At 45.4% G+C, this 72,089-nt stretch overlaps 1 protein-coding gene across 1 annotated transcript; it reads right to left on the bottom strand.

Moving 5' to 3' along the window:
• Positions 1-15,062: 15,062 nt before the first annotated feature.
• PTBP2 (polypyrimidine tract binding protein 2) lies at positions 15,063-65,729 on the bottom strand. The gene is made up of 14 exons (XM_040407204.1): positions 65,616-65,729; positions 44,067-44,097; positions 42,419-42,494; positions 35,174-35,346; positions 33,677-33,820; positions 30,947-31,111; positions 30,745-30,855; positions 26,580-26,775; positions 24,479-24,618; positions 22,908-22,941; positions 22,351-22,443; positions 19,070-19,286; positions 18,829-18,906; positions 15,063-16,438 (listed from the first exon to the last, which is right to left on the bottom strand). Exons 1-14 carry the CDS (start codon positions 65,621-65,623, stop codon positions 16,309-16,311), a joined length of 1,596 nt encoding a protein of 531 aa, XP_040263138.1. The 5' UTR covers positions 65,624-65,729; the 3' UTR covers positions 15,063-16,308.
• Positions 65,730-72,089: the final 6,360 nt, after the last annotated feature.

Below are 72,089 nucleotides of genomic sequence, written 5' to 3'. Positions count from 1 at the left end.
GCCTGTTGAAGGCGCAGGCGAGGATGCCTCCCGCCCTGCACCTGGACCTTCACAAGCACCATCAGCGACCACATCCACTTCCCTGTCCAAATGTCATTTCCCCTAGGCATTTGAACGCAAGCGCAAATACCCAGCCAGCCACCCACCCACAGGCCATAGCACTAAATGTGCACCTTTCAAAATTACTGGCCCTGGAAATGTTGCTATTTAGGCCTGTGGACACTGAGGCTTTCCGTGGCCTGATGTCGACGGCCGTCCCGCGGTACTCTGTCCCCAGCTGCCACTGTTTTTGAAGGTGTGTCGTGCCTGCCTTACACGGGAAACATGTGTCCCGAAGCGTCACACGTGCCCTGACCAACGCAGTTACTGGGAAGGTCCACTTAACCACAGACACATGGACAAGTGTATTTGGCCAGGGACGCTAAATTTCCCTGACGGCACACTGGGTGAACATTGTGGAGGTCGGGAGCGAGTCGTACCCTGGGATGGCACAGGTGCTACTGACGCCAAAGATTGCGGGCCCTAATTATATCAGGGTTTCCGCCAGCACCTACGTTAGTGGCTCCAACGCCCATTTCTCCTCCTCCTCCACTTTCACCTCTGAATTATCTGCGTGCAGCACCAGTCAGCCATCAGCCGGTAGCTGGAAGCAGTGTAGCACTGCAGTGGGGAAGCGTCAACAGGCCGTGCTGAAGCTGATATGCTTAGGGGACAAACAGCACACCGCCGCAGAGCTGTTGCAGGGCATAAGAGACCAGACTGAGCTGTGGCTCTCGCCACTCAACCTAGAAGCAGGCATGGTTGTGTGTGATAATGGCCGTAACTTAGTGGCGGCTTTGGAGCTCGGCAAGCTCACACACATCTCATGCCTAGCCCACGTCATAAACTTAGATGTTCAACGGTCTCTCAAAACCTACCCCAATTTGCCTGAGCCGCCAGTGTGCACATTTCCGCAAGTCATCGACAGCTTCAGCCGGTCTGTCAACGCTGCAGCAGCGCTTTAACTTGCCAACTCACCGGCTGTTGTGCGACGTAAGCACGTGCTGGAACTCGACGTTCCACATGTTGGCTAGGCTTTGTGAGCAGCAGAGGGCAGTAGTGGAATGCCAGCTGCAACATGGTCGTTGCCTTTCCAGTCAGCTTCCGCTAATCAGAAGCGAGGAGTGGGCATGGATGTCTGACCTCTGTGACGTTTTAAGAAACTTTGAGGAATCAACATAGATGGTAAGCGACAATAACGCTATTATCAGCGTAAACATACCACTTCTGTGTCTACTCAAACGCTCGCTGCTTACAATTAAGGACGACGCTTTGCATGTGGAAGAGGTGGAAATGGGGGAAGAAGACATTACACAGGGTGATAGCCAGACCACCCTCCATTTGTTTTCTCATTGCGAATTAGATGATGAAGAGGAGGAGGAGACGGTTGCCTCTGCTACAGAGGGTAGTACCCATGGAAGTTTAATTCCATCTGTTCAGCGTGGGTGGGCAGAAGAGGAGGAAGCAGATGAGGAGACGGACAGTCATTCTCCTGATGACGACAGTGAAGTCTTGCTTGTTGTTACCCTAGCACACATGGCTGACTTCATGTTAGGCTGCCTTTCCCACGACCTGCACGTTATACGCATTTTAGACAACACGGATTACTGGGTGTTCACCTTTCTCGACCCCCGCTACAAAGAGAACTCCTCTAATTCCTCTGGTGGAGAGGACAAGCAAAACGGTGCTATACCAGAAGGTCCTTGTTGAAAAATTGCTCCAAAGTTGATAGGGCAGACATCCAAATGGATTGTTGCCGTCATGGGGACGTGCGATCGCAGCAGCCCTCACCTAAAAGTCCGGTCTCAGTAGCCAAGAGTCTGGTCAACACAATCCTCACCATGATGGCACACTGGGTGAACATTGTGGAGGCCGGGAGCAAGTTGGCTGCTGGCACCAGACTTGCCCTCTAATAGATCCTCGTTAACGGAAAGTGTACTCATTTCAATAGCAGGGCCTCTTAAGAGTGCTGTATTGCTATTTATCGTCAGTACCTCCCTGAGTCGGGAGTGGGTAATTGCCGTGCACCTGCTACCTTCTTTGGATGCTTGTGCTTTAATAACTTTACCCACCCTCTCTGGGTGGTTCACAATTAGGGGAAAAAAAAGGGGCAATGTAACAACAGCCAATCAGATTTCAACCATTGACCTCCCTTGGATGTGGTAGCCGTTTCTCAGGCTCCCTCTCCGGCATCAAACTTGATTCCCCGTGATCACCATGGTAGAACATCGAAAGTTGATAGGGTAGACATCTGAATGTATAGTCACCGACACGGGGACATGCAATCGCCCAGAGGTTATCTAGAGTCACCAATGCGGCAGCAGGCCCTCGCCCCTTATGTTTTAGATGGTCAGATCAGCAGGCCCTTATTTCAATGGTTTTTGAGGGTTACCAGCAGGCCATCAATCATTATTTTTCAAGGGTGTGTATGATGCCCTTCTTTATGTGTAACAAAGGGTGTATTGGAGTGCTGGTTCCTTGTAATTTTTGGCAGCCCTTTCACTTAGTGCATAGGCTTTATGAGTGTAGGGCATCATGCACACAACCGTTTTTCGAGTTTGCGGCTCGGGTGCGGAACCATTCACTTCAATGAGGCCGCAAAAGATGCGGACAGCACTCCGTGTGCTGTCCGCATCCGTTGCTCCATTCCGAGGCCCCGCAAAAAAAAATATAGCATATCCTATTCTTGTCCGTTGGTGGGCCATTTATATGGATACACCTTAATAAAATGGGAATGGTTGGTGATCTTAACTTCCTGTTTGTGGCACATTAGTATATGTGAGGGGGGAAACTTTTCAAGATGGGTGGTGACCATGGCGGCCATTTTGAATCCAACTTTTGTTTTTTCAATAGGAAGAGGGTCATGTGACACATCAAACTTATTGGGAATTTCACACGAAAAACAATGGTGTGCTTGGTTTTAACGTAACTTTATTCTTTCATGAGTTATTTACAAGTTTCTTTTTGTTTACAGCCATTGACATGTCGCCGAGGTTAACACGTGAGGAGCGGATAGAAATTGTGTTGATGTCTGGTGAACGCAGTAAACGGGTCATTGCAGCAGATTTCAATGCAAGACACCCTACGAGACGACCCATGTCCCATGCTACAGTTAGCAAACTGCTTGCTAAGTTTCGTGAAACTGGTTCAGTGTTGGATTTGCCAAAATGCGGACACATGAAATCTGTCTCTAATGAAGAAACATCAGTGGCTGTCCTAGCTTCATTCAGCAAGAGCCCACAGCGTAGCACTCGCCGCATGTCACTGGAGAGTGGCATTAGTCGAACATCCCTTCGGCGGATATTAGCTACTCACAAATGGCACCCTTACAAACTCCAGCTACTGCAGCATCTCAACGAGGATGACCCAGATCGGCGCACTGAATTTGCAGAATGGGCAAAACAAAAATTGGAACAGGACCCTCAGTTTACACAGAAGATTTTGTTCAGTGATGAGGCAAACTTTTATGTGAATGGTGAAGTTAACAAACAAAACCACCGCTATTGGTCTGACACTAACCCACATTGGATAGATCCCTCCAAGACTGTTGGAACAAAAAAATTGATGGTATGGTGTAGTATATGGGGTACAAAGATAGTGGGGCCATTCTTCATCAATGGAAACCTCAAGGCCACTGGATATGCGAAATTGCTACATGATGATGTGTTTCCCTCTTTATGCACTGAAGCTGGCACGTTCCCTGAGTTTTTCCAGCAAGATGGTGCACCACCACATTATGGGTGTCAGGTCCGAGCATTCCTAGATGAACAGTTTCCTGGAAAGTGGATTGGTCGTCGTGGGCCAGTTGAATGGCCCCCAAGGTCTCCTGATCTGACCCCCTTAGACTTTTATCTTTGGGGTCATCTGAAGGCAATTGTCTATGCTGTGAAGATACGAGATGTGCAGCACCTGAAACTACGGATACTGGAAGCCTGTGCTAGCATTTCTCCTGCGGTGTTGCTATCAGTGTGTGAAGAGTGGGAGAAGAGGGTTGCATTGACAATCCAACACAATGGGCAGCACATTGAACACATTTTACAAGTGGTCAGAAACTTGTAAATAACTCACGAAAGAATAAAGTTACGTTAAAACCAAGCACACCATTGTTTTTCGTGTGAAATTCCCAATAAGTTTGATGTGTCACATGACCCTATTCCTATTGAAAAAACTAAAGTTGGATTCAAAATGGCCACCATGGTCACCACCCATCTTGAAAAGTTTCCCCCCTCACATACACTAATGTGCCACAAACAGGAAGTTAATATCATCAACCATTCCCATTTTATTAAGGTGTATCCATATAAATGGCCCACCCTGTATATTCATCAATTAGTCTAGCTTCCAATCTTTTTTTTTTTTTTTTTTTAGTTTTTTCCGCGCGGGTACAATGCGTTTTGATGCGTTTTTCACACGCGTGATAAAAAATGGAAGGTTTACAAACAACATCTCTTCGCAACCATCAGTAAAAAAAATGCATCGCACCCGCACTTGCTTGCGGATGCAATGCGTTTTTCATGCAGCCCCATTCACTTCTATAGGGCCAGGGCTGCGTGAAAAACGCAGAATATAGAACATGCTGCGATTTTCACCCAACGCAGAACTGATGCGTGAAAAACAACGCTCATGTACACAGTCCCATTGAAATGAATGGGTCAGGATTCAGTGCGGGTGCTATGCGTTCACGGCACGCATTGCACCCGCACGGAAAACTTGCTCGTGTGAAAGCAGCCTTAGGCTGGTACCCTATCTGAAGACCTGACGTTTACAATACATGTATGGTGCCGCAAAGGGATTTTCCGGGATTACTGTGCTCATGTAGTTGCTTACCTCATGCACATCTTCCCAATGCTTTTTTCAATCTGGACTCTCGTACCCAGTTTTCACCATGTAAACAAATTTCTCTGGTTTGTTTCCATCATGTATGTAACACTTCCTGTTGCTGTATCTGACAAACCCATAATGCACTGCTCCAGCACCGCCCCCCCAACAATGCCCAGCTAGTTAGTTAGTTACATAGACACTGCTCTATTACTGTTTTGACACGCCCATGAGGCCCCTTGCAGACGAGCGTGTCCGGATTAGGTCAAGATGCGTCCCGGGTGCATTGCGGCAAACCGGCGCGATTAGGTACGCAATTTCAGTCAGTTTTGACTGCGATTGTGTTCCGTTGTTCAGTTTTTATCGCGCGGGTGCAATCCGTTTTGCACGCGTGTGATAAAAAACTGAATGTGGTACCCAGACCCAAACTTCACTGAAGTTCAGGTTTTTTTTAACCCTCAATTGACCTTCTACTAAGCATTCTGTATTAAAGAATGCTATTATTTTCCCTTATAACCATGTTATAAGGGAAAATAATACAGTGAATAGACTTTCATCTTAGCAACCATGCATGAAAATCGCACCGCATCCGCACTTGCTTGCGGATGCTTGCGATTTTCACGCAGCCCCATTCACATAGAGCATGCTGCGATTTTCACGCAACGCACAAGTGATGCGTGAAAATCACCGCTCATGTGCACAGTCCCATAGAAATGAATGGGTCCGGATTCAGTGCAGGTGCAATGCGTTCACATCACGCATTGGACCCGCGCGGAAAACTCGACCACAGCCCAGAACGCAAGATAAGAGCAATAAAAGTAAAATAAATTTGTCACAAAATTACCGCTACCTTTATAAATGATTTTAAAGGATGTTGATGCAAACAGGACAACGCCTTTAAGGGATCAATGCCATGTATAAATGACAGCATTCTGGGTACATGCATTGAATATTTTGTTTATAATTTTGTTTTGTAGAGGTGACAATGGGGTGGGGGGACGACACACAGAAGTTCCACCAAATTTACATTTTATTTTGTACTATTGTTGCACAAAAAACACAGCTTTTGTTTTTCTGTTGCTGTGAAATTGCTGAGCACTATTTTCTAGCGGTTCCATACAGAATGGTGTAGTGGCAAAGTGCAACGCTCGACCTGCTGCTCCAGTAGATGGGGGGGGGGCGGGACCCCAGTTCGAGATTGGTGGGTGTCTCAGTGGTTCAACTCCTGCTGATCAGCGGGAATAGGAGATAACTTGTAAACGTAGTACAAATCTTTTAATAAGGTGTTATTTTTTTGATATGTCTCATCAGCTAGAGTTCTTCACTAGTGAGGTGAAGTGCCCACCTGCCTCTTAATTGACAGAGCCAGACAATCTCTCTCCATGCTCTGCTTCCGCTACTGAAGTAGCAATTGCACATGACCTGCTTCACTTTCAGTTGCTGCTCCAGTGATATCCAGCCCTGTCAATCAAGAGGAGGGTGGGTGCTTCTTCACGTGGGGGGGGGACAGCTCCTCACTGGTGTAGAACTAGCCCCTTTATGCTGCCCGATATTCGGGCCAGATTATAGCTAACGAATGTTGGTATGAATGCTTGGTAATGATACTGGGCCTGTTTAAAGGTGCTGCGGATTACCCGAATAATGAGCGAAATGCTCGTTCATCGGGTAAGAGATCGTTGATGCAGTCACCAGTTGCTTGTGCATCTTATTACACATTATTTACCATATTTTTCGCTTTATATAGGGTTTAGAGAAGGAAAAAATAAAAAAATATTTGGAACCAAAATGTGTGCTAAAATAGGTTTAGTACATGGGTGTATTCCCATGGATGAAGGGGGTTATGGACAAGTTTAATATAAACACTTAGGCCAATTACAGTAGAATCCCTGGACAGTGTTTATAATAAATGTGACTATAACCTCCCTCATCCATAGGAATGCACCCATATACTGCAGTACATGGGTGTATTCCTATGAATGAGAGGCTTAATAGTCTTATTTCATGCATATTGAGGCTGCTGAGCTCCCCTTCATATCCTGGCTGTCACCTCAGGTGTAGACAGTCCAGGAGTCCCAAGGGATAGCACTGCTGCTGGGGGATTGGAGGGTCAGTAACGCTCCCTCTTATCCTATGGCAGTGGCGAGTGGCCGGCCGGGAGACTAAGCCGATTGGTTGAAGCAGCCGAGCAGCAGTTCACCGGCGCTTAACATCAGCTCAACATGCAGGGTGGCACTGAAGAGGAGAGGGAGAATCACTCCTCCTCTGCCTTGGAGCGTGACCCCAGCTCCAGAGGACAAGACATGCAGGCTGGCGGCATTCAGCTTCAATGGCTGCCACCTGCCCCTCACTTCTAGAGGGCGCCGTTTCAGTTGCTGGTGGCGCGCTCCTAGTTATGAGCCAGCAATGTGCCACCACCGTGCCTGCCATCTTTTTCAACAGGCCCCGCCTCTTAATATGTGCAGTGCGGTGCCTACGCCACACGCACGCTGAATCCTCACTCAGCCCGCCTGTACTTGCAGCCATGCTTCTGGGCAGGTTCGCTTTATAAGACACACCTTTAGGGGGAGGAAAACTGCGTCTTATAAACAGAAAAAACAAGATTTTTGTAAAACTTACCAGTAAAATCTTTCTCGCTCTTCATTGGGGGACACAGAGACCGTGGGTATAGCTATGTCCTCTAGGAGGAGTTGACAGTCCACAGGGAGGGAAAACCACAGACCCATGGAGTAAACACCCCTGCAGGCAACTAATAACTGCTGCCGGCAAGACCATGCGGCCCAAGGCAGCGCCCGCCGATGCATAAGTATGCACCTGGCAAAATTTTGTGAATGTGCGCAAGGAGGACAGTAGCCACCTTGCGCAACTACGCGGCCGAACCTTGAATCCTCCGAGCCCAAGAGCTGTGACACCGTAGGGCGGAACCCTGCCCCGCGTGCAGTATGCTTCAGCAATTGCAGACGTGCAATTGCCACCCTGGAGGCCGCCAATGCCTTGCGAGGACCCTCTGGGATGAAAAAAAAAAAAAAGGAGGGGTCCGTACACCGGAAGGAACTGGAGGCTGGCAAATAAATCGTCAGAGCCCTGACAACGTCCAAATGGCGTAACTCCCTTTCCCTGGGGTGTGAAGGGGAGGTACACTGTGATAGGACAATTTCATCATTGAAATGGAAATCAGAGACCACCGTGGGCAAAGGAATGGTCGGAGAACCGCTTATCCCTGTGAAGAACCAGGAAGGTTCTCTGCAAGAGAGCGCCCCAACCCGGACACCGTCTGATGGATGTGATAGCCCCAAGAAAAATCTACATTCCAGAACCGGAGTTGGAGTGACATCTCCCGCAAGGGTACAAAGGGTGAACTCCGGAGCGCTGAAAGGACCAAGTTCAGATCCCAAGGCGGTAAAGTAGGACGGTATCGAGGAACCGCATGTGCCATTCCCTGAAGAAGGAAGGTTATTATGGGCCCCGGGTGAGTCAGAGGACGCTGGAAAAGGATAGAAAGCGCCGAACCTGACCCATCAAGAAACCAAGGGCTAAACCAAAAACCCAGGACCGCAGGATCCACCCATGCTAAAGGGAAGCGCTGCCTGAATGAGGCATGTCCAACCACAAGCCAAGAAATCAATACATAGGATAGGCAGAAGTAGAGACGATATGAGAAACACCGGCAATGGAGTTCCGTCAGCGCCCGTGTATTGACTGTGTAGCAACGCTGCTCGACGGAAATTTCGTCCCGACCAAGATGAAAGAAAAAACTCCTGCCTCGAGGAGGAAGAATAGAAGGGGTGTTCCGTTCCAGGAACGAAACTCCATCAACAGTCGTGGCAGCACCCCCGCTCAGTGTGGCGAGTCTCATAGTCTAGCCACGGAATGTGCAGTGAAAAGGCATGACTACCATCGGACTGACATGGCAGTCAGTCAAGACTTGAGAGGTAGCTGCAGATGCGGCTAGTACACCAAGGACCAATGGGTAGGATTCACCTGTAGGAGAATATGGAAAACGTCACAGCCCAACAGTCGGTCCGGAACGAGACTGGAAGAAAAAACCACAGAACCAATACCCTGCATCAGCGTAGATGAGGGGAAGTAGTAACTTAGGAGCTACCAAGGTTTGCAAAGTGACCGTGAACCCTGAGCAGGAAACAAACGGAAGGAAAAAAGGGGCAGAGCGAAGCCCATTCCCCATCTGAGACTGGCACTACACAGAAGTAGCCACCGGATGATACTCCGCCCAAGGAGGAGGCCATGCAACGTACACCACCGAATTTGGCGTTCGAAGAATCAGTCACCTGACGAAGGAGCAGTGCAGGAGGAGCTAGAGTATGTAATGGCTACTCCAGGACCCCTGTACTGTAGGAGCCGCAGCGTGCCCGCCAGCACAAACTGAGGGGCAGACTAGAGGAATCCAGTAGAAGCCATGGTATCATACTGTCTCAGGAAAGGAGAGCTAACCTTAAACACTCCACCTGGGAAGGGCGTCGAACAGGAACAACCACCAAGCCAGCGTCAGGGTAGAACCCCTACCTGAGGGAATGCCACACTGCAGCGACTGCGAATGCTAGTACCAGCGTAAAATCCGCACCAGCGGAGGTGAACACGCTGCAAAGCAAAAGCAGAGTGCCAGCACAACCACTTCCCACATCAGGAATGGTGGATAGAGAATATAGAGTCAGTTAGACACTAGACTCGCTGGGACGTAATCACAATATTACGTGCCATGGTGTACGCACAACATAAGTACTGTCCCCAGTGGGAATGCAGTTCCGCCACCTACTAAAAGGGGGAACGCCTACTGCCGGCACTGAAAAGTTCTAGTGCGGTTAGACCCCAATGGAGGGAGGTAATATCCAAGGGAGTACTGCAGACGACAAGAACTGCTGGCTACTGTGGACGCCGTTCTGGAAGATCGCGGACTTGAGTTAGAGCCCGAATCACAGACCCCCTTCCTCGGACCGAACCTCTCAAGGGATGGAAGGGTGCGTCTGAGCGGGACCCTTGGGGGTGCGCAGGTGACCGAGGAGAATGCTCTGCTCTGACCCGCTTGCGTGCAGGTCTACCTCTCAGAAACTGCCTATGGCAGTTGTAGGCCACGCCGGTGGGGATATATCAACCAACGACCCAGAGGGTGGAGTGGGAATCCACCGTATTGCGTAGGTGGAGCTTATCAACCAAACGACCCCGGAGGATGGAGTGGGAACTTCCAAAGGTTCTCTATTGGATCGTGCAGGTGGAGGATTATCAACCAGACCACCCCGGAAAATGGAATGGGAACTTCCAGAGGTTCTACGCTGGATGTCGCAGGTGAATCTTATCAACCAGACGACCCCGGAGGGTGGAATGGGAATTTTCAGAGGTTCTGCACCGGATCACGCTGGTGGCGAATTATCAACCAAACGGCCCCGGAGGACGGATTGGCAATCCAGAGGTCCTAGAGAATTATCAACCAAAAGGCCCCGGAGGACGGATTGGGAATCCAGAGGTCCTGTACTGGAGTGCGCTGGAGAATTATCAACCAAACGGCCCCGGAGGACGGATTGGGAATCCAGGAGGTCCTCTACTGGAGTGCGCTGGAGAACTGTCAACCACACGACCCAGAGGGTGGATACTTCCAATAGACCCAGAGGGTGGATTGGGAACTATGAGATGTCCTCCTTTGTCCGCTATAGGACACGGGCCCAGCCTGGTACCACACAGACAGAGTGGTCCTGCGGTGAAGAGGGGGGCCGTATGAACGCACCATTTAATTTATTATATATATTATTTTTTTTTTAACTAGGATGCCCAGCGTCAAGTGGGCAGAGAGGCAGGCAGGGGTTAACTGTTTGAACGTTAAGGAGCTGTCCTCCCTTCACATTGCCCAGATAAGATGCACAGATATCTGGTGTCGGTTACAGAAGTGGCTGGGCCAGAAGGGGTTAAGCTGTTTTGAGGACCGGGGGTGGAGCCTAGCGGACTTGTGGGAGAGGGAAAGTGAGGCAGGAAGAATTCGCGCTACAGCGCACCCCCTATCCAGAGATGTGATTAACCCCCTAAGTGCCCTGACACGAGCGGATCGCATATGGGGGAGTGAGGGACCTCCTCCGCTCCCTTCCTTGCCTGACGACCGGTGCATGGTCCCGGTCCGCAGCAGATGAAGCTGCGGCCGGGCCTAAGTTCTCGTGCACGGCCGACCGGGAGTTGTCGGTCAGCCGGGGTGCAGGGGGACCAAGATCATGGCAACAGGGGGGCCCGGCGGCCATTTACAGAGAGCGGAAGCGGCCGCTTGCGCCCACCGGCCGGGGGATGTCACCCCGGACTGGGAAGTTCGCAGACCCAGGAGGGTGGCGGCGGCTGGCATCATACAGGAGTTAACCTTGTGGACGCCGTCTCTTCCGGAGCGGCGCTTGCTGGTGCCGGCTCCCGAGAGGGTGGATGGTGGTAGCTGCGGGACCGGCGGGTTCACCACAGAGTATGTGGCCGGCCGAGTAAGCAGCGCCTGCGAGGATGGTATTAGCCCCCTAAGTGGCCGTATAGCCGGTGGCCTAGAGGGGACATAAGAGAGGGTCCTGGTGCTACAACAACCTAGGGATTGTCCCTCCACCTGGAAGGGTCGTGTATAGAACCAATTCACACTGGACCAGCAGTATATATTACTATACAGCTATGTGCACCACAGACATTGTGACAGGACACAGACTGTTAGCCACAAGGCAGAGTCTCTGCAACCTAACATGTGAGGGCCCTCAGATCCTGTCTGCTATTCATACTTAGGCAGAACCTAGTGAGGCCCCATTAACAGCAGCCGCCCCATATCCTGCGGCAGAAAGCCTCCTGTCTGGTTCCTGGTGCCCAACCCTAGGAAACTATGGAGGGGGAAGAGGGATAAAACATACTTACCTAATCCCATGTACTCCCCTCATCTTCATCCTCTTCTCTTCACCCTCCCTAAGTGGGCCCATAAGGTCACCTTCTCCAGCAGGGTCACCTCCTCAGCAGCTGTCATCGGAGTGGCAGGAGTCTGGTATGGCGGGAGGGTCTTCTCTTTGGCGGACCTAGGTGACCCCTTGGCTGGCGGGATGCAGGGGAGCGAGGCTGCCCTGGTCCACCTTGTCTTCTGTGGGGGAGGCAGCAGCAGTGCGGATGACCGACACTGGGGCAGCTCGACCCCGGGAGAACAGGGAGGCGAGGCGACCACCGTTTTCCCATCTGAAAAAGGAAAAAAATTAAACTAAAATAAAAAAATCTTCAGGAGATTCCCTGCAGAGCAGGGAGGTCTTTCCTCCTATTGACACTAGAAAAAACTGAAGCTCTCTCTCCAGGCTGGAGGGGGTATAGCTGCCGGGGGAGGAGCTAACAGCTTTTACTAGTGTCAACGCCTCCTAGAGGACATAGCTATACCCACTGTCTGTGTCCACCAATGAATATGGGCGAGAAATACGGTATATAGTGCATACTATGGAGAGCCATTTCTCTCCTTTCCTTCCAATGAATACACAAGACAGTAAGGTCTGGACCGGTGGTCTGAGTAGAGATCATATAACCTTGCTGCCTGTAATGACAGATATATGGATGCAACAGAGCTTGGATAAAAAATTAAAATAAAAAAATACTACACTAATAGAATATTGGCGGTGAGATAGCATTAAATGTGCCAAAGAACTGCTGGAGTGCTTCTTTAATGGAGCTTTACATTCCTAATATATCATTCTTCGAGTATTGTCAGGTCTTTGCTTCAAATCTAAGCTGGAATACTACTGAAGGCAAGAGAAAAGACGAGTAATACTCCAACCGCTCTTCTTCCATAAGGCCGTATCAGAATTTCATAAACTTAAGCAAAGAGTGAACAATCCAATTAAAATACATAATGGTAAATTATGTAAGATTAATTGAAATTAGAGAAAGACTTAACAGTAGAGCTGTATGCAATAGGGAAAGTTTTAGAAGAAGCAATATAGATTTGAGATAGAAAAACAGCAGAGGCAAACAGAGAAAACGGCAAGACATAGTATAAGGTCAAGACTGAGGAAGGTATAAATATTCCTAGGCAATGCATGTTGGCAGTGATGACCAAGCAAGTCCTGTACTAATAGTTTACGTCAAATGAAATTCTAGGGGTGCAGTCATGTTCTGAAATCACAGCTACGATGGAAGCTGTTCAGGAAAGACCTTAAAATTAACTGAACAGGAAACTTGGAGGGGTGATCACATTGATGAAATGTTAACTAATAAAATTAATAAAAACAAAAATCTAACATGTTTGGGGGTCTTTTAAGTGCTGCAATTAACATCTGTTGATTGGGTGTATTAGATTTCCTTTTTCTTTTTTTACTTTCATCTCTAGTAGCGACCTCCTCTCATGTTAGCAATTGCAAAGAATCTATCTGCAGAATATATTGCTCTAAATTGTACACTGAACCCGTCAGAGCGGTTTGATGTATAACCCTTATCTTTTTACTCCTGACAGCTCATAAACCCAGGAACTTGATATTGATAACCTATCCGCAGGAATCCCTGCATATCAGCTGTTCAAAGAGGCCACAGCGCTAGGTGAGCATTCAGACCCCTTACTAGTTCAGTCATTTCACTCTACATTGGTCATGAGTCCCATTGAAGTGAATAGGGCTGAGCAGCAATACCAAGCACAGCGCTATGCTTGGTAAGTGGTGAATAGATGGCAGCGGCCTCTTCAAACAGCTGATCTGATATTGATGAACTAACCTGAGTATAGGCCATCAATACCAAATTCCTAGATGATTCTTAAGCCATATTCGTATCAGTTTGATAAGAGATTAGCTATGAGCGTTTAGGAGTTCAGATATAATACATACATCGAGCCATCAGAGCAGCAACCTGACGGGTTCAGCATGAAACTGAAAGCAAGGACACTCCGCAGACAAACTTAACCTTGTAAAACAAACACTGTTGATTTTTTTTTTAATAAAGACTAATTGAAATAAATATTTTTGGACCAAAATTATTGAATTGCAATCATAAAAAAAGAAAACTGTCCTTGAGGTTGCCAAGAAACACATCTTACGGCACTGTTACATCTAGGGAAGTATCCTTTTGCCTGCAGGGTAACAAAAAGTATCTTTCTGCATCCAAGAAAGTTGCAGCTGCCTCATGGAATGAGACATTCTTTATTTGATGTGCTCTTAGGTAAATTTGAATTCACATATTATAGGCTTTCCAGTAATTTGCCAATTTTGGAAATATAGAATTAAAGGGTTTCTGTCATGAGAAATAACATTATGTAGCTGACTGGCACATCGCTAATGTCAATGTCAGCAGTACATAACAGTATGCTTTAACGCCCTGCCGCCGTTCTCTTAAAATAAAGACTTTTAAAATATGCTAATGAGCCTGTAGGTGCTTTTAGGGCGTTGCTTCAGCACCTAGAGGCTCGGTCTACGCACCCTTTGGCACGCCCAGGTCCAGTTGATTGACTTTCAAATTCTCCTCAGTGTCCCGTAAATCCTCTCGCCTGCGCCGTTCCTTTTAGTATTCGGCGCAGTGAGTGAAGGACCCGCTTCTGCTTCCTCACTGCGCAGAAGGAAGCCGGCAGCAGAAGTGCGTCCTTCACTCACTGCGCCGAATACTAAAAGGGACAGCGCAGGATATACGGGACACGGAGGAGAACTCGAAAGTCAATCAACTGGACCTGGGCGTGCCAAAGGGTGCGTAGACCGAGCCTCTAGGTGCTGAAGCAACGCCCTTAAGTGGTAATATTGTCCAAAAATAATTAGGTTACTTTTACCTTAAAGTAACGGCATATTTCTAGGATATGCCATTACTTTATGGTTGGTGGAGGTCTGACCGCACCTCTGCAATCTTTCCTGAACAGCAGCGCCATTTAAATTAAGGGATGCGGATCCCAGCGTTGTGCAGGGAACCTTATCAGTGGCCTCTCATTTAAAATCCAATAGGAATGGTCTGTAAAAGCATGAGATTGGAAAACAGTGGAAGAGAATTAAGTGTGAGTTGCTTGGTTCAAATCTTTCATTCTCAACAAATGTGTGTTATTGACTTTAGGGTAATAAAAGCCTTTTTTTATGCCAGTTAAGTAAAATTGTAATGTTTCCCACCCTGGAAGAGAATTTAGAAAAATAGTAGAAAGAAACAGAGCTGAGGAAAGAAGAGGCAGCGAGAGAGACAGAAGAGAGAATACAGAGCTACAGAAGTGTTTATTGAGCATGCTACAGAGGTAAGCAGAATACACACAAGATGAAATCAAAACCACCGTCAAACCTTCCAACTTTGTTAGAAAATTAATTTTTAATTGTGCCGCAACCAAACTAGACTGAATTTTACATTTCTAAAGATGTAAAAACTTAACTAATAGAAAATATACATGACCATTTATTTCCTACATAAACAGAATCTATGGATTTTAACCAAATACATCAATTTGAAAAATGTACTTGTCCTGCACACAGTCAAGGTAGCGAATCGCTGAAAAGATGAGCCGCTCCCCTGACTGCAGCCTGTAGATTCTGAGCCATGTCTATAAGTCAGGTCTGTTTCTAAATACAAAATATTTCTGTTCTTTATTAAAACATAATATTACAATGCAAGGGAAAAAAATTAAGACTAAAGGCACATAAACTTTGGTCCCACCTGGTTGTCAGTTATCAAAAACTGCCACTATTCTCTTCACTTGTCAAAGGCTCCCCCTGCCATAGTAAAAATACATGCGCCAGTTTCGGAAATTGCTTGACCGGTCTGCACATGCTCAGAAAATCCACAACTATATCCAAGTAGAATTTACAAACAGAAGATGGCAATATATAGGTAAATGCACATCAGTCATGTCAACTTCAAAAACTACAGAAAATATTCAGCCACAAACAAGACATTACTTTAGTGCCGACATTTAAATGATACGTCTCACAAGAGTGTACAAAAGGTTAAGGTTTTCTATACCGTGGTCAACACTTTAGGGATCTTTCTCACAGTCAAAAAAATAAAATAAAAAAATTTAGTCCTCTGACAGTAAACAAAGAAACCTACAAAATGGAACAAAGGCAATTAACAGGGGCAGAGGGAGGGGAAAAGGAAAAATGAAAATGGCAGATGAATCAAAACTTAACCTTTTTACACAACTCCTGGTGCTTAATGTAACAATGTGCCCATGAGGATTCTCCTGTGTTCTAAAATGGTAGCACGTAAGGAAAAACAAAATACACATTTTCATAAGGCACATGTCCATGGAGAGAAAAAAAAAAAAAGAAAAAGAAAATTGAAATGGAAACTTAAACACAAATGGCTTCCCTAGTCACCGTGCACAATCTGCAGCTAAATGTTAACTGCGGTTTAAATCAATCATTTATATAAAGAACCAAGGAATGATAACAGAGTGAAGAACAAAATAGAGTCTGGTCCCCACTTTTCTGAACAGTCTATTGGTGACAACACACTGAACAATGCAACAACACCAGACGCTTTTTTTTATTTTTCATCCTCCTCTCTGGTCTTTTAAATAGTTGATTTGGAGAATGAAACTCTCAGATGGTGATTATCACCAATGTTGTAATTGTGGAGGTCAATCAGTGCCTGTATAGCTTCTTCCACAGTGGACATCTGAAGGAGGGCCATTTTATGGTCCCTAAAAATTCAGGAGGGGGGAAAAAAAAAAAAAATTAATGGTAATTTCACAGTGGATTCCTAAAACATTTAACAGGATGCTTAAAAAAGGAAGGCTTTGTACTCAAATAATAACCAAGTACACTTGAAGATTGCATTAGTGTACTTGAAGAACGCCCGCAAACCATTTTATTCTCTGACCTGCTAGAAAGAAACATGTAATCTTCTTACCAGTATCTGTATTCGTGAGCTCTCAGCTATGTCATGTGACCAGCAATCAGACTTTCCAAATAACATGTGTGGACAGGAAGTCAGTTTCTCTATGTATTCCTATGGGAGCCTCAATGTCAGTCTGATGGGAATAAATGGAGAAGGAACCGACTTCCTGTCCTGTGTCAGTTGGAGATCAGAGAGTTGGTCACATGACACAGCTACAATTAGGAGAGAGGGGATAACTCACAAATACAGTCACTGATGAGAAGATTACATTCACTACAGATTACATCATGCACCTTTCTAACAGGTCAGAGAATAAACATTTTTTGCAGGAGTTCTACTATTAGCAGACATGTCTGGAAAGCTGAAAGGTCCTCTTTAACCCCTTAGGGACCCATGACAAATCATTGAGCAGGCACCTCGGCTAAATGCGCGGGGGAGGTCCAGAAGTATTGGAATGCATTGTAAAGGATTAGACCCCCAAAAGTTCAAATCCCAAAGTGGGACAAAAAAATTAGGTGAAAAAAAAAAAAAGTTGAAAAAATAAAGTTTTTCCCCAAATTGTTTTAAAAAAGTTTCAAGTAAAAATAAACAAAAACGTCATTTTCCCTAAATAAAGTTAAAAAAAATATTGGTAAAAAATAGGGGGGGGGGGGGGGAGAGAAAGTATACATATTAGGTATTGCCGCGTCCGTATCGACCGGCTCTATAAACCTATCACATGACCTAACCCCTCAGATGAACACCGTAAAAAATAAAAAATATAAACTGTGCTAAATAAACAATTTTTTTGTCACCTTACATCACAAAAAGTACAACAGTAAGCGATCAAAAAGGCGTTTGCCCACCAAAATAGTACCAAACAGTCACCTCATCCCGCAAAAAAATGAGCCCCTACCTGAGACAATCGCCCAAAAAAAAAAAACTATGGCTCAGAATATGGAGACACTAGAACATCATTTTTTTTGTTTCAAAAATGATATTATTGTGTAAAACTTACATAAATAAATAAAAAGTATACATATTAGGTATCGCCGCATCCGTGACAACCTGGTCTATAAAAATATCACATTATCTAACCTGTCAGATAAATGTTGTAAATAACAAAAAATAAAAAAACGGTGCCAAAACAGCTATTTCTTGTTATCTTGCCTCACAAAAAGTGCAATATAGAGCAACCAAAAATCATATGTACCCTAAACTAGTACCAACAATACTGCCACCCTATCCCGTAGTTTCTAAAATGGGGGCACTTTTTTTTTTTTTTTTTTTTTTTTTTTTTTAGAGTTTCTACTCTAGGGGTGCATCAGGGGGGGGGGAGGGGGCTTCAAATGGGACATGGTGTCAAAAAAACCAGTCCTGCAAAATCTGCCTTTCATAAACCGTATGGCATTTCTTTCCTTCTGCGCCCTTCCGTGTGCCCGTACTGTAGTTTACAACCACATATGGGGTGTTTCTGTACACTACAGAATCAGGGCCATAAATATTGAGTTTGGTTGTTAACCCTTGCTTTGTAACTGGAAAAAAAATATTAAAATGGAAAATCTGCCAAAAAAGGGAAATTTTGAAATTGTATCTCTATTTTCCATTAATTCTTGTGGAACACCTAAAGGGTTAACAAAGTTTGTAAAATCAGTTTTAAATACCTTGAGGGGTGTAGTTTTTAAATGGGGTCATTTTTGGGTGGTTTCTATTATGTAAGCCTCGCAAAGTGACTTCAGACCTGAACTGGTCCCTAAAAATTTCTGAAAAATTTCAAGATTTGCTTCTAAACTCCCTCTAAGCCTTGTAACATCCCCAAAAAATAAAATATCATTCCCAAAATGATCCAAACATGAATTTTTTTTACAAATTTTTGGTAAATTTGGTATTTTTTTTATAAATAAAAATGTTTTTTTTTTTTACTTCATTTTACCAGTGTCATGAAGTACAATATGTGACGAAAAAACTATCTCAGAATGGCCTGGATAAGTCAAAGCGTTTTAAAGTTATCAGCACTTAAAGTGACACTGGTCAGATTTGCAAAGGTGAAATAAGGCCGAGTCCTTAAGGGGTTAAACATTAATCATAGGATACATGAAAAAAAAAGCCTAATGCCGGCTGATATTCTGAATACTCTAAACCATGTACTTAACTGGAGGTACTGGCTCTCATATGAAGGTTGTTGTTTTCAGTCTAGAAATTAAATTAACTTACTGAAAAAATTTGAAAGCTTTAACAGTTCCCCCTGTGTTTGTAAAAAGTGTGCGCAAGTCGTCTTCAGTAATGGTTTGCCTACAGGAAAGAAATATATATTAAAAAAGCAATAACAATGAAGTTTATTTTTCTACATTTCTCTCCCATTTTGTTCTGCAGCCATGAAAACATCCCAAAACTATTAAAATATAACAACTACAAGACCAGATGAAACATGGCCACAACATGGACATTGACTTACGGAATGTTCGACAAATGAAGAGTTGCAGAAGGTGGGAAGATATTCTGAAAATTTTTAGAACCGGGCTTTTTGAAACGATGTAGCTGAGAGTTGCCAAAATCCTTTGTTAGCCCTTGATCATCCAGCCCTTCTCGAGGTAGCTGCACTGTCTGATGCTTGGACAATGTAACCCTGATAATCTTTCCGTACATCTTCTGTCCATTAAGGTGACTCATAGCTGACCAAAAAAAAATATATATATATATTGCAGCTGTACATAAAGACAACAATTTGAATACAGTCACGGGTAGCTTACTCATAATTTCAGGTTATTTCACATAGCACACAGTGTAACAAGCGCATTTAAAAGTCTATATGGTCATATTCTACCTAGTTAAAAGATTAAAAGGAAAATTAATAGTTGGGCTTGCTTATATTGTGGCAGGGCTAGGTTTCTGTGTTGCACTAGCTCCAATACACGCTCTGAGAGCATGAACCTTCTGAAATTCTGCACACTGGGTGATGCTACAAAGAGAATAGTAGAGGGGGCATCACTGGAAATGTAGCTTTCAGTGTATAGCTATAACTAATCTCTCCCCCCCCCCCCCCCACAAAGTTAAGAAGGGTGTGTGCTGGCTATTAGTAAGGGGGTTTGAGGGAAATGTACAAAATATTTGCTTCACTTCATCTTTGTATTTGATGCAGGACTTTTTTTGTTCATAGTCAACCATCCTCCATATCTTTGCACTTCTTTGCACTCTCTGTAGGGCCATCATTTCCCAACTTCACTACAGAGAATCAGAGGAACCTGCTTTAAACCCTCCCAATGTGTATTAGATGGGCGGTCAGTCTCCAGCACCAGACCCACACGTGACGTCAGAGGAAGCAGCAGAAAGCACAGCGGAAGGGTTCACGTGACTGGATTCCCGGAGAGGGTAAAAGCGGCAATCTACCTAAAGACACTATTTTAAAGCGAGAAATCGCTGCACATTACAGTGTATGGAGGATGGTTAACAGACAATGGAAAACCCCTTAAAGTATATTTAGCACGTTTCTGTTGTAACGAAAGATGCTATAAAAAACCCTATGCTCTAGCACTATACCTGCCTCATTTCTGCCATTTTCATTGGTAGGCTATAAGTCTTCATGTGTCGTGTTCCATACCCACAAAGCTTCTCCTAGTATGCATCATTAATGAACAGCCTATTCCAGGATCTACACTTCCAGGATCATTAATTCAGCAGACAGAAAAATCCCTTTCCAGGTCATGTATTCCAAAAAAAAAAAAAAAAAAATGAAAATATTGCTTTGTACAAGAAGACACCCTGCCTTCATCCCAGGAGTTGCGTCTTCCTGTAATACCTTACTCAAATACCTTGAGAAAAGTGCTTTAAGTAGACAGATTAAAAATAGTCTAAAGAGGTAAACCCTCTAAATGATTTTTTTCCCCACTATCTTCCCATCTGTAAATGTGCTGCTGTACATAACTGCTTGTTTAACAAGCCTACATATGGACTTATTAATGTATTTCCAGCTTACGTCACATTTGCCAGTTAGATCATAGAACCCTGATGAGATTCGCTGACTCTCACAAAGTCTGCTACGTGGACAGGAAGTCAGATTCTCTATTCTTCGCTATGAGAGCCTCAGTGTCGGTTTCATAGGAGTGAAAAGAAACCGACATCCTGTCCATACGGCAGACGCTGTAGGATTAGTCTCATCGGGTCACATGACCCAAGTGCCAAAAGTAAAAAAAAAAAAAAAGAGGCTGAAAATACATCAAGAAATCAATACAGAAAAAAAAAAAAAAAAGTCCTTCAAGCTGTTTCATGTTTTTTTTCCCCATAAGGAATAGTATAGGCAAACACAAGAAACTTTGTAATACATCTCATCAGAGAAAGATGCTTTCTTCTGTTGTCAGGGTCCTCTCCTGCTCCCCCTCCTTCTCTAAATGTCAAATCACCACTTGAAGATGTGCCGTTTGCGCAGTGAAGGATCAGATTACATAGAAGTCTATGGAGAGGGGAGGGGGAGGAGGAGAGGTAGATGGAGGCCCTGCTGCACACGCACAAGCAGAAAGAATGAGGAGCGACTTGTAAGTGATTGACTGTCTTATTTCACTGCTATATTCACGCCTAAGCTGCTCAGTTCTGCTGTGTAATGTTCTGATGCTTTGGAGGGTGTGCTACAGACAATTAGTGAACAGGTACAGCTCTTTATCCACATCCGCTGTTGTGGGACACGATGATCAGCCAGTTTCCACCCGACAGCTCTAACAAAGTTGATAATTTCAGATTGTGGAGGAAATTATTTTAAATATGCTTGACAAAAGTATAATAATGTCCAGAAATAGTGGCATTCTTCATGTACACCCACATGGCAACTTATTCTGAAAAATTATGTAAAAGGTCAGTCAAACTTAAAAAAAAAAAAAAGTTATCCTACAAAAAAGTAATATAAGAGTGTGGTCAAGTCACTGGGACCCACAGCATTCCTCAGAATCAAGGTTTCCCTATCTGAATGGAACAGCAGAGCGTTAGCCAGTCCACGGCCCCATTCACTTCTATGGTATTGACATAGATATCGCTCTGTCCCATAGAAGTGAATGGAATGGTAGAAAACGATGGGCAACATGGTGGCTCATTGGTTAGCACTGTCGGCCTGCAGTGCTGGAGTCCAGGGTTCGAATCTGTCCAAGGACATCATCTGCATGGAGTTTGTATGTTCTCCCCATGGGTTTCCTCCGGGTTCTCCAGTTTCCTTCTGTGGGGACCTGCCCCATTGGGGGACAGTGTGATGTGGAATATAGTAGCAAAGTTATATAAGTTGAGTATAATAAAAAAATAAAAAATAAAAAGGGATGCGTGCTACTGCTCTAGAGAGAGAGACACAAACAGTTCTCCACTATAATAAAAATGAAACTTTGGTACAGACATTGCATGACATTTAAAGGAACTGATCAGGATCTATCAAAATATCTAACATTAATAACCTGAGCATAATGACAAACATAGCTCTGCTAAACCATGAATTATGGCAAGAAGGGTTCCAAATAAGCTTTTCCTAGATTTGACAAGGCCGTGAAGTCTTCTCAGTTTATCCCTGCCTCGAATTGTGACGAAGGAGGCATAAACACATTACTTGATGACCTTTACTTTACCTTATCTTTCACAACTCCAGGAAAATCATCTCAAAACACGGGGCATTTAACAGGTTTCCATTTAGAAAAATAACATTAAAATTATATTTATTTAGCTTCTGGACGTTCTTTTAAGAGCTTAATGCAAAAAGACACATCTTACCCAGCTGTGACTGGTTGCCATCAGCCATCTGTATAAGAGCACTGTCTTTCTTATTGTATAAAATCTTCACTCGCTGCACATCGCCATAGACACCTTTTATTAAAATTCAAACACAAGAGGGTAAATGGCAAGTAGGAGTTTGGTTGCAAAGTTTAAATTTGAAAGGTCAAATGAAACAACCAGACACCAAAAGGACCATTCAAACAGGCCTAACATACACAAGAATGACAGATCTTGAACAGTGAATTTTTGGATAAGAAAATATTTGATATACCCTCAAACCTATGTGAATGACAAATAAAAAAAATAATTTAATTAATAAAATACCATGCAAAATAAATTCACATGCATTAAAATAATTTCAACTATGGTGAGTTTTTAAATAAAGAAAGCAATGATAAGAGAAACAAATTGTAAGAAAAAATAAATAAAAATAAAAAAATTACTATTGAAAATTACACCAAAGTGCTAGCTACAAAAAAAAAAAAAAAAAAAAAAAAAAAAGGTGAAATAAAAATGAAATTAATAATAAAAGTACAGTGCTAACAATAACATACCGAAGAGGGTAAACAGACTTTGGGGCGAAACCATCTTTAGAAGGAGAGAAGAGCAAGCAGCGTAAGACAAGAAGAGAGAAGAGTCGAGGAAGAGCGGAGATGAACAGATCATCCATAACGAAGGGTGGTTCCCGTAGAATGGTGAAGGTGGTCATGGATCATGGTTCAAGGCAGTTAATTGGGGCAAGTTGGTCCGAGGAACATATTGTTCAAGCAAAGAAGCATGAACACAAGGAGAGGGGAGGGGAAAAGGAAGGGGGGGGAGGAGAAAAGGAAGTGGGGGGTAAAGACAGACACATAAGATGGGAAAAGTTTGACAGCAGTAGTTGGAAAACAATAAGTAACAGGAGGAACGTCACACACAAGGAGGAGGAGGAGGATGTAAAGGGGGGAGAGGGGTTGGGAGATGATGCACAACAAAAAGAAAAAAGAAGGGAGAAAATAAAATAAAGGTCAGTACAAAGGAAATGCAGGAGTTTGGTCAGAATAATGGTTGGCTTATGTACTGTACAAGAAAAACTAAAATGTAGTCATCCAAGACAAATATGGGGGGGAAAAAAACCAAAACACATTCATCAGAGTTCACAGTACTAATCTGGTTTGACGTTGGGAGGCATGCTGTAGAAACAAACTATGTTTTACATTTTAATGCATAAAGCATGGCTGGCTTTGAAATGAGTAGGAAGTGTCAAACGTGGATGGCTGGCTAATTATTTTAGACAATGTAAAATGACGAGACGTGACCTATGCTTCCCAGAATTGGCACAGAAATGGACAGACCTTTTAGAATGAAGGAAAACAACTTGCGCCCCTCCAGGATCTAAGCCTCTGAAAGCAAGGCCTGGAAAGCAGCAAGTCGCTCGCCGTCAATCTAAAATGTGGCGACACAGGAAACAGAACGTGAGAAAACAGCCATCAGGGAATGTCATCAAACTTCCCACATTTCATCCAGTATACTCAGCATCCAAACAGAAATGAAGGAGAGAGCGCAACTATGGCAGTACTGCCAGGAGAGACAGGTCTCAGAGATAGATACAGCGACAGAGAAGGTGAGAGTGTGGCCAGATACTGGAAAGAATAAGAGATTACTAAGACAGGAAGAGAGCTTCATCAAAATCTTTGGGAGAACCTTGAAAGAAAAATGTATTAGAGCAGTTGATACAAATCGAGATTTGTAGAAATAATAAAAAATAAAAAAAAAGCACATATGGAGAATATAGTAAAAAGGTAACTGATGGAAAATAAATCAAATGGAGGAAAAAGAAAAAAACACAAGCATGGTAAGAACTCATACAGATGATGTGGTCAATACAATAAACAGAGAAACTAAAAACAGGACCAGAGGTTTCAGGATAACCATAACTGCGCCCTGGTCATGGCGACCTTTCTACTGCATTCACGATAACTCCACTTCACCTGTGTAAGTTTTTCCACGTTAGTACAATAGCGCAAAGTAAAAAGTTTTAGCAAATAATGAAATAAGGACTGAATGTTATAAAAATATATAATAAAAAAAAAAAAAGCAGAGTAGTCATGATTACACACATTTAACTTGAATTTATGTCACTGACCTCTTCATTCAGATTGCTTACAAGAAGAACAGTGTTGCCACCCGTTGTAACACCATGCATGCCAACACGGCCCGCGGCGGCGGCGGCTGCAGCAGCAGCTGCATTGGTCATTCCTAATGGGCTTAGTGCACCAGGAACCGCTGCAAAATTGAAACATACGTGAACAAAATCTCACTAAAAATCTTTTTTTTTTTAACCTGCAGAATGATGAAAATGAAAAAGCTACGGGAAGAGGCAGAGTCTAACAGGGCCCTTATTCATAATCTCCCCCCCCCCCCCCGAAGCATGGACAGAAACTAAGAGGGGTTGTCTGAGATCTTATGTTATAGTTCTAACCTAAAGTAAGAAAAAAAAAAAAAAAAAAAAAGCACAACTTATTTTACCTCCCTCTAATTGAGCTCCACCGATACGTCCTCTCCACCAGGCTGCAGCCATGACATACTGTATACTGGTGCAGCCAATCAATGGACTTTGTAGTCTTATAAAAGTGAATGCAGCAGTGAACAAACACAGACAGTACACTGTACTCAAGCAGAAGACTTAAAGGGGTATTCCCCTCACAGACAATGGGGGCATATCACTAGATAGGTGCCCATTGTCTGATAGGTGCGGGTCCCACCTCTACAACAAGAACGGAGCGGGGAGAGTTGTGGCTGGAGAACCCTGGGTTTCCCAGGGTCCGGCCACCACCAAGCACTGCTCCCATACAAGTGAATGTTAGTGCACTGCGCATGCGCGACTCCCGCTCCCATTAATTTCTATGGGGCCGACGGAAATGGCCGAGCCAGTGCTCAGCTATTTTCGGCAGCCCCATAGAAATGAATGGAGGGCGGCTGCACATGCGCAGTGCACCCTTCACAATGTTCCCCGCTCTGTTCTTCGTGTAGGTGCGGGTCCCAGAGGTAGGATATCCTGGTGATATGCCCCCATTGTCTGTGATAGCAAAACCCCTTTAAAGGGGAGCAGGTGTAATTACAGCTCTGCCAACCCATTAAATTTCATTCGGACTTTCCCTCCTATTCAAGTGAAGTGAACGGATTACACCTGCTTGCCACTGCAATGTCAACGGCGAGCAGGTCAACAAAAAGGACAACAGCTCTTGTATGAGCGCTGCATTCCCTTCCCATGGGTGCCGGCAATCAGGTCCCTACTGATCGGATATTGATGACCTATATTAAAGCATAAGTCACTGATATAGCAAAAGCAGAAGACCCCTTCAAGGAACCCCATTGTGAGGACCACTGGGGGTCTCAGCAGGCAAAGCAATCCTACATTTGTCGCCTATCCTGCAAATAGGTGATAAATGCTGTTTGTGGGATAACACCTTTCAGTGCTCACCAAGCTTCAGTAGTGATAGTGAATAGGAGGTTGGAATCTGTCTCTTCCCATAGCTTTTCATTCACTTCCATATGCAGACATCATGCTGACTTACACATACTCGTCTAAGCTGCCCCTGAAAACAAGCTGTCCTTTCATGATTCTGCACCAAGAGCGAGGCTGAGCTGAATGTATTGGAGTAGTAGTCTTATTTAATATAATTTACACTAGGATTCTAATGTCAAACTATAGGCATTTTCAACAGATTTTGGTAAACTTGCCTTTAAGCCTCGAAGATAACAAAAGATTAGTAATGAAGGAATCAAGAATAGAACCCCCCTACCCCCTGGAATTGTTAGTGCATGTCCATACAGACACCGTCAGCTATTGAGAAGCCCTGGAAATTGTGTCTGTAAAGCTCTTCTGTGGCCTGCGGTCAGCTCTGATACTAAGCAGACTGTGCTGTATGAAATTTGTGGTTTACGAGGGCACCCATCTACACAGCCTGGTTTTAAATATCACTGTTTAAACGCAGTTGTCCTGAGGGGATGGGGTGAATATTTCCAGATGCACAGAACAGTTTACATCAGTCTTCATTTATGTAAGCACACCATATTAGGTTAACATCAGGGATCTGGAGCAGAACTGCAGCCACATAAAACATTGCCATACAGCACAGAAAACTATCAGATCATGGAGAAGAAAGCTGTATAAGGTAAAAGCAACGTAAGATACGAGTAGGTTTGGGACTCCACTAATGTGGAAAGACATTTGAAAGGCATACCTAGGAGGGATGTTTCCTTGGCAAAAGCCGCAGCTATAGCTGGATCTAATGCAGGCTGCCCATCCCCAGACGGCAAGTCTGGTCGTGTATAGTCTCGACTTTTGTCATTGTTGTACTTCACATTTAGGTTCACCAGCTTGGAAAAATCGATCCGGAGGGTACAACAAGCATTGTATATATTTTGCCCATCTAATGCCTGCAAAAAAAAAAAAAAAAAAAAAAATGTTATATGTAGCACACTGTTAGTTATGCTCATTTCTCAAGTTTCATGTCATAAAGCTTATAGAGAGCGCCTAAATGGCGCGAGGAGTCTTATAGGCCAGGCAACGCTCCTCTGGAATTCTGGGAAGATATGCAAATGAGCTGTAAGCAAGCTCTGCCGATACTGCCACCAGATGGAAGGTAGCTTTCCTATAAGTCAACATTCGACCTTTTAAAATGGACTATGAGACATGACTTAGATAATATTTAAGCCAGTACCTCACCTGCAGACTGTTTTGGGGAGACTGCCCCATTATCGGTTCCCAGCAGAGAGTACTGGCTTAACTGGGTGAGAGGCCTAGGTCAGGATTAAGGTGGTACTATATCTCCTTGTGAAGATACACTAGTGCAGAACTGAGAGACTTACTTAACCCCTTAAGGACACAGCCTTTTTACACCTTAAGGACCAGGCCATTTTTTGAAAATCTGACCAGAGTCCCTTTAAGTGCTGATAACTTTAAAACGCTTTGACTTATCCAGGCCGTTCTGAGATTGTTTTTTCGTCACATATTGTACTTCATGACACTGGTAAAATGAAGTCAAAAAAATTATTTTTTTTGCACCAAAAAATACCTAATTTAACAAAAAATTTGGAAAAATTTTAAAATTTCAAAGTTTCAGTTTCTCTACTTCTGTAATACATAGTAATACCCCAAAAAATTGTGATGACTTTACATTCCCCATATGTCTACTTCTTGTTAGAATTGATTTGGGAATGATATTTTATTTTTTGGGGATGTTATAAGGCTTAGAAGTTTAGAAGCAAATCTTGAAATTTTTCAGAAATTTACAAAAACTCAATTTTTAGGGACCAGTTCAGGTCTCAAGTCACTTTGCGAGGCTTACATTATAGAAACCACCCAAAAATGACCCCATCTAAGAAACTACACCCCTCAAGGTATTCAAAACTGATTTTGCATACGTTGTTAACCCTTTAGGTGTTGCACAAGAGTTATTGGCAAATGGGGAGGAAATTTGAGAATTTCATTTTTTTGTCTAATTTTTCATTTTAACCCATTTTTTCCACTAACAAATCAAGGGTTAACAGCCAAACAAGACTGTATCTTTATTGCCCTGACTCTGCTGTTTACAGAAACACCCCATATGTGGCCGTAAACTACTGTACGGGCACACAGCGGGGCGTAGAGTGAAAGGTGCGCCGTTTGGTTTTTGGAGGGCTGATTTTGCTGGACTGTTTTTTTGGCACCATGTCCCATTTGAAGCCCCCCTTATGCACCCCTGGAGTAGAAACTCCATAAAAGTGACCCCATCTAAGAAACTACACCCCTCAAGGTATTCAAAACTGATTTTACAAACTTTGTTAACCCATTAGGTGTTGCACAAGATTTAATGGAAAATAGAGATACAATTTCAAAATTTCACTTTTTTGGCAGATTTTCCATTTTAATATTTTTTTTCCAGTTACAAAGCAAGGGTTAACAGCCAAACAAAACTCATTATTTATGGCCCTGATTCTGTAGTTTACAGAAACACCCCATATGTGGTCGTAAACTGCTGTACGGGCACACGGCAGGGCGCAGAAGGAAAGGAACGCCATGCGGTTTTTGGAAGGCAGATTTTGCTGCACAGTTTTTTTTTACACCATGTCCCATTTGAAGCCCCCCTGATGCACCCCTAGAGTAGAAACTCCAAAAAAGTGACCCCATTTTAGAAACTACGGGATAGGGTGGCAGTTTAGTTGGTACTAGTTTAGGGTACATATGATTTTTGGTTGCTCTATATTACACTTTTTGTGCGGCAAGGTAACAAGAAATAGATTTTTTGGCACGTTTTTATTTTTTGTTATTGACAACATTCATCTGACAGGTTAGATCATGTGGTAATTTTATAGAGCAGGTTGTCACGGACGTGGCGATACCTAATATGTATACTATTTTTTTTATTTATGTAAGTTTTACACAATGATTTCATTTTTAAAACAAAAAAAATGTTTTAGTGTCTCCATAGTCTAAGAGCCATAGTTTTTTCAGTTTTTGGGCGATTATCTTAAGTAGGGTCTCATTTTTTGCGGGATGAAATGACGGTTTGATTGGCATCTATTTTGGGGTGCATATGACTTTTTGATTGCTTGCTATTACACTTTTTGTGACGTAAGATGACAAAAAATGGCTTTTTTTACACCGTTTTTATTTTAATTTTTTTACGGTGGTCATCTGAGGGGTTAGATCATGTGATATTTTTATAGAGCCGGTCGATACGGACACGGCGATACCTAATATGTATACTTTTTTTTTATTTATGTAAGTTTTACACAATGATTTCATTTTTGAAACAAAAAAAATCATGTTTTAGTGTTTCCATAGTCTAAGAGCCATAGTTTTTTCAGTTTTTGGGCGATTATCTTGGGTAGGGTATGATTTTTGCGGGATGAGATGACGGTTTGATTGGTACTATTTTGGCGTACATGCGACTTTTTTGATCACTTTTATTACCTTTTTTGGGAAGTAAGGTGGGCAAAATTTCAATTTCATCCTAGTTTTTTATTTTTTATTTTTATGGCGTTCACCGTTCGGGTAAAGTAACATAACCGTTTTATAGATCAGGTCGTTACGGACGCGGCGATACCAAACATGTGTAGGGAATTTTATTTTTTTCATTTTTAATCAGTGATAAATGTGTTTTTTGATTTTTACTTTTTTTTCACTTTTTTTAACTTTTTTTTTTACCCAGACCCACTTGGTTCTTGAAGATCCAGTGGGTCTGATGTCTGTATAATACAGTACAGTACAATATATATTGTTCTGTACTGTATTTTACTTACACTGAACAGATCTATGCTTTTTAGCACAGATCTGTTCAGCACCATGGACAGCAGGACGCCTGAGAGGCGTCCTGTTACCATGGGAACCTTCCCCGTCTGCTCAGAACTGCGCAGACGGGGAAGGGTAAGCACAGGGCTGAGGGGGGCTCTCTGGGGGCTCTCTCCCTCTCCCATCGGGGGGCTGCAAAGGCACAGCAGCCCCCCGATGGGAGAGGGAGGGAGCTCCCTGCGCTGTTAACCTTTTCCATACAGCGGTCCGTACGGACCGCTGTATGGAAAGGGTTAACGGCTGACATCGCATCGCAGATGTCAGCCGTTTATACCAGGGTGCCAGCAATGTGCTGGCACCCTGGTAAGGAGGGATACAGATCTATTTTAGGAATACTAAAGTTTCTGATCCCCGCGGTCAGGGACCGCAGGGATCAGAAACTGCAGAAATCGCAGCAAACCGCAGGTCTGAATTGACCTGCGGTTTGCCGCGATCGCCGACATGGGGGGGGTCACGGGACCCCCCCGCGCATTTAGCCTAGGTGCCTGCTCGATGATTTGAGCAGGCACCGGGTTCCGATCACTGCCGGCCGGGCGGCAGTGATCGGAACAACACATGACGTACCGGTACGTCATGTGTCCTTAAGTACCAGGACATCATGACGTACCGGTACGTCATGTGTCCTTAAGAGGTTAAAGGGTTTTTTGGAGATGTCAATACTGATGATCTATGCTCTGTATAGGTCATCAGTATCTGATTGGTGGGGTTCCCCTGCCAATCAGCTGTTTGAGAAGGCAGAGGCGCTCACAGTAGCGCCGCAACCTTCTCGCTGCTTTCCCTAGACCAGTGACGACACGTTTGTTGGTCACGTGGCCTTAGTGCAGCTCAGGTTTATAAGTGAATGCAGCTGAGCTGCGATACCTAGCACAGCCGATATACAATGTACAGCACTGTGCTTGGTAAGCATGGAAAAGGCAGCAGCACTCACTGGAGCGTTGGTGTCTTCTCAAACAGCTGATTGGCAGGGATCACGGGTGTCAGACCCCTACCAATCAGAGGACAGGTCATCAATATTAAAATTCCGGAAATGTATTCACATCCTTTTTAAATGATTACACCACAAGGTCACCTACCAGCTTTGCCTGTTGTGCATTCACTGGGTCTGCATATTGAAGCAAAGCTTGAAACTGATTGTTTTTTGTGAATGTGATTATCTTCAACACGGTTCCAAACTTGGAAAAGATCTAGGGGTCAAAAAAAAAAAAGCATTATTAAAACACTCTTACCTTCACAAATCAATTCATGAAAACAAGGAGAACCATTTGCTTCACAAACCTGGTGCAGGACATCAAGTGTTACAGGGTAGTACATGTTGTCAATGATGATTCTGAGCACTGGGCTGTGAGCAGAAGATACGGCATTCTCCGTTCCTGCTGCGTTAGCCACAGTGGAATTGGTAGTCTGAACGGCAGATACCGCCTGAAGCACTGCTTGGGCGCGCTGAAAGAAAAACACAAACAACTTTGAGGTGGTGGGAAAGAGAGCAGCTGCATTGTACAAGGCAATAAAAGGACATTTGCAGACACCACGTATTATATGGCAGAACAGGGAATAATACATAAGGAAAAGTTTGTTTAAATCTCAGTGAACCACTAAGCTATAAAGGCAGGCTTTCTTAGAGGCAAAGACGTTTTGACTCTTAACATTAGCATCTGCTCCTTCAAGGTTTTCTCTGCACATTACAAATTTTGATTTTCCCACAACAGAATGTCCAAAAGACATTTACTTGGTTTGTAAAATTAACAGATAGAAGAAGCCCAGCATCTGGCGCTCACAGGATGTACAGCGCCCATACGGTATTCTGCATCACCAGGAAAAACGTTATCCTCCCCCAAGTCATTAATTCCGTAGATCAGTTATACTGATTAAAAGGGAATCTGTCCCTGACAACTATCATCTAAAAACTTGCTCAGACCAATCATTTCAGATTGCTGGTAGAACAGACATAGTTTACACTATATGGGAGGTTATCTTTTTATTGATCTGTTTGTCTTAAAGGGTTTCTGTCACCAGAAATACCTGAATTAAACTGGCTGACATTAGCGATGTGCTAATGTCAGCTGAACCCAAGTAGCCTATATTTTTATCTATGCCCCCATTTCTCCATAAATGTAACTTTTAAAATATGCAAATTAGCCTCTAGGAGCAGGGGGGCATTGCTCCTGCTCCTAGAGGCTCCGTTCTCCCACCTCTGTCACCTCCCTCCAAGACTTGATCCTCCTGCCGGCCCAGAGTGCATGTTAAATCTGGCGCTTGCGCAGTGCAGTGTTCAGCCCAGACATAGTGAAGGAAGGACGCTCACTGGCTGCCGACTTCCTTACTGCACTGAATACTGATCGGCACAGGCGCGAGATTTACCATGCACTCAGGGCCGGCAGGAGGATCCAAATACTGCCTGGCTCTGTCCATCAAGACTTGGAGGGAGGTGATAGAGGTGGGAGAACACACAACACACATGATCCAAACATGAAGTAGACACATGGGGAATGTGAAACTATTTTTGGAGGTATTACTATGTATTATAAAAGTAGAGAAATTGAAATTCTCAAATTTTTCTAAATTTTTGGTAAATTTGGATTTTTTTTTATAAATACTCAATTTTACCACTGTCATGAAGTAAAATACGTGACGAGAAAATCTCAGAATGGCCTGGATAAGTAGAAGAGTTTTAAAAATTTTCACCACATAAAGTGACATGTCAGATTTGCAAAAAAAAAAAAAATAATCGCCTGGTCTTTAAGGTGAAAAATGGCAGGGTCTTCAAGGGGTTAAAGGGCACCTGTTAGCAGATTTGTACCTATGAAACTGGCTGACCTGTCACATGTGCACTTGGCAGCTGAAGGAGTTTGTGTTGGTCCCAAGTTTCTATGTGCCAACATTGCTGAGAAAAATGATGCTTTAATATATGCAAATAAACCTCTAGGAGCAATGGGGGCGTTACCATTACACCTAGAGCCTCTGCTCTCTCTGCAACTGCTGCACTTTGACAGGGCCAGGCAGAGTAATCATCATCACACCTGGCGCTGTCAACGTGCAGAGGGTGCAGCAGTTGCAGAGAGAGCAGAGCCTCTAGGTGTAACGACAACACCTCCGTTGCTCCTAGAGGCTCATTTGCCTATATTAAAACTTTCTCAGCAATGCGGGCACAAATGAACATGGGACCAACACAGATGTCTTCAGCTGCCAAGCGCACATGTAACAAGTCAGCCTTTTCATAGGTACAAAGCTGCTGACAGATGCCCTTTAACCAAAATGACGACTTATGGATACTCATTTAGACGCACTTGCTACCTGCTAACAGCTTATTGGTCTGTCATATACATCAAATGCATTTCTTTGCAAAAACATAACCTTTGAGGGGTTTTGAAGAATCAGGGTAAAAAACAGCATCTGGACTTGGGGACTTTAAGCCCTTCACGATGTACTGCAGCACTTTAACGATGGCACCTCCTCCAGAGCAGAACAGGTTTCTGCCGTTTCAGGGATGATGTCTGAATCAGCTGTATCACTTAACCCCTCAGGTGCCTTGGTCTACAGTAACAACGGCATCTGAGGCGGCTTTTCTTTGGGAGCGTTGTGTTCAGGGGTTCAATGTCACTGACTGAATGCAGTCTCTGGTCAGGGACACTGCCGGCAATGGGTGCCATTTTTTTTAAGATTTGACATCTGCTGTATATGCACACAAATACAATGAAATGTACACACCACATAGCCGAATGTTAGGCTATGTTCACATCTGTTGGAATATGTAGAAGACAAGAACTTGCGGCACTCATCCAATTTTCTTTGCAACTTGTTTATTCCAAGTTAAAACACTTCCGTTATAGGAGCAGACAAATGGAAATAACTGAGCAGAGCAGCAACAAAAATATATATATATATATATATATAAAATAATCAGTGCTGATGTGAACGTAGCCTTACAAAATGTGGTTCTGCAGGAGGCTAGTGAAGACAAAGGCTTTGAAACTCAAAGGAAAAAGTTATGAAAATGAATATAAATACCTGGTTCAGTGCACTGTCTGTCTTAAGTTCTTTATGGTTAGAGTACTGAATATAGATTGGTTGGTTACGTAGGTGAGGCGTCATGGAAGCGTAATAATTAACCATTGTGGAAGCCGATTCCTCTGTTGCCAATTCCAAAAAAGCCTAGAACATCAAGAGACTGGAATTAGGCAAACACAAGACATCAAGAACAATAGAAGATATTACACAGGGAGAACATGTATTCATATTAGGTCTGGATTTAAACTAAATATTCATGTTCAAAATTAGCAGATTAAGGAGATTCCCAGAATAAAGTACCGCTAATTCCACAGCTATACTGGAAAGAATGGTGTAATATACCCGGTTCCCCAGCCTCAAACTACTAGGCATAGGACTGCCGAAGATAGAACAGACACTGGAGCTGTCTCGCTGAGAAGTGACATTTACTACAGCTCAGCAGGCCCAGGAGAAAAAGGGAGCTTTAAATTTAGAGCTTAAAGGGGGTGTCCCTTCTTGCAGTTTCCCTGGAGGGACCAAGCACCAGTCTGGATGGCTGGGCTTAAAGGGGTTGTCCGCTTTTTACTAATGACAACTTACCCTCAAGGTAGGTCATCAATATCATATCAGTGGGGGTCTGACTCCTGGCCGATCAGCTGTTTGAAGTGGAAGCAGCACTCATAGGAGCGCTCCCTTCTCTTCATTGTTTGCCTGCTCGCCGCAACAATTTAAGTGGTGAGCAGGTGTAATTACAAGTATGGCGTCCGCATTCCCTTCTACGGAACAGTTTTTCTGTACAAGTGAATACCACAGAGCCACCCCATAGACGTGAATGGGGACCCGTTACATGTAATTACACCTGCTCACCACTGCAATTAGTGCAGCGAGCAGGTAAACAGAGCAGAGAAGGCAGCGCTTATACGAGTACTGCCTTCTCTTCAAACAGCTGATCGATGGGGGTCCAACTCCAGGTCATCAATAGTAAAATGCGGACAACTCCTTTAAGAAAACAGCAGAGGGCCAGGGGGTCAGGAGTTACAGAAGAAGGGTGGCTTGTTCCACTATGCTGTTTGCGAAACTGCCATTGACTACAAATGGCGCCGGCACTTAGTTCCATCTTACCATGGAAACGGCGAGATGGGACAACCCCTTTAAGAAACCGTACCACATTTGGATAAGGGCTCAGCGATTTTCATTTCAGACAACACATAAACCAGCACAATACCCTTTTCCCCAATCCCAGGGGATGTCTCTCTAGTAAATATATAAAATAAGGGTTATTCGGCAATCTCTAGAGTTGCAATAGACATGTGCAACCACCACTCTATTCAAACCAGGAAATATGGGACCCCCATTCTTATGATCGTGATGCCCCCAGCAATCAGACCCTTATGCCCCTATACTGTGTGTAGGGGGTGGCTTTTGTGGGAAAACCTTTTTAAGCTTGTAGAAAATGGTGCAAGTGTTGTTTCATTTTGCATCGTTGGTGCAGTGTGAAAGGGGAAAAATAAATTTTACCTGATTTTTTCCTTTTAACATCAGGATATTTGTTACTTTCCCAAAAGGCAACCCCAAAGCAATGACTTCAGTCTCTGTTACTTCACCGGGAAGTTTTCGGATATGAAGCACCCGGGAAGGTGCATTTTCCATTTTATCATCTCCTTTAAATTTTTTGTTATCATTTCCATTGGCTGGAAAACAAGTCATTAATGACATTAATCATTTGGAAAACATCTCAACAGGACCCGTAACCTCTTCTGACAGGTTTGTTTCAGTAACTACTTGCGTATCTGGAGCATCTATTCTTATGACTTTTTGTTGGGCCATTCCCTTATTATTCCTCATAGACCTTTTACAGATGACTTGCCAGCAGTAATGGTCCATCTGGGTGTTACCAGTTGAGGGTGTGTCCCTGCGAAGCCCGACACTGACAGCACTGATTGGAGAGTGTCAGACTGTGCAGGGACGCCCCCCAACTGGTAACACCCAGATGGACCATTACTGCAAACAATTTAGTCATAAACTTCTAGTAGGGATAATAAAAGAATGGCACAACAGTCATATGAAAAGATGCTTGAGAATTATTATTACAATTAGTTACTGAAATAGACATGTCAGGAGAGGTGACAGGATCTCTTTAACAAAGTCAAACAATCCTTACTATGCGGCTGACAGCCGTCAGTATAATGTTCATAACGGAAAAACAAATCAAAACGCTGCTTCAATCATTACATAATCTTTTGTAAAATTTAAAAAGGCTATAAAAAGAAAGGCAATTTTTCAATTTAATAGAAACTTCATTTCAAATAACCTTTCTAACATGGCAGATTCCCCTATCACCAGGAATCTTTCTCCTGGGAGGCGCCAGAATCAACTTTTTGGTATTGGGCAACTTTTTTTACCAATAGTGCAACTGCCAGGAAATCGCTGCATGGCAGAGCTCAATGAAATGACGGGGTTTGTCTAGGATTAGGAAATGAAAACTTTTTAGCAGAAAAAGCACCACAGCTTCCACGGGTTGTCTGGTACTGCAGCTTAGTGTGATTGAAGTGAATGGGGATGAGCTGCAATTCAACACACGTCCTGTAGTCCGGTTTGGAGGAAATCTGCTGTGCTTTTCAAATTCTTGTCAACCCCCTATAGGTCGTCCCCTAGAGATCTGTGCTTGGTGAAGCTTTGGGACACACTTCAAATTAGTTGAACATATCCTAGTACAGTGATGGTGAACCTTTTAGAGACCGGGTGCCAATCGTTAACCAAAAACCCACTTATTTATCGCAAAGTGCCAACACGGCAATTTACCCTGAATACTACAGTTCAATATAGTACATCTTCTATGTACTTTATCATTTAGCTATAATAACCTGCCTACATTTAGTGCGCTGCTTGTGCTGTACATAGTGCGCCCTGCGCTGATGAATGGCGGGTAAAGTCTAAGGCATATTGGTATGCCTTAGACTTTTTCCAGGGTGCGGGTGCTCACAGACAGGGCTCTGAGTGCCATAGGTTCACCACCACTGTCCTAGTAGGAAGGCAGACGATCTATGTAAAGTGTTTGTGCGGTACGGACAAATCTTAATAGGGTATTCCCATCGCATACAATGGGGGCATATCGCTAGGACAAGGAGAACGGAGCAGGGAGCGCTGTGGCTGGAGGACCCTAGATTTACCAGGGTCCATCCACCTCAAGTGAATGGGAGCGCACCACACACGCGTGGCCCCTGCTCCCATTCATTTCTATGGGGCAGACGGAAATAACCGAGCCAGCGCTCGGCTATTTTCGGCGACCCCATAGAAATGAATGGCGGGCGGCTGCACATGTGCAGTGCGCCCTGCGTTAATTTCCCCGCTCCGTTCTCATTGTATCAGCGATATGCCTTCATTTTCTGAGATGGCAAAACCCCTTTAAAGGGGCAATAAAACTATAAATGAATGCTAAAAGCAAGCAAGAAATCTAGTTTCCCATGTGGATTGTCAGTCTGCAGCACTTTGTCTCAGGACAATGCAGAAATGTAGATGTCCTGCATCTAAGTCTACAAGCACATGGCAGTGAAATAAAAATGGCAAAGAAAGCCATTCTGCAACCATTTTTGTATCCGTTTTCTGGCTATTTTTAATGCCAGTTTTGCATCCTTTACTTTAAAAACGGATGAAATATACTGGCTTTTTTATTTCAATCTCGGCCCCTGGCATTACTATTGTCCACCATAGTGGCACCCATCATTACTAACGTCCACCATGGTGGCCCCCGGCATTACTAATGTGCAGCATATTGTTTTTAAGCAGAAAAAGTAATTAAATTACTCACCTTATCCACTTGCATGCACAGGGACTGTTGTTCTTCACTTGATGCAGAAGGACCTGCGATCCCAGCGTGATGAAAACGCTAAAAGCACAGGACCTTCTGCATCAAGAGAAGAGCAACTGTCTGCGAGTGCAAGTTGATGAGGAGAGTCATTTTTATCTTAAATCCTAAAAGGCCATTTTTTACTAGTTTACCCGTTAGACGGGTGCATTCCTGTCTAAGCCGTGAAAACAGCCAAAAATATGACACGTCCTGATTTTTTATGGCTGCCATTTACTGGCCATTAAAAAAAAATATATATAAGTCTTGTGAATAGGCCCATAGACTCCAACTGGCTCTAAAAACATGTTTGACGTTTTTTGGGTCGTGTAAATGCAGCCTTAGGCTGGAGGCTGAATCAATCTTTGTCCTACTGCACACAGGACTCGTCAGACGTTCTCCTGCTTTAGCCACTTGTCTTACAGCTTGTCACACAAGGAGGGACATGGATGACAGACCTATTCCTTACAGATTTCTCAGTTTTACTTGTAACATGAGACAACAAGGCATTTTCCGTTTTTAGAATTCCTTTTAACATATGCAATGTTCATGTTAGCCCCAAGGCTCTTGCTACTAATGGAGCCATGACAGCACCGATTGATCCGACTCAATATAGGTTCTAAAGAAAACTTAATGAATCTTTTTTAAAGGGAGTCTGTCACCACAATTTGCCCTTATAGACCACTTACATAGCACTATAGCATAACTATAGATCAGTCAAACGGTACCTTTGTCTTTTTGTTTGGATGTTCACCAGGGGCAAAAAAATGAGTTTTATTCATATGTAAATGAGGGCTCGCAAGTGCCCAGGGGCGGCGTTAGGGCTGTAAGTGCCCAGGCCGCTCTGCCTTCTTCTCACATAACCCCTCCCCAGCCTGTTGCTTGGCCCGCCCTGTAAGCCTCTTACGTCATCCAGTGTACTGGCTGATATCCCGCCCGCGCATGCGCACTGCATGGAATGATGCTGCTGCCCACAATGGTTATCACAGTGCGCATGTGCGTTGAAAAGAACCTCTTTCCACAAACAAACACTAGCACCCCAAATATCTATAATACATAAAGGCGGGAAGGACCCGGCCCTATGTAATAATTATCGACCGATCTCTCTTCTTAACACTGACTTGAAACTTTTAGCAAAAATGATAGGAAATAGGTTGCAGAATATCCTTCTCTCTCTCATTGCCCCTGATCAAGTCGGATTCGTGCCTAATAGAGAGGGAAAAGACAACATCTATAGGGTTTTACAACTTCTCTAATTTGCCAAACTCACAGCTAAACCTTTGATAATGCTCAGCACCGACGCCAAAAAGGCATTCGACAGGGTTGATTGGGACTACTTATTATCTACGCCTTTATTTTCTACATGATTTTTGACTGCGATTGCGTTGTTCAGTTTTTTAATTGCGCGGGTGCAATGCGTTTTGCACGCACGTGATAAAAAACTGAATGTGGTACCCAGACCCGAACTTCTTCACTGAAGTTCAGGTTTGGGTTGGGCGTTCTGTAGATTTTATTATTTTCCCTTATAACATGGTTATAAGGGAAAATAATAGCATTCTTAATACAGAATGCTTACTAAAATGTGCCTTGAGGGGTTAAAAAAATAAAATTAACTCACCTCATCCACTTGATCGCGCAGCCGGCATAGTCTTCTTTCAGGACCTGCAAAAGGACCTTTGATGACGTAATCGCGCTCACCACGTGGTAATGTCAGCGCAGGTCCTGCTGAATGAAGATAGAAGGATCAAAGGTCCTTTTGCAGGTCCTGAAAGAAGAAGAAAGAAGACGATGCCGGCTGTGCAATCAAGTGGATGAGGGGAGTTTATTTTTTATTTTATTTTTTTAACCCCTCAAGGCACATTTTAGTAAGCATTCTGTATTAAGAATGCTATTTTCCCTTATAACCATGTTATAAGGGAAAATAATACAGTTAATAAACTTTAATGGGGTCCGGAGTTGCTCATCCCTATCACCTCCTAGCAACCATGCGTGGAGAAAAGAAAAAAAAAAAAAAAAAAAAAAAAAAACGCACCACATCCGCACTTGCGATTTTTACGCAGACCCATTCATTTCTATAGGGCCTGCGTTGCGTGAAAAACGCAGAATATAGAACATGCTGCGATTTTCACGCAACGCACAAGTGATGCGTGAAAATCACCGCTCATCTGCACAGCCCCATTGAAGTGAATGGGTCCTGATTTAGTGCGGGTGCAATGTGTTCACTCAAGCATTGCACCCGCCCGGAAACCTTGCCCGTGTGAAAGGGGCCTAAATGTAATACTGATGTATTGTTTATACTATTGATAAAACTAATAAAAAGAGTTTTGAAAAGAAATGTATGCACCTTGCAAATCTGCGGCAAGCCTAATGTACAGGAAGGTGAAAAAAACAATAGTTCTATTAAAGAACTTCAATGCGCAAAACATATCCATAAAGAGGGTTTTGTTCTTGACGTACAGAAATCTCCTGTTTTGTTTGAAAACTGCCAATGTAAAACATTTAGGTCGCTGCTCATGGGCATTTCTGCACCTGCTTTACTGTCTTCTCCCAGCAGAAAATGACCTTGGAATAAGTGAGGAAAGCACCAATGAATAGATTCTTTACAATGTCATAATCATGGGGAATAATTCTACACTGTATGTCTGAATCCCATTTACCGGCTAACAAAAGGCTCCGCACATTCCCAACAGCTTTACTTTTAAAGTGTCCTAAATGTATGCCTTTACAAAACCGCTATTCACATCTAGTGAGAACATGCAAAGAAAAGAAGCTCCCTTTTGGAGGCCCAGATGACGGCTGTTTCAAGGTAAATTAAAATAAAGTACACGAGCATCACAATCGAGAAATTGGACGCTTTTTCATCACCCAGAAAATTGAAACTTATGGAATCAATAATGGAGCATTTGGAGTGGGGGCGTTACAGTACAGCTAGAATTTGTTCCAGTATGATTCTGCCTTTAACCCTTTTGTTGACAACGCACTGAAAAATTCATGTAAATACAGAACACCCAACAAAGCCAGGCATTGGCTGAATATGGAGCACAGATCACAAAAAGCATAGTAAAGGCAGTCCTTGTAGACACATATGTCCATGTTATTACGACCTCCAGACAACCAGCATGTCGACATGCAGCTGGGGTTTAGTGTTCCAAACCTGCCCAGTACTAAGTTACATTAATTACCAGAGGGGAGTCCGGGCTCTTCTCCAGCATCTCACCTATGCTTTGTTCCAGTAAAGCTGACGACAATGCACCTCGCTTCACTAGGCATGCGCTGAATGCGCAGTGCTCAACTTGACCGGCCTGAGGCTGCTGGAAGGGAATCCGGACTTAGCGCCAGTAATTTACGTGTCCTTCATCTCTTATACAATCTTGTTAGGGGTTGCTGGTTGTTTAGTAGCCCCAAATCTACTGACCGGTTCAGTTCAATAATTCAGATGATTTTTATATTTAGAAAAAAAAAATCCACATTTTCAAAACAGACTTACAATGACCGACATGGAAAACCATGTAGCAAGAGTGTTTGGTGTTCGGAGTCCCAGCAGTGTAACTCACAGGTCTGTGCGGCGCATTGCTTATGCTTATAGAAATGCGCCGCACAGACCTGTGAGTTACAAGAAGAAGGAGCAACCGGGCGGCCACAGCGCATGTAAGTATAATGCTGCTGAGTAACTGACCATGGCAGACAGGACTTCAGTAGCGTCCTGGCTGCCATGGTAACCGATCAGAGCCCCAGCATTACACTGCTGGGACTCCCTCCGATCGGAGCTGCTGCTGCCACCAATGATGAAGGGTGCACTGCCCACCAACATTGTAGAAACATTCCCGGCACCCGACCTCTGACAGGGAGCTGCCATCCGCGCAATTAACCCCTCAGGTGCCACCGCCCTGTCAGAGGTGCGTCCCCATCACCATGGGAATACCTCGGGTTTAGAATATACCATCGGCAGAGTTTTCTCCAATCCGATGGTATATTTTAACTTAAAGCATCCCCATCGCCATGGGAACGCCTCTCCCTGCCCAGCTCGTCGCCGATCCACTGCTCCGGTAAACAAAGCCATCTCAGCCCTGCTACTTGCACGCAGCAGGGCTAAGCTACTGAACAAACTACCTGCCCGGCACCTGGAACTGCATGTCCCGGGCGTCTGGCGATACGATTTCCACACCCATGTATCAAGGTATATCAGTTCACTGGTCAGAGAGGGTGACCACTAGAAGAAGCTCACATTATGACTGTCAGAAGGAATGAAGGAGGGGGCAACAGCAAGGACCATGTCTTGGTGACTGATAGGCAAAATAGTCCAGAAATAGAAGTCTGCACGGCAAGTGACGAGCTTTGAAAAAAAAACCATAAAGGCTGTAATACACAGCCTAATTTAACAGGCGACTGTCGGGAAGGAAGCATTAATTCCTGGGAATTGTCTGCTCGCTAGCGGAGGAGACCGCTTCTATTACATGCAGCGATCTCCTCCTCAGTACAGGGAGAAGCGATCATTATATCATCGCTCTTCCCTATACAGAATCAGTTTGCCGGCAGCAGATCATGATTAGACAGCATGATCTACCGCCTGCAAACAAATTTTTGGATTGACCACTGAATGAGCAAACATTGGGCAATCGGCGGCAGTATTACACTGCAAGATGATCTACACTGCAAGAACTACAGAGGAAGTTTTGGGAGCACTCAGTTTTTTGTATTTGGTCAGTCTCTATGAAAGGCTAATATGACACTAAACAAACACCACTTTAAACTTTAAGGTTGGAATAGGATGTTGTGAATCTGTGGGAGAAAGGGAGTTAGATGCCTAACGGTGTAACCAGAAATTATTACGAAGACTGGATAACTTGCTTTACGATTCCCATGTTACTTCATCGCTGTCATAAGAACAAATGGTGATCACACTATAACCGTTCACTCACCTGTCACAACTAGGCTGGTCATGTTAGAACTGGGACCATTAAGAACACTTCCTGAAAGCAGCTCGTCAGAACCTCTCTAAAGAAAAAAAATAATACAAAAAAATATTGTAAAAGTGAGAAGGACGGCTCCTGAATGTGTGTAACCAGAATCTGAGGCTGCATTAACTCACACAAACAGAAGTATGTGCCAGGGGAAATTTCAAAATGGGGTAAGGAGTGAAACGCATTAGACATTGGACTGTGACTCTTTCACGATACCAGTACTTTAATAGTATCACTTGGATTGCAGATGTTGCAGTAATATGGTCATTTCTGCTGCACTTAGTAAATAAATATCTTTATACTACATTGTGCCTTCTGTTAATGTAGGTCTTATGACACTGTACAAAGTTCTTTACTGCGGTCTGCTGAGACTACTTGGATTTTTTGTCCTTGACATGCAGCTGTTTTACACCATATTGGCTGCTATCACGTCTAGGCGCTGTTCACATTTAAAGGGAACCTGTCACCATGAAAATGTGAAGTAATTTGCCGGCAGCAGGTTATAAAGCAGGAGCTGAGCAGACTAGTATATAGTTTTGTGGTAAAAGATGCTCTATAACTTGTCATTTCATTCATTTAAAGTCCTGCTCATTCTGGGCCTTGAAGTCCAGGAGGAGGTCCCATCAGTGAATGACAGCCTGCCCTCTATGACTGTATACAGAGAGCTGTCAATCACTGATAGGACCGCCTCCTGGACTTCAAAACCCAGAATGAGCAGGACTTTAAATGAATGAAATGACACGTTATAGAGAATCTTTTCCTATAAAACTATATATCACTCCGCTCAGCTCCTCCTGCTCTATAACCTGCTGCCGTTAGCTCAGACACCATGTGAAATGTGACAGGTTCTCTTTAACATACATGAGACACACCAAAGGTGCTTGACGGAGCTGACTAAAACTTAGCTACCAAAAGGCTCCACTAAGACAAAAATTACATACAGAATGCATACATTTATTCTGTCAATCTGAAACGGTGACTCCTAGGACAGGTATAGGCCCCATTCACACTACCCAGACCGCTGGAACCCACAGAAACTCAAGGAAGCCCTTCCATGAGCATCCAGGTCCGTACCAGGAAGTATTACTTTACTGAGAGAGTAGTGGATGCATGGAATAGCCTTCCTGCAGAAGTGGTAGCTGCAAATACAGTGAAGGAGTTTAAGCATGCATGGGATAGGCATAAGGCCATCCTTCATATAAGATAGGGCCAGGGGCTATTCATAGTATTTAGTATATTGGGCAGACTAGATGGGCCAAATGGTTCTTATCTGCCAAAACATTCTACGTTTCTATGTTACCTCAGCGCCGCAAAAGATAGAACATATCCCATCTTTTGCAGCATCTTGTGGATCGAAGAGCCATTGAAGTCAATGGGTCCGCACCATGATGTGGAGTGCACAGGGCCAGTGCCTGTAATTTGAGGACCCTCTGTTTGCAGTCCTCAACACGGGCATAGTGGTCCCACAGTTGTGTGAATGGGGCCCTACTATATGTAAAAAATAACAAAACACTGCCACATATATGGTATATGTATATGGTATCAAAACGGGGTAGCCATTACATTCGCAAGTGCCAACATATATCACACAAAAGAAAATGTTTACCTTGACGCCCACTGCAACATCAGCAACAATGCTGTAAAAAAGAAGGAAAAAAAAAAAAAAAGATAAATTAACATTACTGCACACCACTATCTGAAAGGAGAAAAATGAAGTCTGCGCCTAAAAGAATAAACCTCCACTATGAAAACTCAGCAAGGTTTGAAGCAGACCATGCACATAATGAATGGGATGAAAGTGATACAAACCTGTACAGGCGCCAAGAAAGTAAAACAGAAACCAGCAGGAGAGGAATGCAATAAACGCCCCGATTAATATAAGCCGGGATCACAAAGAAAATCTCTGTTTGGTAAAATGACCTGATGGAAAATGCACATTCCAGCCAGGACATTAACCAGCACGCAAATCACTGAGCAACATGGAGGGACTGATGGTGTAGTCTGCACTGGGGTGACGTGCACCTCATTTATTGAGTAGACATAGATTTCAGCTAGAATTGATGCCAGTCGCTGGAGGCCACATCCCCTCTCGCCAGGTCACATATTTCTGTGCAAAGATTGTGTCCACCAAAACAGGTTACTTTTTAAACAACCAAAAAAAAAAAAAATCACTGGGTACTTTCACACTTGCGTTGTTTGATTCCGGCAGGCAGTTCCGTTGCCTGAACTGACTGCCTGATCAGGCAAACTGTATGCAAACGTATGTCATTTTTTCTGACTGATCAGGCATTTTTCAGACTGATCAGTCGGAAAAATGCCTGATCAGGCAGAAAAATGCATTGCAATACCGGATCCGTTTTTCCGATGTCATCAGGCAAAACGGATCAGGTACTTTTTTTTCCTCATTTTTAGAGGTCTGCGCATGCGCAGACCGGAAGGACGGATACGGCATTCCGGTATTTTGAATGCCGGATCCGGCACTAATACATTCCTATGGAAAAAAATGCCGGATCCGGCGTTCAGGCAAGTCTTCAGTTTTTTTCGCCGGAGATAAAACCGTAGCATGCTGCGTTTTTTTCTTTTGCCTGATCAGTCAAAATGACTGAACTGAAGACATCCTGATGCATCCTGAACGGATTGCTCTCCATTCTGAATGCATGGGGATATGCCTGATCAGTTATTTTCCGGTATTGAGCCCCTAGGACGGAACTCTATGCCGGAAAAGAAAAACGCTAGTGTGAAAGAAGCCTAAATAAATCCCCCTCTCGCACACACACCTTTCTGCATCCAGTGCAGGAGCAGAGTTTTTATATTCTGACACCAAAAGCGACTGGTGAAGATAGCCAGAAACAAATTCTGGGAGCCACATAAACCTCTGCAGCAAATCTCAAGGTCAGACATCAGTTAACCCCTTCCGGACCTTCGCTGTACATGTACGACGCGGCCGACTGGCAGTTCTGGAGCAGAGCCGTACATGGAGCTGTGCTCGCTCAATCTATGGCAACTAACAGCCGGGCCCCTGCAGTATCAGTACTGTAGTATCAATACTGACTGCATCATCTAAGGGGTTCACAGAGGGAGGGGCTCACTGTCTCACCCTATTGGCCCCCTGCAATGCGAATGAGGGGTACCGATGGCTGCCAAGATAACCCGAGGCAAGTCTGCCAGCTATGGAGACCTATGAGGCCAAGCCCGCAGAATGAGTTTCATAGTCGAACTGTCAGTGTAAAACTGAGTTTCAATGCAGTACAATACAGCATGTACAGCACTGTAAACAGGATCGAACTCTGAAAAGCTGAAGTTCACTAATGGGACAAAAAAAAAAGTTTTCTACAAAAAGAAATAAAAGTATAAAAAATAAAAATACAAAAAAAAAAGTTTCAAGTATAAATAAGTATTTATTGTTTATATATTTTATATGTAAAATTGGGAAAAGGGGTGATTTATACTTAATATTTTGTTATTATGTTTTTTTTTTAATAACTATTTCCCCCTTAGGCCTTTTTCACACGGGCGTGTCCGGATAAGGTCCGGATGCGTCCCGGTGCATTGCGGCAAACCCGCGCGAGTAGGTACGCAATTGCAGTCAGTTTTGACTGTGATTGCGTTCCGATGTTCAGTTTTTATCGCGCGGGTGCAATGTGTTTTGCACGCGTGTGATAAAAAACCGACTGTGGTACCCAGACCCGAACTTCTTCACAGAAGTTCAGGTTTGGGTTAGTTGTAGTGTAGATAGTATTATTTTCCCTTACAACATGGTTATAAGGGAAAATAATAGCATTCTGAATACAGAATGCAGAGTACTGGTACATGGTGATGGATCATGTGACGGACCATGTGCTGAACGTAGTGACGTCATCAAAGGTCCTATTCCTCACAAAAGAAGACAGAAGAGATGCCGGCTGCGCGAACAAGTGGATTAAGGGGAGTTAAATTATATATTTTTTTTAACCCCTTCAACCCTATTGTACCATTTTCCCTTATAACCACAATTTTAATACTGGGTGGGTCGAGGGAGTGGGGGCGCACCAATTAATCTAATAACGTCTAATACAGATACAGAAGGCGGGTTCAGCGGCAGAATCACATAGCCTGCACCCTACCTCTATGACAGGGCACTGCGATCAGCGGCATGCGGCACCCAGCTCCCTGCCACAGAGGTCAGGTGCAGGCTATGTGATTCTGCCGCCACACCCGCCTCCTTTATCTGTATTAGAGTTGTTGCGATACCAAATTTTTGATTCGGTTTCGATACCATGAAAAAGTATTGCGATACTCGATACCATTCGATACCACGCGAAAAAAATAAACAAAAAAAGCCACGTGCATTCCTCATTTTTAAAAATGGCGAATCGCGCAGTTTTTATTTTATTTTTTCTGTTCCGGCATTCACCACCTAGATTTTTTTTTTATATTTTAATAGTTTGGACTTTTCTGACGTGGCGATGTAATATGTTTATTTATATATTTTATATGTGAAATTGGGAAAAGGGGGGTGATTTATACTTCATATTTTAGTGTTTTTTTTTTTTTCACTTTTTATTTAATAACTATTTCCCCCCTTAGGGGCTAGAACCTGGGATCTTTCATCCCTTTTCCTATTCACCCTGATAGATCTCTATCAGGGTGAATAGGACTCCACACTGTCCCTGCTGCTCTGTGCTTTGTGCACACAGCATCAGGGATGTTACCATGGCAACCAGTCCTGGCTGCCATGGTAACCGATCGGAGCCCCAGGCTTACACAGCTGGGGCTCCGATCAGAAGCTGCCACTGCACCACCAATGAGGGGGAGGGGAGAGGTCCCTGTGGCCACTGCCACCAATGATTTTAATACTGGAGGGTTGAGAGGGGCCGGCGCACTGTGCCACCAATGATTTTAATGGGATGGGGGGATTGAGGGGGGGGGCACACTGCACCACCAATGATTTTACCCCTTTATACAGGAGGCGGGTACTAGCAGATCAGCGGCAGTTAACTGCCGCTGATCGCAGCTCCCTGTCAGGGGCAGGGTGCCGGCAATGCGATTCTGCTGCCGGCACCCGCCTCCTGTATGTGTTAAAGACTGACTACTGTATATGAGTCCAGACTTTCACTATTAGGCCACACAGAGCGGCGCCCAGCGATGTCTCAGCACTCACCATTAGTCCTGGGCGCCGCTCCGTTCGCCCGCAGTGCCCCATTACTGTCTCCTCTCCTGCTCCACATGCTGCTGATTACTATCGGAGCGATGGGAGGAGACATCAGCTTCACTAGTGGGCGTTCCTTCTCCCTGGCTGTAGCGCTGTCCAATCGCAGCGCAGGGAAAAGGAACGCCCACTAGTGAAGCTGATATCTCCTCCCATCGCTCCGATAGTAATCCTATCATTGGGGGCGCAGTGCGCCCGCCCCTCTCTTCTCATTGCCGCCCCTCCTCCACCCCCTCTCTTCTCATTGCCGCCCCTCCTCCACCCCCTCTCTTCTCATTGCCGCCCCTCCTCCGCCCCTCTCTTCTCATTGCCGCCCCTCCTCCGCCCCTCTCTTCTCATTGGTGGCAGCGGCAGCAGCACAGGGGGAGGGAGGACAGCTTCCTTCTCCCCGTGCTGCTGAGAGAGAACATGAGCGCGCCGATAGCAGCGCGCTCATGTTCAGAGATACTAGACTGCGCAGAAGCGCAGCCCAGTATCGAAAAAACGGAAATCCCGGTATCGTATCGATACCGGGACAAAAGTATCGATTGGGTATCGAAATTTCGATACCCGCAACAACCCTAATCTGTATTAGACGTTAATTTTCATTGGTGGTGCGGTGCGCCCGCCCCTCTCTCCGCATTGGCAGTGGCGACACAGGGGGAGGGAGAGAGTGACTCCTTTTCCCCTGTGCTGCTGAGGGAACATGAGCGCGCTGACAGCAGCGCGCTCCAAGTTCTGTGATACTAGACTGTGCAGTAGCACAGCCTAGTATCAATAGAAGGCAAATCCTGGTACTGAACCGATACCAGGACAAAAGTATCGATTGGGTATCGATATTTCGATACCCGCAACAACCCTACTATGGAGTGCTTCTGTGAGGTTCCGTTCTGCAAAAAGATAGAACATGTCCAATCTTTTTGCAGAACGGACGAATGCAGACCCATTCAAGTTGAATGGGTCTGGATTCATCACGGCAGCTGTACGGAGGTTGCCCGTGCATTAGGGTCCATTCACACATCCGTTGTTTCTTTCCTGATCTGTTCCGTTTTTTGCGGAACAGATCTGGACCCATTCATTTTTAATGGGTCCTGAAAAAAAATCGGACAGCTCAATGTCAGATTTTTTTTCAGGACCCATTGAAAATGAATGGGTACAGAACTGCTCCAGATCTGTTCCGCAAAAAACGGAACAGATCAGGAAAGAAACAACGGACGTGTGAATGGACCCTAAGGCAGGGCTCGACAAATCCCAGGCGCCAGGTCGCCATGGCGACCAGAAATTTAGTCCTGGCGCTTGGGTATTTGTCAGCCCGTTTTCAAAGGTGCCCGGGCGATGGGTGAGGAGCTGCCGTTCTGTCCGGAGGCAGCACTGTTTGAAACAGCTCCTCAGTCAGTGAGTCACAGCACACAGAGAGCGAGACGCTGGCAGCAGGGAGGGGAGGGGCTCGGGAGGAGTGTAATCTGATCCTAGAGTGGAAGCTGCTTCTGCCAGCCCCTCCCCTCCCCGCCCACCAATCAGAGCTGAGGCAAGGACTAGCAGCTCTAGGTCACTGACACAAGTACAGGAGGAAGTCTAGAAAGAATCCAATGAGTCTCAGGTTAAAAGAATCTAAAGATCCGATTAGTTAGTGACTCATTCGATTCTTTGAGTTAAAAGAACAGGTTACACTGAGGCTGTCGGCTGGGACAGGAGCAGAGAGATAAAAGTGACAGGACACAGTTTAGGTTGAATTAACCCTTTAGGATCAAATTGGCTTCTCAAGGAGATCTATATGTTAAAGGCATCCCTTCTTCTGTCTCATTCAGTAGCTATATAACTAAGGCTACTTTCACACTTGCGGCAGGACAGTTCCGGCAGGCTGTTCACCCTGTCGGATCCGTCCTTCCGCTGTTTCGCCGGACCACCGCTCCGTCCCCATTGACTATAATGGGGGCAGAGCTCTGGCGCAGCACGGCAGTGCATGGTAAAAGTACTGCATGTCCAACTTTTAGTCCGGCGGCCTCTCACCGCGAACTGCCGTGCTGTGCCGGAGCTCCACCCCCGTCCCCATTATAGTCAATAGGGTCCGGGGACGGAGCGGCAGTATATGCAACATGGTATACAGCATTATTGGGGGGCTCTATGGAAAAGTGGGGGGGAGCACTATGGGGGCACCTACTGGGGGCTTTATGACGCGGCTCCGCCTGGCTCCTAACTTTTTTAGCTGGCTCCTAGATTCCAAGGAAATTTGTCAAGCCCTGCCCTAAGGGACTGAAAATTGCGGTCCCCAATGCATGGAACGGCCCACCTACGCCCATGTGAATGAGCCCTTAGACGCCGGTCTTAATAAATGTGCCCCTTAGTTCCATAGTATCTCCTAAAAATGGTCCATGAAAACTACAGACCACACATGGGTGGTATCCATGTTGTGTCCGCGGTTTTCACAGACCCATAGACTATAATGTGCGCAAGGGTTCCATCATAATAGACAAAAATTAGGGCATGCTTCCAGGGTATCACCCCAGACCCTCAGTCCGTGGAAAACCACTGATGTGGGAATACACACATTAATGTCAATGCATACGTGTGCTATCTGTGGGTTCCACAGTTTACTAAGGTGAAGGAGGCCTTAAGGCCTTCTCCACATGTAGCAAACGCACAGCATCCCGACTGAATCCTGACCCATTCAGTTCAATGGGTCTGTGCACAGCAGGGTAGTCTTTCACACATCTGCTCCGTGTTCAGTAAAAATTGCAGCATCTTCTATACTGTGCGTCTTTCACGCATCCCTGGCTCCATAGAAGTGAATGGAGATGGTGTGAAAAACGGAAGGCATCCAGATGCAATGCGTTTTTCAATAATGGTTGAGATGGGAGATGTAAAGGGTTATTCTTCGCGGATGGAAAAAATGCACGCACTAAACGCAATCTCAGACAAAACTGACTGAACTTGCGTGAAAGACCATCAGCTTTTTCCTGAAGAGATCCTGACAAAATCAATATAGCTAGTGTGAAAGAGGCCTTACACTTCTAGGAATGCTTGGCAGTGATTATCTGGCGGTGTAAAGGTGCCGCCAATTACACGATGCACAAACAAAACGCTTGTTCATCGGGTGAATGGATCTTTCATGAGGTCACCTAAAGAATCATTTGTCGGCAGCAGATCGCGCCGGCTAAGGGCTCTTTCACACTTGCGTTATTGTCTTCCGGCATAGAGTTCCGTCGTCGGGGCTCTATGCCGGAAGAATCCTGATCAGTTTTATCCTAATGCATTGTGAATGGAGAGTAATCCGTTCAGGATGCATCAGGATGTCTTCAGTTCCGGTACGGAACGCTTGTTGGCCGGAGAAAATACCGCAGCATGCTGCGCTTTTTGCTCCGGCCAAAAATCCGGAACACTTGCCGCAAGGCCGGATCCGGAATTAATGCCCATTGGAAGGCATTGATCCGGATCCGGCCTTAAGCTAAACGTCGTTTCGGCGCATTGCCGGAGCCGACATTTAGCTTTTTCAGAGTGGTTACCATGGCTGCCGGGACGCTAAAGTCCTGACAGCCATGGTAAGTGTAGCGGGGAGCTGGGGAGCAGTATACTTACCGTCCGTGCGGCTCCCCGGGCGCTCCAGAGTGACGTCAGGGCGCCCCAAGCGCATGGATCACGTGATCGCATGGATCACGTCATCCATGCGCATGGGGCGCTCTGACGTCATTCTGGAGCGCCCCGGGAGCCGCACGGACTGTAAGTATACCGCTCCCCCGCTCCCCGCTCCTACTATGGCAACCAGGACTTTAATAGCGTCCTGGGTGCCATAGTAACACTGAAAGCATTTGGAAGACGGTTCCGTCTTCAAATGCTTTCAGTACACTTGCGTTTTTCCGGATCCGGAGTGTAATTCCGGCAAGTGGAGTACACGCCGGATCCGGACAACGCAAGTGTGAAAGAGGCCTAAACAGCCTCTGGCTAACAATGAATCTGTATGGGGATGAGCAATGGCATTAGCGATCATTCCTCCCCATACTGTGGAGGAGATCACTGACGAGCAGGCGACTGTCTTCCTGACAATCATTCAGCTTCTACAAAAAAGAAAAGAAATGAGAAAACATTTTGATTGAAATCTTGGCAGTGATGCAGAGAAACTGGATTGTTCCCCTTTAAAAAAAATAGGAAACTAAGGCATATTTTAAGTTACATAAAAACATGAGAAGAGAGATGCTGGGTTATAGAATTAAGTGCACAGATGTCTCGGCAGATGTTACGAGACATCTAACAAGTATCCACAACAGATACAACTGGACTATAACAAACATGATTACCACCAGTTACAACAGAATATAAAAGGTTATTAAAGTCCAACTCCAACCTCAAAACCACCTTCTTGCTGCGGGGCTCCTCTTTCTTCCCAGTTAAGTCTAATGATTACTGCTTAACCCCTTCACGTATTTGGACATAACTGTATGACCTGATTGCATGGAACTTAAGGCAATCGGGCGTACAGCGCCAAAGCCCCGGAGTCTCAGCTCTCCCCGAGAGCAGAGACGCCGGAGAAGCCGGCAAAGGACCAATTAGAGTGGTCCCTTGCTGCCAATCACTCTGACTGCACACACTAAACAATCAGAGCGCGGCAGTGTAAAAATACTGGTCTCAGGCTCTGATCTCATCATTCTGGAGATGAGAGCCTGAAATTAGACATAGCCCCTCTTGTGCCCCTTGAAGCCCCCAGTGCCCCCATTGTCCTGCAGGAGCCCCCTTACAGCCCATCTCTGCTGTAACCCCCCCATGTGCAGCTGTGATGGCAGCAGCTCAGGAACAGAGCCACCACCATCAGCAACGAGTGTCAGCTGTAACATACAGTCGACACTGTGCTGCAATGGCCAAATATCCACTAAAATCGACTAACATGAAGCAAAATGTGTCACGATAAAAGAATCTTAGAACGGCTTGGATCAGTAAAAGCGTTCCACAGTTATTACCAGATAAAGTCACACACGTCAAATTTGAAAAATGGGGCTCCGGCATTTGGTACAAACTGGCTTCTTTTCTTTGAAGGGGTTCTAAGGGCTCATTCACACGATCGTATGAATGCATCCGTTCTGTAATTCATACATTGTGTGCTGTCCGCATCTGTTTTTCCGTTCAGAGGCCCCGCGAAAATATAGACCATGTCCTTATTGCAGAATGCACACAGATGGCATCCGTGTTTTACAGATGCGCAATTTGCGGACCGCTCCGTACAGTTATTAAAATTTTTTGGCTCCGATGAGCTGAAGTTATTACTTTGCGAAATCTCGTAATAACTTCAGAAATGTATTTCGCCTGTTAAAAACCTTTTACCGAACTTTGTTTCGGTTCCAAGTGGTACCTTGGAACCGAACCAGAGTTCGGTAAAGGGTTTTTGGCTCACTACTGGCTTTTTCTCACAATAACTTATAGAAATAACTGAAGTGTGAACTTAGCCTCACAGAGATCTTGATAAAAATACTGCGTCACTTACTTGGGACTGAAAGTTGTTTTCATAAAAATGTGAACTGGAAGAGAGTCTTGTCTGTCAAGGATAGGCATTGTTACAATGGATTCGCAAAAAAACCGATCCAACATGGACGTCACACAATTTATTTATTTTTTTGCAGATCTGTGTTTTGTGGACCGCAAAATACATACGGTCTTGTGCATGAGCCCTAAATGGCATGTGAACAGCTGAGGCCAGTGAACGGACAGGGGACCGGAGGCAGAACCCTCAGCGAACAGGCGAGTGGAGTTCATTTTTTATGTTTAACACATTCCAGCTCTCTATTTCAGCTCGGAGGTTGGACATCCCCTTTAAAATTATAGCATATACTCAAGTTCCCAAAGCTGGACAAAAAGCCACAGGTTTTCAGCAAATCTTGCACACGGCTCCAGGTTAATTGCACCTACAGCTATTCCATGAATCAGATTAGGAAATTCCAGCACGCTTTGTTTTTAATTATTTGAGATGACAGCCCAGAGAACCCCTTTAATAATTAATATATTTCTGTCATTATAATAGGAAAGCCAAACAATAAGCATTTATGGGAATAATTAGAGAGGTGTGAATTTCATATTCTGAAATTCGTTCACGCTTCATTGGGTGGTAAAAGGTGAATGGCGTTATGGATTCCGTTACTACGGACCATAAACGCAAGTCTATGACGGAATGCATAAAGGAATACCTTTAGAGGCATTCTGTCATAATAGTAGTCTATGGGCTGCAAAACGGATCCGCCCCGTTATGAAGCGGAGTCCTCTTCTGCATAACAGAAACGGGACGGATCTGTGTTGCAGCCTATAGACTTCCATTATGCCGAAATGAATAATGGAATGCCTCTAAAGGCATTCCGTGATTCCGTCATAGACCTGCGTTTATGGTCCGTGGTAACGGAATCCATAACGCAATTCACCTTTTACCACCAAACGAAGCGTGAACGAATTTCATAACATGAAATTCGCTCATCTCTAGAAATAATCACTGCGGTGGCACAAAGAGCAAAGGCTTCAGACCAGTTTTATGGCGTAGAAAGGTCACCATTTTCTGCATCTTTTAAATGTTTTTCTGTCGTTCAGAGCAGCTTCACAAGAAGTAGGAAGGGCTTGCCGTTAGGGGGAGGGGCCTCCACTGCCCAATATATGTAAGAAAATGTACTCTACACCAGCCAGTAACCGGCCCCAGTGTGTGACCGTTTCTTTACATACCACCCCAGAAAATGCCAAAAGGATCTTCTGGGTGCATCTAGGTCTATGGAAAGCTATGCGCTCAATATACCGAACATTTAAAATATTAATATTTTAAAAATATTTAAAAAAGGTATAGATATGAAAAGTGCCTTAAAGGGGACCCGGGAGCCCCTAGCGTTACCTGCAATGCAGATGCGGCGGCGGCCGTGCGGGGAGGAGCTACGCGGGTGACGGGGAGCGGGGTAAGTACCATCTATATGAGGGGCACAGGCGTTTCATATAGACAACCTCTTCGTGGGAGAGGGCTTCTTCTTGCATGGGTGTTTGACTCCCCTCCAGCTCTTAGAAAGGGGACTCCACGTGGGATCCTTGCATCAGCCTAAGGCCTCTTACACATGACCGTATTTGCAATCCGTATATGGGGCGGATTGTGTGTACTGGAATGCTAATGAATAGGGCTAATCACACAGAGGTATCTTTTCCATCTTCTGATGAAATCCGCAACATGTTCTAGTTTTGCGCGTATTTGCTTTCAAAAAAAATATAAGGAAGGAAGGAATACACATTCCTGAAGCAGTACTGATGACAATATGGACAGTATATCATCTGGAATATGGATGGATTTCAAAACGCTCATGTGAAAGACGCCCAGGGGTGGACTGGAGACTTAAAGTGGCCCTGGATAAATAAAAAATAAAAATAAAAAACACACACTAAAAAGTGGCCCCATGTTGTCGGTGGGTGCTGACAGAAGGCGGGGCAACACAAGTAGGCAGGGACAATACCGTAAGGCAGCACAAAATACTGCCCCAGTAGGACCACATACCACAGTGCAGCTCAAAATACTGCCGCCTGCGCCATGGTATGAGACTGTAGGAGCTTCCTCAGGACGGTGATACAGTTGAGTTGAGGAGGGCACTGCGACCGCTGGCCAGGTGCAGAAGTGCCTACATTAAGTAATGCTAAGAGCATCAGATCTTTATATACCTGGCTGGGGGCTTGGGAGGCCCCCTGGGCATCGGCCCACCAAGAAATTTCCCTCTAGGGTCCAGTCCGAAGAGGCCTAAGGCCAGTTTCACACGGACGTGTGCGGTCTAGGAAATACGGTCCATGTGACAAACTTATGTGTAATACCGGCCATTTTCTTTACAAGCAGGTGGCAGTACACAGATCAGGACGCTGCCACAGATCGTCCAAAGACATATTACTAAGTGGCTTCCCACGTTTCTAGCACTTTTGAGTGGCCAGCCTCTTTAAAGGATAGATAGATCATCAGAATCTGATGGGCAGGGGTCCGACACCCGGGACCCCCACTAATCAGCTGTTTGAGAAGGCAGGGGTGCTGGCAGTAGCGGGTAGCCTTCTCAGGCCCAGTAACCCAACCACTAGCATCACTGGCCTGGGTGCGGCTAAGCCCCATTGAATTGAAAGGGGTTAGGGCTAGCCATGCCCAGACCAGTGATAGTAGTCGTGACGTCACTGGGCCTTCGCCACTGCCAAACAGCTGACCAATGAGGGTCCCAGGTGTCGGACCCTGGCCCAACAGATGCCGTTGATCTACCCAGAAGATAGATCATCAGTAAGAACAAGCTACAGAACCCCTTTGCCATGTCTCAGTAGAGAATATGCAAGAGGATTGCAAAAAAGCCAAAAACTTATGTGTCATGTAGCAAACCTGTCACTAAAAGCATAAGACAAATCTACTAAATACTTTATATATCGTAGGAGCCGCAAGAGCCAATCTGCTGTAGGAACAGCGACTGAAATCCATGGTCTGGCTGCTTTTTAAAGGGAACCTGTCGTCAACTTTATGCTGTCCATACTAACGGCAGAATAAAGTAGAGACAGGTGAGGTGATTTCAGAGGTCTGTCATTTATAAGTTAAAAGTAAGTGGTTGCCGAGAACCAACATCACAATCATTGCAGACTGGGCCTGGAAGAGAGTCCTGGCCACCTGAGAAGAGTCCTGGTTATTCATGAGTCCCTGCTCTCCTGCCCACCTGCTGATGACTGTCCGTCTAATACCGAGTTTTCTCCCTTTCTCTCTAGGAGAGAACTGCCAATCATCAGCAGATGGGCGAGAGTGCGTGAGATTAGGAATAACCCCGACTCATCTCAGGTAGATTTGACTCTTCTCAAGGCCTGGGCTGCAATGATTATGATGCTGGTTCTCGGCAACCACTTACTTTTAGCTCATGACTGGCACACCGCAGACATCTGCATGTATGTCACTAATTTATGCTGCCCTCAGTGAGATCAGCATAAAGTTGATGACAGGTTCCCTTTAAGTACAGATCTATTGAGTTATTGCAAGTCTATAAATAACACAAAATGACGTTTTTATTAAAAAGAAAATATTATATCCATGTGAACAGTTAACACATCAGATGCAGTTGCAAGCACTGCATTTTTTTCACTCCATGAAACCTATATCCATTATTACAGGGCGTTCACAGGGCCTCAGCTCATCCAGGCCATTGTTTTGTCTGCCTTTTTCACCACAAGGCTCAATTATCTCCATTATGCTGCATTTATGAAGGCGGATGCACTGGTCACAATAAGCAGAGACCCCCTCCTCCCTTCCATCATCAGACACAGCCACGTAATGTGCTGACTGCTTTCTCTGGATCAATGCCAGGATACAAAGGACCAATTCCATATGGCTGGAACTTCCTATTGCCAGACTGTCCTCACAACAAAGCCTCCCTGTTTCTATGTCTTTTTTACTGTGCGGCAAAGTAAACCACAAGATTATACAAATACTGTGTTAAAAGGAGATATCATATCCAAGTGCCAGGATTACAATGTGCAGAGATAAAGCTGCTGCCTTTCATTTTCCACCAGCCACTGGGAAACAATAGGTGGAGGGAAAGGTCCAGACGATGATGAAACAGAAGATACAAGGGGGATGCATAACAATCGGGAAGGCAGGGCACATACACTGCTCCATTCGCCTCTGATCTCTCTGGTGGGCTGATATTAAAGGGGCAAACACATATGCTGATTGATAAGATATCTGCAGCAAACAGAGGAAGGTTTTTTTGCTTTGTTTTTTTTTTACACTAAGGCACAGTCCTCAACACTTAAAGGGGCCGTCCGCTTTTTCCAGTTGATGACCTATCCTCTTCTCTGTTCATCCCAACTGCAGCAGTGAGAAGGAGTAATTGTCTTTATTATTCACTTCAATGGGACGGCTCCTTTCTATTCACTTGAACAGACCAGAGCCTCCCAACTGAAGTGAACGGGGTCGACATAGTTGTCATTACTCCTACTCACTGCTGTAGTTGCAATGGCGAGCAGGTAAATAGTGAGGAGAAGGAGGCGCTCGTACGAGTGTTGTGTTCTCTTCGTACAGGTGATCGGCAGAGACGCCGGGAGTCAGGGTCCCACCCATCTGATTTTGAGGACCTATCCTGGAGGATAGGTCATCAATAGAAAGAAAAATCGGACACCTTTAAGATGGCCGTACACAAGATTAAAGTCGGGAGGAATGGCAGAAAAAGTAGCCCGGCTCGTCTAGCGAAAATGTAATCCGCTGGAAAACATCAGCTGTTCATCAACCAAAACTGCAAGTTGATGGCATGATTGGCTGAATTCAGCCAATCACTGGCCATTCTGCTCAAGCACCAGGGAGTCCGTTGTCTACTCCCTGGTCAGCCAGTTTAGTTGGCGTAAAAAGGATCCTATGGACAACTGATCGGCCACAACGCGGCGATCATCATCTCAATGACCAGCTTTAGGCCTCATGCGCACAACCGTGTCTGTGTTGCAGTGTGCAAACCACGGCTCCGCAAAATACGGACACCTTCAGTCTGCATTCTGAATTTTACCCATTGCCATCACTAGAAATGGACGGGACACGCATCTATAATTTGCGGAACGGACATACAGATGGCATCCACGTTTTTTTTTTTTTTTGCTGACCCATAGAAATGAATGGTTCTGTGTGTGATCCGAAAAACAAAGATAGAACACAGAAGCAAAATACAGTTGCGTGCGCCAGGCGTTAGGCCTCTTGCATACAAACTTATTTTCAATCGTTTTTTTTGCGGATCATATATGAAACCATTAATTTCAATAGGTCCACAAAAAAAAAAAAAAAAAAACACGGAAGGTACTCAGTGTGCATTCCGTTTCGCACAAAAATAGAACATGTCCTATTATTGTCCGTATTACGGACAAGGATAGGATTGTTCTATCAGGGGTCAGCTGTTTTGTTCCGCAAAATACGGAATGCACACAGAGGTCATGCGTATTTTTTGCGGATCCTTTTTTTGCGGACCGTAAAACACATACGGTCGTCTGCACGAGGCCTTAGAAGGACAAGCTGCTGGATTGAGAAAGTAGCAGGTGTCTTGCCAAATGAGGTCCAATAATTATATTTATGACAACCAGCAACAGGGACAAGTGGTAAAGGGCTCGTCCTTGTCATGTAAGTTGTGTAGAAAGTATCTGTCCTGCCCTTTTACACGTGTTGACTGAGAGGGCAGTGATTACCATTTAAATGTAGTCAAAGAGCCGCCAATCATTGGTACTGTATGAGCATGAACGATAGTTATTATGATCATTCATGCCTATACAGTTAGTTTCATCTGCAGAACATTTCAGTTTACACAGGGCGATGTTCTTTTTCGCTCTTTTGAATAAGCCAATTACATCGACAGAACATTCATTCCCAATAATTACCCAAACCTCAGCCCGCGTAAAAGGGCCCTTCACCAGCAGAGCGCTAACGAATAAGGGACCATCTGGAATTTTTTTATTTTTTAAACAGACGGCTCGGACGAAAAATAATAGAAGTGATACAGTACTTACCTTACCACCCCCCCCCTCCCCTAGAATGAGAAACCAGCAACATCCTCCTGCTCAAAGCAAACTCCATCTCATGTAGGAAGGAATATATATGAGACCTGTTTCATAGCAAATACCTCTGGTGGCAGTATATCGCACTAATAAGGGGCAAGTCCATAGACACTGAGGCTACTGTCACACTGGTGGTAGCCTTTTCCGGCAGGCTGTTCCTCTGCCGGATCCGTACTACTGCAAATCCACTCCACCCCCATTCACTATAATGGGGGCAGGCCGGAGGTCCGACTGCAGCATGGCATACATGCCAAGAGGCGGACGGACAAAAACCGCAGAGTGCTGCAGTTTTTTTTTCTTCTGGCCGCCTCTCAGCGTGTTTGCCGTACTGCGGCCGGACTTCCGGCCTGCCCCCATTATAGTGAATGGGGCCAGAGCGGACTTGCGGTACCACGGATCCAGCAGGCTGTTCCACCGCTGCCACAAGTGTGAAAGTAGCCTGACGAAGTTTTTTTCCTCAGTCTTTGATTCAGGAGTCTCTGCTCACCGTGACACGCCGACAGCTTTTCATACACTGTGATTTCCCTGAGAGCCAGTAAAGGGGGTACATCCCCGAATTGTGTTTTGTTTGACTTGAAGGGTAGCTACATTCCAACAGGTGGCACTAGAGCAGGGATCAACCACCTGCGGCACTCCAGCTGTTCAGAAACTACAACTCCCAGAATGCTTCATTCGCTTCTATGGGAATTAAAAGAGCAGCCAAGTATGTTTGCATGCTGGGAGCTGTAGTTCCACAGCAGCTGGTTGCTGATCCCTGCACTAGAGTCTGGAATCGGAGCTAATTTGCAGATCTTTATCCCAGAGTATCACTGAAAGGCCTATAAAGCTCCTACACATGCTAGGCGCTCCCCATGAAGAAGGATAGTGCCCCCCGATCCCTGAGAACACAAGGAATGGGCAGATGAAATCCCACTGCCTGATCCTTATCTCCTCCGACATCTGCCATCATATAGTTGGGAATCCACCATGGTCAACCAACACAGCCGACATGTATCTATATAGTGTATGACCTTCTAAAGTTATATAAAGCAGGTGACAATCTAACTAAACAGCTCCCAGACATCTCCTGACAGATGGCAACAGTGGTTGGAAGTTCACCAATAACATCAATTGTGTCTAAAACACATAATAAATGTAGGCGATAACCAGAGATCAGGCTTCTGAAACACTGGCAAAAAGCAGATCTCTTGAGGCCTAATACAGAGGGTAATATGACCACAAGCATACTGAACAGAGATCTCCATACAACCTTGTATTACCGGATAATGTAGCCTTGATAAGGATGCGAAAATGTGCACATATTGAGGCCTCACGCACACGACCGTATCCAGTTTTGAGGTCTGCGGATAGCGGGTCAGCAAATACAGATGCAGTCAGTGTGCATCCGAATTTTTTATTTTGTTGCTGACCCACTAACTGCAATGGGTCAGTGGACATATTCTATATTTTTGAGGAACAAACATACGGATGTGGGAAGCACATGGATCTCTGTGCCTTCCACAAAATGTCCTATAATGTGGACCATGGACCCATTAAAATAAACTGGTCTGCAATAATTGCTAGGGATCGGCCGATACCGATAACCTGTGAACTTTCAGGGGGGGGGGGGGGGGGGGGGGGGCACACTGCGCCACCAGTTTTTAATACTGGGGAGGGCACACTGCGCCAATGTTTTTATTACTGGTGGTGATGCGGGGGTGCAATAAATGCGCCACCAATGATAATTGACGTTTAATACAGGAGTTGGGTGTGTCGGTGCTGTGATCAGCGTCAGCAATTAATCCCCCAGGTGCGGTCATATAGGCTGGGCACCGCCTCCTGTATTTGTATTAGACGTTAACTTTCATTGGTGGCGCAGTGCGCCCGCCCCTCCCTCCCATTGGCAGCGTGGCACAGGGAGGAGGGAGAGACGACTTCTCCCCTGTGCTGCTGAGGGAACATGGCGCGCTGAGAGCAGTGCGCTGGACGCATTATCGGCAAGGTTAGATGTTGATACCGATAACTTTGAAAATGATGAATATCGACCGATAATATCGGTAACTCTGATAATTGGGCGATCCCTGTAAGGGCATATGCAACACAGACCATATCCTGCTTTTGTGGATCCGCAATGTGCAGACAGCAAAATACACAGAGTTGTGTGCCTGAGGCCTAAATCTGTATGACACCAGCCACAGGCCTCGCACACAGCAGAGCAGGAGCCCCAGGAGCTCCGTACTTGAAAGCCGTAGGCACATGGGGCCCATATACAGTGCCACAGACAGACACTAACCAACGTGTTGAAGGGGTAGGCCAGTTTAGGACCCATTCACACAATCGTATTTTTGCTACAGAACGGATGCGGTCCAATTCATTTCAAAGGGGTTCGCAAGAAATGCGGACAGCACGCGGTGTACTGCCCGCATCCGTATGTCCGTTCTGAGCCCCACAAAAAAGATAGAGCATGCCCTATTCTTGTCTGTTCTGCAGACTAGAATAGGAATTGTGACAAGGGGTCCGCAAAAAAAAAAAGAAAAAAAAGAAGGATGCGTTTTGTGGACCACAAAATACATATGGTTCTGGGAACACCACACGCCTGCAGCCAGTAATAAGCATTATTAGACTATCGGCGCTGATGTGCGCATGATTCAGAATTACATGCAGGGAACATGGGCCACTGAAGGAGGAACCCGTCCACCAGTGGCCTCTATTCACTAAGGCCTCGTTCAAACGTCAGTGATGAAATCCGTGACAAGATAGTCAGTGGTTCATCCGTGAAGATGTCTGAAGGATCTGTGTTTGGTCCGTTTGTCGGTCTTCCTCTGCCCCCCGTGTGTCATCTGTATTCCACGGACAGTGCTAGGCTGAAAATTAATTTCAAGAGCATCTCCTAACAACAATCCATGTAACATCTGGACGCCATTTGTGTTATGTCTGTTTTTTCATGGACGCATAGACTATAAAGGGCGTGATGAATGCATAAACATGGACAGAAATAGGACGCGCTTCTGTGGTGTGAGCCCAGACTAACCAGACTATGGGACATCGCGGATGTGCGAATACACACATTAAAATCAATGGATAAGGCTACTTTCACACCTGCGTTTGGTGCGGATCCGTCTGGTACCTGCAGAGACGGATCCGCACCTATAAATCCAAACTATGGTATCCGTTCAGTACGGATCCGTCTGCATACACTTAGTCAAAAAAAGTCTAAGTGCAAGTCAAACGGATCCGCACCGCCAGGCGGACACCAAAACGCTGCCTCAAGAGCGGAGCCAAACTGATGCATTCTGAACGGATCCGCATCCATTCAGAATGCATTGTGGCTAAACTGATCCGTTTGGGGCCGCTTGTGAGAGCCTTGAAACGGATCTCACAGGCGGACCCAGAAACGGCAGTGTGAAAGTAGCCTAAGTGGGATGTCCATGGAGAACACGGACAGCACGCTTCCATAAATAACTAACGTCTGAATAAGGCCTTACAATGCAAAATGCGGATCCGCAAAACGAAGATCCCGGCCGTGTGCGTTCTGAATTTTCCGGACAAGAATAGGACATGCTCTATTTTTTTTTGCGGGGCCGCGGAACAGAACAACAGATGCGGACAGCACATGGTAGGCTGTCTGCATCTTTTGCGGCCCCATTGAAATGAATGGGTCCGCAACCGTTGCGCAAAATTGCGGAATGGATGCAAATCCATTTATTACGGTGGTGCGAATGCACCCTGAAGCAGCGGAGCAGGACAGTAGTCGGGGGCAGTCACATCTCAGAGGCTGTACAGAGCGGTCATTCAGGGATCGCAATGCTGCGCCCCAATAAACGTCAGGCTGGGAGGAGACCCAGACAAAGAAGACTCGAGCAGAGCGGCTGCGTACAGCTGCGCAAGGACGTTACCACGTTTCCTACTATACACGACATACGTGGCGGTATATAAAGATTATTACTATTATACCAATAATACAGCCCCAGAGCTGATGAAAGTTTTAGAGTAGCGGCCATACAAACCAATCTACTGGAAAATGTACCCAAATGGCTAAGACAACCGTCACCTCTCCTGTTTTGGTAACCTCGTCTATTCTTATAACTGCACGTTGTGCCATTCCTCTACTATTCCTACTAGGAATTTATGAATGAATTGCCAGCAGCCTGCAATAAAGTTCAGTGTGGTCTCAGTAGGGGGTGTGTCCCTGCAGACGGACAACATCCAATCAGTGCTGCCGGTGTCAGACACACCCCCACAATAGTGACATTTATTGCAGGCTGCTAGCAATTCACTAAGAAACCTCTAGTAGGAATAATAGACGGATGGCACAAGAGTCGCTCCAGTACACGTGACGTCCTGGCACTGGGAGAGTTCGGTCCGGCTCCCTCTGGTACAGAGCCAGTGCTCCCCGGAAAAGGTAATTATTATTTTTTTTACCCACTTTTAACGCCATTAGACGGGAGCACTCCTGTCTAAATAACCGCTGAAAACAGGCCCACTGACTTCTATGGGGTCCGTCTGACCGTTAAAACAAATAGGACACGTCGCTATTCACTGCACATTACAAGAAGTCCATGTGAATAGCCCCATAGACCACTGCCATTATTCCTGTTCGTGTGAACGTAGCCTAATGAGGACGTTTTTCATTGCTGAGGCTCTGACTGCTAGGTCCGCCAGCAATCACCAGAACAGGGGTCAGCAGGCGGCGCCCCACGGGAAGGCAGAGATATTACATCCACCGGAGCGGTTATGAGAAGGGGGGTCCACAATCCGAGCGCAGTGGTGCTATGTCCACCTCTCCAGTCACTTCTATGGGACTTCCAGGAGGACTGTACACAGACGCCCCAAAAAAGTGACTGGAGAGGTGGACACAGCACCACTGCGCTCTGATTGTGGACCCCCCTTCTCATAACCGCCGGGGGTCCCAGAAGTTGGCATTTATCACAGAAGAGATAATATAAATGTATGATAGCTGGGGGTCCGACTGCTGGGACCCTCTCTGATCACGAGAATGTGAGTTTCCTATGTCAGTAAGGTGGTTCGTCTGCATGACCAGTGACCACCGCTCTATCCACTGCTATGGGGCTGAGAGCAGTGCTCCATTCTTACAGGGGTCTCTGGACTCCTTGGAGGCAGTGGGAGTCCTGCTGAGCCCTCCGCACACAGTGACTGGCAGTGACAGTCCAGATTACCACAGACAGTGACCGACAGATTTTCCTGTATAAAGTCCCATTCACACGACCGCGTCCATTTTGCAGACCGCAGATGTGCAAAACACGGACGCCGGCTGTTTGCAAACCACATTGCGGTGCAGAACCGTTGACGTCTATGGGTTTGCGTTCCACGTATTGCAGCCAAAGAGAGGACGCAACATGGACACGGTCGTGTGCATGGGTCCTTAGTGTGTATAAAGATGACTGTCAATCACTGTCAGGGTGGGCGGGGCAACCAGGCCTGCCACTGTCAGGGTGGGCGGGGCAACCAGGCCTGCCACTGTCAGGGTGGGCGGGGCAACCAGGCCTGCCACTGTCAGGGTGGGCGGGGCAACCAGGCCTGCCACTGTCAGGGTGGGCGGGGCAACCAGGCCTGCCACTGTCAGGGTGGGCGGGGCAACCAGGCCTGCCACTGTCAGGGTGGGCGGGGCAACCAGGCCTGCCACTGTCAGGGTGGGCGGGGCAACCAGGCCTGCCACTGTCAGGGTGGGCGGGGCAACCAGGCCTGCCACTGTCAGGGTGGGCGGGGCAACCAGGCCTGCCACTGTCAGGGTGGGCGGGGCAACCAGGACTCTCTACTAGGAGTCCTATCAGGATTTACTCTCAATTCATTAGTCCTGCTCTGACTCACAGACTATACAGCTGGACCCTCAGCCTCTCCATCAATCACAAGCTGCTCTCAGATAGGGGCTTCAGAGATCCACTGAAAATGAGGACTACCCCCCCCCCCCCCCCCCCCCGATTACCAGTTACACAATGAGTAGGTCCCTCTCACAGTTCATGGTTCCTCTGTGGAATGAGCCCAGTATATGACGGTACTAAACAGATCAGTGAAGCCTATGATCGGTGACTACAGTCGGTCGGCAATGGCTGCTCTCAGAGAACAATAGATGGCAGTCAGGCGGTTCACTGTCCCCTCATGGCAGGAGAAGATCCGCCGGAATACACGGCGGGGGGAGGTGAAGGCCCACACAATGACACATGGCAGGTGACAAAGACTCCAAGAGATGCTGTCCCCCGGCAGCTCCGGGCTCTGGACACCGGCGGCCTTCACACGAAGGCCCGTCCCTGCCTCCGCCTCCACACCGACGGGACCCCAGCCGGGAAGTCTCCCGACCGCCTCTAGACCACAGCGCCCGACCCCATCCTTCCCGCCATAACGGGGTACGCACAAGGTCCTGAGGTAACAAAGCTCCTCAGTCACAGCACGGCGGTCCCCGCGGCGGCGGCACACTCACCCCACACACACAGGCCCAGCCTCCAGCCAGAATAAACCTACCCGTCCATTGCCGGATTGGTGTCCGCTCCTTATGGGATCCTAACCTGCACCTCAACCGCCGACTCCACACATAAACAAAATGGCGCCGCCCGATGGGACGGAAACAGCCGAGCGACGACACTGGCCGGAAATTGCCGAACGTGGCGCTCGGGGTGGGGCTGGGATGTGCTGCGTGTCGTGAGGAGGGAGGCGGCCGGAGAGGGAAACACGAACGGTTCCGTCAGCCTGGGCGCGCGCGAGCGGTTTACCACATAAAACACTGACGTTTTTTTCTTTCTTTCCTTCCACCAGTGTTTGTTCCCTGCATGCACCCGGCAGTTACCGCCCAACTTGTACGGTCTGAGAGGGACACGTATGGTTTAGGGCTCATGCACACAAACATATTTTCTTTCCATTCCTTTTTTCATGGTACAGCATGAGGAACCATTAATTTCAATGGGTCCGCAAAAAAAAAACAAGTGTGCGTTCCATTTCCGTATGTCCGTTCCGCCAAAAAATAGAATATGTCCTATTATTGTCCGCATTATGGGCAAGGGCAGGACTTTTCTATCAGGGGCCAGCTGTTCTGTTCCTGCAAAATACAGAATGCACACGGACGTCATCCGTATTTTTTGCGGACTGCAAAATACATACGGTCGCGTGCAAGAGTCCTTAGTGTGTAAAAGACCCGTTTTCCCTGCACCTTTAGGCCTCATGCACACGACAGTGAATAATGGCCGTCACACGGCCATTTTTAGCACCAATGAAAGTCTATGGAGCTATTAACATGGCCGTTCTTTTAACGGCTAGTGAATAGCGTCCGTGCAAAAATAGGGCATGTCCTATTTTGGGACGTTTTTTTGCTCAGACGGACTCATTGAAATCAATGGGACCGTTTTAACGGCTGATTGACAGGAGTGCACGGCCATTAACCGCCTCAGGACTGCCGTACGCAGGATTGCGTCCTGGCGGCGGCCCTGCTCTTCAGGGTGGACACATATACGCGTCCTCTCGCGAGACGCGAGATTTCCTGTGAACACGCGCACACAAGCGCGCGCGTTCACAGGATCGGAAGGTAAGCGAATGGATCTTCAGACTGCCAGCGGCGATCGTTCGCTGGCAGGCTGGAGATGCGATTTTTTTAACTCCTAACAGTTTTGATAACAGCGTCTAATATACCTGCTACCTGGTCCTCTGGTGGTCCCCTTTGTTTGGATCGACCACCAGAGGACACAGGCAGCTCAGTAATAAGTAGCACCACACTACACTACACCCCCCCTGTCACTTATTAACCCCTGATCACCCCATATAGACTCCCTGATCACCCCCCTGTCATTGATCACCCCCCTGTCATTGATCACCCCCGTGTAAGGCTGCATTCAGATGTCCGTATGTTTTTTACGGATACTTGGATCGGATCCGCAAAACACATACAGACGTCTGAATGGAGCCTGACAGGGGGGTGATCACCCCATATAGACTCCCTGATCACCCCCCTGTCATTGATCACCCCCCTGTAAGGCTCCATTCAGACATTTTTTTTGGCCCAAGTTAGCAGAATTTTTTCTTTTTTTTTCTTACAAAGTCTCATATTCCACTAACTTGTGTCAAAAAAGAAAATCTCACATGAAGTCACCATACCCCTCACGGAATCCAAATGCGTAAATTTTTTTAGACTAGAATGCCAGGACAGTATAAATACCCCACATGTGACCCCATTTCGGAAATAAGACACCCCAAGGTATTCGCTGAGGGGCATATTGAGTCCATGAAAGATTGAAACTTTTGTCCCAAGTTAGCGGAAAGGGAGACTTTGTGAGAAAAAATTAAAAATATCAATTTCCGCTAACTTGTGCCAAAAAAAATAAATTCTATGAACTCGCCATGCCCCTCATTGAATACCTTGGGGTGTCTTCTTTCCAAAATGGGGTCACATGTGGGGTATTTATACTGCCCTGGCATTTTAGGGGCCCTAAAGCGTGAGAAGAAGTCTGGGATCCAAATGTCTAAAAATGCCCTCATAAAAGGAATGTGGGCCCCTTTGCGCATCTAGGCTGCAAAAAAGTGTCACACATGTGGTATCGCCGTACTCAGGAGAAGTTGGGCAATGTGTTTTGGGGTGTCATTTTACATATACCCATGCTGGGTGAGATAAATATCTTGGTCAAATGCCAACTTTGTATAAAAAAAATGGGAAAAGTTGTCTTTTGCCGAGATATTTCTCTCACCCAGCATGAGTATATGTAAAAAGACACCCCAAAACACATTGACCAACTTCTCCTGAGTTCGGGAATACCAGATGTGTGACACTTTTTTGCAGCCTAGATGCGCAAAGGGGCCCACATTCCAAAGAGCACCTTTCGGATTTCACAGGTCATTTACCTACTTACCACACATTAGGGCCCCTAGAATGCCAGGGCAGTATAACTACCCCACAAGTGACGCCATTTTGGAAAGAAGACACCCCAAGGTATTCCGTGCGGGGCATGGCGAGTTCCTAGAATTTTAAATTTTTTGTCACAAGTTAGCGGAAAATGATGATTTATTTTTATTTTCTTACAAAGTCTCATATTCCACTAACTTGTGACAAAAAATAAAAACTTCCATGAACTCACTATGCCCATCACGAAATACCTTGGGGTGTCTTCTTTCCAAAATAGGGTCACTTGTGGGGTAGTTATACTGCCCTGGCATTTTAGGGGCCGAATGCGTGAGAAGTGGTTTGAAATCAAAATCTGTAAAATATGGCCGGTGAAATCCGAAAGGTGCTCTTTGGAATGTGGGCCCCTTTGCCCACCTAGGCTGCAAAAAAGTGTCACACATCTGGTATCCCCGTACTCAGGAGAAGTTGGGCAATGTGTTTTGGGGTGTCTTTTTACATATACCCATGCTGGGTGAGAGAAATATCTTGGTCAAATGCCAACTTTGTATAAAAAAAATAGGAAAAGTTGTCTTTTGCCAAGATATTTCTCTCACCCAGCATGGGTATATGTAAAATGACACCCAAAAAACATTGCCCAACTTCTCCTGAGTACGGAGATACCAGATGTGTGACACTTTTTTGCAGCCTAGGTGGGCAAAGGGGCCCACATTCCAAAGAGCACCTTGCGGATTTCACCGGCCATTTTTTACAGATTTTGATTTCAAACTACTTCGCACGCATTTGGGCCCCTAAAATGCCAGGGCAGTATAACTACCCCATAAGTGACCCCATTTTGGAAAGAAGACACCCCAAGGTATTTCGTGATGGGCATAGTGAGTTCATGGAAGTTTTTATTTTTTTGTCACAAGTTAGTGGAATATGAGACTTTGTAAGAAAAAATTAAAAAAAATAAAAATCATTTTCCGCTAACTTGTGACAAAAAATAAAAAGTTCTATGAACTCACTATGCCCATCAGCAAATACCTTAGGGTGTCTACTTTCCGAAATGGGGTCATTTGTGGGGTTTTTCTACTGTCTGGCCATTGTAGAACCTCAGGAAACATGACAGGTGCTCAGAAAGTCAGAGCTGCTTCAAAAAGCGGAAATTCACATTTTTGTACCATAGTTTGTAAACGCTATAACTTTTACCCAAACCATTTTTTTTTTTTTACCCAAACACTTTTTTTTTTATCAAAGACATGTAGAACAATAAATTTAGAGAAAAATTTATATATGGATGTCGTTTTTTTTGCAAAATTTTACAACTGAAAGTGAAAAATGTCGTCATTTTTTTGCAAAAAAATCGTTAAATTTAGATTAACCCCTTCACGCAACATCACGTACATGTACGTGGGGGAATGTGGTGCCTCACCGCATCCTCACGTGCATGTACGTGATCGGCTTTCTGTGTCAGCGCAGGGAGCGAAGCGCTGAAGCTTCAGTGAAGCCGGCGTGCTGGGGTTGCTAGGAACCAGAGGTGCTGAACTGATCTGTGCTAAAAGGCATAGATCTGTTCAGACAAGTGTAAAATACAGTACAGTACAATATATATTGTTCTGTACTGTATTATACAGACATCAGACCCAAAGGTAGACATATTAGGTATTGCCATGTCCGTAAGAACCTGATCTATAAAAATACCACATGACCTAAACCCTCAGGTGAACACTGTAAAAAAATAAAAATAAAAACAGTGTCAAAAAAGCTATTTTTTTGTTACCTTACATCACAAAAAGTGTAATAGCAAGCGATCAAAAAGTCATATGCACCCCAAAATAGTACCAATCTAACCGTCATCTCATCCCGCAAAAATGATACCCAACCTGAGACAATCGCCAAAAAACTGAAAAAACTATGGCTCTCAGACTATGGAGACACTAAAACATGTTTTTTTTTGTGTAAAAAATGATATTATTGTGTAAAACCTAAATAAATAAAAAAGTATACATATTGGGTATCGTCACGTCCGTAAGAACCTGCTCTATAAAAATAGCACATGATCTAACCTGTCAGATGAACGTTGTAAATAATAAAAAATAAAAACAGTGCCAAAACAGCTATTTTTTGGGCAAATTTTCCATTTTAATTCATTTTTTCCCATAACAAAGCAAGGGTTAACAGCCAAACAAAACTCAATATTTATTGCCCTGATTCTTTAGTTTATAATAATGCCCCATATGTGGTCATAAACTGCTGTATGGCCACACGGCAGGGCGCAGAAGGAAAGGAGCGCCATATGGTTTTTGGAAGGCAGTTTTTGCTGGACTGGTTTTTTGACACCATGTCCCATTTGAAGCCCCCCCGATGCACCCCTAGAGTATAAACTCCAAAAAAATGACCCCATTTTGGAAACTACACCCCTCAAGGTATTCAAAACTGATTTTACAAACTTTGTTAACCCTTTAAGTGTTCCACAAGAGTTAATGGCAAATGGAGATGAAATTTCAGAATTTCTATTTTTTGTTACTTTGCCTCACAAAAAGTGTAATATAGACAGGGCTTTTTTTCTGGCGGAACGCACCGGAACGGAGTTCCGCCACCTTTTGACATCGCAGCTTGCGATGTATCAGCGGGGAGGGACTGGGAGGAGGAGCTGGGGGCCGGTGCTTTCACTGTGCTCCGGCCCCCAGCTCCAGTAGAGACTTATAAAATGTGTAATTAAATGAATAATGATTCCTGCTGCCCCTCAGTAAGATAACTTTCAATATATTGTACTCACAGCCGGCTACTGTTATCGTAATGCAGGCGGCCGGGCAGACGAGCGGCAGCGTCACTGACTGACGTCACCTGCGTGGGCCGCCTGCTTCATTCATAAAGTAGGCGGCGCACGCACGTGACGTCAGTCAGTGACACTGCCGCTCGTCTGCCCGGCCGCCTGCATTACGATAACAGTAGCCAGCTGTGAGTACAATATATTGAAAGTTATCTTACTGAGGGGCAGCAGGAATCATTATTCATTTAATTACACATTTTATAAATCTCTACTGGAGCGGCAATGGGGGGTCTGTGGATGGCACTGTTATGGGGTGGGGGGGTCTGTGGATGACACTGTTATGGGGTGGGGGGGTCTGTGGATGACACTGTTATGGGGTGGGGGGGTCTGTGTATGGCACTGTTATGGGGTGGGGGGGTCTGTGGATGGCACTGTTATGGGGTGGGGGGGTCTGTGGATGGCACTGTTATGGGGTGGGGGGGTCTGTGGATGACACTGTTATGGGGTGGGGGGGTCTGTGGATGACACTGTTATGGGGTGGGGGGGTCTGTGTATGGCACTGTTATGGGGTGGGGGGGTCTGTGGATGGCACTGTTATGGGGTGGGGGGGTCTGTGGATGGCACTGTTATGGGGTGGGGGGTCTGTGGATGGCACTGTTATGGGGTGGGGGGGGGGGCTGTGGATGGCTGGCACTGTTATGGGGTGGGGGGGGTCTGGATGGCACTGTTATGGGGTGGGTGGGTGTCTGTGGATGGCACTGTTATGGGGTGGGGGGGGTCTGTGGATGGCACTGTTATGGGGTGGGGGGGTCTGTGGATGGCACTGTTATGGGGTGGGGGGGTCTGTGGATGGCACTGTTATGGGGTGGGGGGGTTTGTGGATGGCACCGTTATGGGGTGGGGGGGTCTGTGGATGGCACTGTTATGGGGTGGGGGTGGTCTGTGGATGGCACTGTTATGGGGTGGGGGGGTTTGTGGATGGCACTGTTATGGGGTGGCGGGGGTCTGTGGATGGCACTGTTATGGGGTGGCGGGGGTCTGTGGATGGCACTGTTATGGGGTGGCGGGGGTCTGTGGATGGCACTGTTATGGGGTGGCGGGGGTCTGTGGATGGCACTGTTATGGGGTGGGGGGGTCTGTGGATGGCACTGTTATGGGGTGGGGGGGGTCTGTGGATGGCACTGTTATAGGATGGGGGGGTCTGTGGATGGCACTGTTATAGGATGGGGGGGGGTCTGTGGATGGCACTGTTATAGGATGGGGGATCTGTGGATGCCATCCCCAGATCCTCCACCCCATAACAGTGCCATCCTCAGATCCCCCCATTAACAGATTAACAGTGCCATCCCCAGATCCCCCA

The sequence above is a fragment of the Bufo bufo genome, chromosome 9, assembly GCF_905171765.1.
Source record: "Bufo bufo chromosome 9, aBufBuf1.1, whole genome shotgun sequence".
NCBI lineage: Eukaryota > Metazoa > Chordata > Amphibia > Anura > Bufonidae > Bufo > Bufo bufo.
Note: the sequence above shows the minus strand (reverse complement) of the source record. Positions and strands in the feature narration are given on the sequence as shown.

Bases quoted from the DNA above. Each gene is read 5' to 3' on its own strand.
- PTBP2 (XM_040407204.1), bottom strand. The intron at 30,856-30,946 runs GTTTGTGAAGCA...TTTGACCCCTAG, and splicing joins CACTTGATGTCCTGCACCAG to ATCTTTTCCAAGTTTGGAAC. The intron at 16,439-18,828 runs GTAAGTTAATTT...CTGAATTTTTAG, and splicing joins AAAGCTTTCAAATTTTTTCA to GGACCATAAAATGGCCCTCC.